The sequence below is a fragment of the Pan paniscus genome, chromosome 9, assembly GCF_029289425.2.
Source record: "Pan paniscus chromosome 9, NHGRI_mPanPan1-v2.0_pri, whole genome shotgun sequence".
Taxonomy (NCBI): domain Eukaryota; kingdom Metazoa; phylum Chordata; class Mammalia; order Primates; family Hominidae; genus Pan; species Pan paniscus.
The window spans coordinates 38,693,328-38,765,416 of NC_073258.2; the positions used below are offsets into that span (position 1 = coordinate 38,693,328).

Consider the following 72,089-nt stretch of genomic DNA (forward strand, 5'->3'; position numbering starts at 1 on the left):
CAATTTTATGAAGTAAATATTATCATCCCCATTTTACTAGATGAGGAAATTAAAGCCCAGAGAGGTCGAGCAACTTGAACAACTTGCCTAAGGTCACACAACCAGAAAATGGTAGAGAGAGCATTCAAATCTAGTTTTGTCTGATCTCTTGCCAGAGAGCTTTTTTAATCGCTGCTCTGCTCTAAGCACCATACTGCCTGTGGTATGCTTGCCTGAACTAGTTGGAGAGGTCCTGTGCACACAGGAGTACTATTTAACCCAAGGGCAGGACATTCTGCAGGGACTCTTGGAACTCTGGACTGAAAAAGATACTCTGAAAAAGGTAGTCTGCCTGTCTCTCTCTCTCTCTCTCTCTCTCTCTCTCACACACACACACACACACACACACACACACACACACACACACACATTCTTTGTAAATACTCTGCCCTTGGGTACACATGATCCCCAAAAGGCTATCCCAATCTGAGTCTAAGGAACCTTCCAATTCATGGACCACAGCCTAACTTCTTTGAATTTCTTGTGCCAAATTCTCAAGAATCTGATTGGTCTGATTCAAGAATCATGAATCCATCCCTGATCCAATCAGCTGCTTCTAAGGAGCACCATCTCACATGGTTTTAGACTTCACCTCTGTTAAGTCTTTCCTTTGGAGTTGAAGGGGAAGGGTTCAGCAGTACTTGGGGATAAAGAGAGACTTGTCTGACCCGGGCTGAATCCATGCATGCATATGTAGGTGGCCAGAGCAGAAAAATTCAGATAATCTTTCCCAAGCAACCTCTAACCATGGTCTTTCCCCCAAATGTAAATATGGCTGAAAGAGGGGACAGGCAGCAGGCTTATGTAGAAGGGGCTTGGGAGCCCTGAGAGTGAGAAACAAATGGGCCCATCTTCAGGGTGGGAGGCGGAACATGGAGGAAACCATGAAATAAAGCACTTCCTAAAGTGGGTGGTCTGGGAATGGAGCCTTATATCTACCCTTGAGCTACCAGAGGGGCACTTTCTCTCAGAATATTGCCATCAACTGCCGCTCCTCTTACTATCTGGGCAGGTGCAACTGGAAAAGCCTCCAGAGAAAATGGGCTAAGGTTGTGGCATCTGCTGTGGTGATGGACAACTAGAATTATGCAGGAGGAGTCCAAAAAACCTATGTGTTTTCCAAGCTTCTGAGATCTCCAAGGATATTTCTGTGGCAAATAATTGTAATAATAACATTTAATACTTACTTAGGGTTTACTGTAGCCAGTTGCTAGCATAATCCTTGCTTTCTCTATATTATCTCCTTTAACCCTCGTATCAACCCAGTGAGGTAGATGCTATTATTATTAATATTTTACACATGAAGAAACTGAGGCACAGAGATGGTAAGTTAACTTGTCCAAGGCCATGGAGTAATTAATAAGTGGCAGCCCCAGAATGTGGACCAAGACATAGTTCAGCTCCAGAGACTTTGCTTTTAACTCCAATGTAAACTCCTCCACTCTTTGGAAAATGTAGTTATCCACTGCCAAGCAGAATTACAGTCACTGAGAAAGGCAAGAGCTTGCTGGGCAGCCCCTCAGAGCCCCTAGTTTCCCACAGGGAAGTTGCTCCACTCAAGAGAAATCCCTTCTGTGGGTTCCCCCAACACAATGTGTGAGAGCCATGAGGCTCAGCCCCGAAACCTGCCACCAGAAAGCTAGCAGGCACAAGGTAGGGAACCAACTCACAGAGAAATCAGGGGTCACTATTTAGGGTTTAAACCCCACCTTCTTTTTTCTCTGTTGCTCTGCTGCCATTGCCGTCAGTCAGATCCTTTCTCATGCCCAGCTAAACTAGCTATGTGGCCTTTGGCAAGTCTTTTTCTCTTCTGCAAGCTATAGTTAATCATGTCTGCCTACCTTGCAGGATTAGAAGGTATACACACACACACGTATTCATACACATATACATACGTATGGCAGAGAAAAGGTTTAGGCTGTCTCTGAGTAGGTAAGATCATAAGTGTTGAGTGTTATATTGTTCTTTTTAGTTGTCTATATGTTCCTAATTTCTGTAATTGGCATGTGATGTCTTTACTATGAATAGAGTTAAAAAAGAAACTTCAAAATTCCAACACGATTCATGATAAAAAACAAAACAATTTAACAAACTTGGAATAGAGGGAATTTCCTCAACCTGATGAAGGACATCTGCAAAAACCTACAGCAAACATCATATGTGATGGTGAGGGACTGAATGCTTTCTCCCAAAGATCAGGAGCAAGGAAAGGATGCCTGTTCTTGCCTCTTCCATTCAACATAGTCCTGCAGATTTTAGCCAGGTCAGTCAGGCAAAAAGGAAAAACAAAGGCATCTAGTTTGAAAAGGAAAAAGCAAAGCTGTCTTTATTTCAGATGACATGATCCTTTATGTGGAAAATCTTGAGGCATACACACACCTACAAGCCCCTCTTAGAAGGAAAAGACAACTATAATAAAACAAGGTCAAAGGATACAAGATTGATGTATTTCTATATGTGAACAATAGTCCAAAAATGAAATTAAGAATAACCTTCCACTTACAATAGCATCAAAAGGAATAAAATATTCCAGAATAAATTCGATGAAAGAAGTGTACATCTTTGTTGAGGGAAATTAAGGAAGATGTAAATAGTGGGAGAGACATTTCATGTTCATGAATTGGAAGACTCAGTGTTGCAAAGATGGCAATTGTACGCAAGCTGATCTACAAATTCAATGCAATTCTGATCACAATTTCAGCAGGCTTTTTGGGTAGAAATTGAGAAGCAGATCCTAAAATTTAGGTTGAAATACAAAATATTTACAATAGCTAAAACAATTTTGAAAGGGAAGAGCAAACTTGGTGGACTTTCACTTCTAAATTTCAAAACTTATTATAGCTACAGTAATAAAGACAAAATGCTACTACCACAAAGATAGACAGATCAATGGAACAGAACTGAGAGTCCAGAAATAAATCCTTACATTTATAGTCAATTTTTTTTTTACAAAGATGCAAGGCAATTGATTGGAGAACTGTTCTATGTTGTTCAACAACTAGTGGTGGCAATTAGACACTCACCTCACGCCATACAGAAAAATCAATAATAGATTGCAGGCTTAATGTAAGAGCTAAAACAATAAAAATTTTAGAAGAAAACAGAGAAGACAATTGTTGAGATACTGAGTTAGTCAAATATTTCTTAGATATGCTATCAAAAGCACGGTCCATAAAAGAAAACCATTAATTAGACTTCATCAAAATTCAACTTTTGCAGTTTTAAAAACACCACTGAAAACCGGAAAAGATAAGCAACAGGTTGGGAGAAAGTATTTGTAAAACATGTATCTGTTCAAGGATTGCACTCAGAATTAACAAAGATCTCTTAGAAATCATTAAAAAGATGACAAACATCCCAATCAAAAACAGGCAAAAGAACCGAACAGACATTGTATCAAATAAAATATACAAATGGCTAAAAAGCACATGAAATGATGCTCAACATCATTGGTCATCAGCAAAATGCAAATCCAAGTGTGAGATACCATTTCACATTTACTAGAATGGACATGATAGGACAGACAATAACAAATGTTGGCAAGGATATGGAGAAATGAGAACCCTTGTATATTGTTGGTTGGAATGTAAAATAGTGGAGCCACTTGGGAAAACAGTTTGGCAGTTTCTCAAAACCTAAACCTAAAACTGCCATATGAGTTGGCAATTCCATTCCTAGGTATCTATCTAAGAGAAACGAAAACATGTCTACACAAAAACTTGCATGACAGTATTCATAGTAGCATTATGTATGATAGCCAAAACTGTAAACAATCTAAATGCCCATCAGTCGAGACATGCATGGATAGACAAAACAAAGCATATCTATACAGTGGAATTCTAATCAGCAATCAAAAGGAAACAAACTGCTGACACATGCTACATCATGAACAGACCTCAAAAACGTGCTAAATGAAAGAAGTAATACACAAGAGACCACCTATTGCATGATTCCATTTATATGAAATGTCCAGGGGAGCTGAATATAATTTATAGAGACAGAAGTAGATTACTAATTGTTTGGGGCAGTGGATGGCAATGGGGATTAAATGTAAATGGGCATGAGGGATCTTACTGCAGGGATGAAAATGTTCTAAAACTAATTGATGTTGATGGTTGCACCATTTGGTAAAGTTACTAAAAATTATTGTACACCTGATATTATTTTTTAAATTGCAGTAGAATATGCATAGCATAACTTTGCCATTTTAACAGTTTTGGGTGTACAGTTCAGTAGCATGAAGTACATTTACATTACTTACATGATCCACCTCCAGAACTTTCTCCATCTTTCCAAACAGAATCTCTACCCATTACACAGTAACTCTACATCCCCTCCTTCCCCCAGCTCCTGCCAACCACTATTCTGCTTTCTCTGAATGACTGCCCTAGGTACTTCATTTAAGTGAAATCATGCACTATATGTTCTTTTGTGCCTGGCTTATTTCACTTAGCATAATGTCTTCAAGATTCATCCAAGTTGTAGCATGTATCAGAATTTCATTCTGTATGTGTGTTTTATTGTGGTAAAATATTCACATAAGCTAAAATTTAACATTTTAACCGTATTTTAGTGTAGTTTTGTGGCATTAAGTACATTCATGTTGTTGTACAACCATCAACACCACCCATCTCCATAATGTTTTCATCTTCCCCAACAGAAATTCTGTACCTATTAAACACTAACTCCCCGATCCCCTCTTCCCCTAGCCCTTGGCAGCCACCATTCTATTTTCTGTCTCTTATGAATTTTGCTACTCTTAGTGCCTCATATAAATGGAATCATGCAAAATATGTCCTTTCGTATCTGGCTTATTTCACTTGGCTTAATATCTTCAAGGTTCATCCATGTTGTACCATTTGTCAAAATTTCCTTCCTTTTTAAGGCTGAAATATTTCATTGCATATATATAACACATTTTGTTTACCCATTCATCCACTGATGGACATTTGAGTTGTTTCCATGTTTTAGCTATTGTGAATAATGCTGCTATGAATATTGGTGTACAAATATCCTGATATTGGTGAATTCTACGATATGTAAAATATACCTCAATATAGTTATTTTAAAATAAAATATCAATTTTAAAAAATTAAATTGCCAATAATAAGTGGTAGATGTTGATATTATCAATAACTTTAAGAATGGTAAATTTGATCAATGAAGTAGGCTTTAAAAAATCAAGTTAATTTATTAACTTAAGCTAATTAAATTAAGTTAGCTAAAAAATTAAGTTAGTTTTTGGGTTAAAAAATACAGGAAAGTAAAGAAAAATACAGAGAAGTACAAAGAAGTAATCCTACTCAGAGATAACCATCAAGATTACTTTACAAAAAATTACTGTATTTTAATTTTACTTGAAATTAGTAGAAGGAATTAAAATGAAATGAAGTTGGTGAACTTTAGATGTTTATTTACAACAGAGATACTCATTCCTAATCTCTCTCTCTAAAGGCAAAAGAAGTTATGAGAAAACATTGAGGTTGGCTTGGAACACATGGTTTTTCTATTTAGATTCATGTTTCTTGATGGTCACAGTTTAATCCCCCAGGTTGGTAACTATTTCATAAAAATCAGAGGACATTTCTGATGTTTAAACAAACACAGCACCCAAATTTTTAGATTAAAAACAAAAGAACAAAGTTCAAAAATTTAGTGAACTTCTAGGAGAAACTTCTAAGAGAAATCATTAGGGAATGGCTAGCTTATAAACAAAACACTACGAAGAGGACAAATCACTTGTTAAAAAAGGAGGAGGAAATGATTGTAGTTAAGTGTCTAAAATAAATCCAAGAGGTTATCTATCAACTCTCTATATTAGTCAGTTTTCTTCTCCCTCTGAATTGGTTCTTGCTTTTGAATATATCTGCTCCAGCCTGAACTGCCTGAATTGTCTTACCCAGAGTTGTAGAGTCCACCCATTTATGTTCTGCTGTATTCATTCACTGTATAGAAGAGTTATTTAAAACCTCAACGTAAGGCAAAAAGTTGAGTGGCATGCTCTTTCAATGTCACACTGGAGAAGTATTTAACAAGTCCACCCAAGGATCATTTAATTTTCTAGAAGAATGTATCTGTGTTTGACTTTGCTATTTAGATACTGTGAAGTTACATGTTAATTGTATTTTCATTTCTGGTAAGAGAGATAACTCCAAAGGTTATGATTTTATTAGCCTGCAGGACATTAACCAGTTTCATCCGTAACCTAGCAATCTAATTTTAACTTTTTTCACTTTGAAAATATTTTTTCCTGGTGGATTATATAAAGCCCTTTTCCTCGAGTGCTCTTGCAAGAAACAGCTTTCCCAGCTAATGGCTCCATCATAAGCTAACGAGCTGAATAAAACCTATGACATGTGTCTATATTTGAATGAGTCATGATTTTAATGTTTTATCAATTATACTTTGATATAGCTGATATACCTCAACTCATACTTTCTCCTCCTATCTACTGTGCTTACTCTTTAGGTGCAGAAGAGCTACCTGAGAGCCTGTTTGAATGTAGATTCTTCCCCCTTCCAGCTCCCACCATCAGAGTCTAATTCAGGGAGGTTGACGTGGGCCTTGGTGGTTGCATTTTAATAAGCTCCTCAGGAGATTCTGAAGCTGACGGTACTCAGACTAGACACCTTGAGAACATCGCCTGGTAAACTAGGTGCTGGTGATGATCTAAGGCCATATGGATTCACACTGTTCAGAGTAGATGGAGTTAGCTGAAGTTTAACATTGAGGCCTGGGATGGGCTGGAATCCAACAATCCATTTTCGTAAACTTCAATTTGGATGTGGTAGGTGATCTCAGGTGTTCATCCACTTATTGGCTGTATCAGAAAGCAGGTGGGGCTGGGAACCACCAGGAATCTGTATAAATAGGTTGAATCACATGACATGGCTGATATTTGACTTTTTAATTAATCTTAAAATATATCATTTTCATATGCCTTGACGTAATAACTCCTCAGCTGTTTCTAACTTGAAGCTGATTTGGCGGCTAACTCATTAATATGACAGTTGGGACAGAAGATTTCCAATATCTGCTGAAAGTGCTTTGTAATTTTCACCAGACTTAGAGCAAAAATTTAATAATCCTCTTCCTAGAAAAATGCACCAAGTGTAACCTTTTGCATACAATCTCAGGGGGATTTATGGACTCCTTAAAGGTCCAAGGACTCGAGGTTAATCCTATTTTATAATTTTTTTTTTGAAGGCTGCACTTCCTGAAGGCTGCATTCTTTAGAAAGAGTTTTGCTGCCACCTACTGCCACATGGTTCTTGAGCTGGGTTTGCTCTATTCTTGCCTTGTCAATGTCCTCCAGTTCGGAGTTTTGTAGGAGCTATAAGCAGCTATCATCTCACATCAACTGACAAGAGAAGTCCAATTCTAGGCTGAAATGGGCACCAAAAACCTATTTATTTATAATTCAGACACTGAATTGAATTATTGCGAATGTGGTGAAAAATTTGTGCACATTATGCATTGTCTAGTCTATGCACACTCTTCAGCTTATAGCTGAGTCTAAGAAGGATTAAAATAAGAGTTGGAATAGAATAACAGGGCTATCTGGTTTTGAGTCTAAAGGAGCTTATTTTACAACTCTGTCCTGTACATAACTGATAATAATGCAAAATAATTGTTCTAGAAATGCAAATTATGTCTTATCCAGGAGGTTCTCTTGACTTTCTCCCTGCAGTGTGCAAGAAGCAAGTTTTGGCTCCATTTGCATATTTATTTCAATATTCCTGTCCATAAGAGTATCTTTTCTTCGGATTCTCCTTTGAGTCAGTTATAACATGTGCCTTATTTCCTCAGAGGGAAATAAAACTTTCACATGAGCTCATTTGCTATCTGTTTTGAGAATCATTATACTTTTTTGAAAATTATTCTTTAACAAGGGCCAAAAATAGGTATCTTTGATTCCCATCTACGAGAGGTCTAACCCTTTCTTGAAAGTGCACATTCTAATTAAGGAGATGTTCAATGTTGAAAGTAATTTTTTTGAGATGTCCCAACCCTCTTTTCCCTTTTGCTCTCAAACAGTTAAGACCCTATCTCATTGCCTCAGGGGAGGCAGGGGCAAAACTAACAAAATACAACAAAGGAGTTTGTAAATCTTTCTGGACTTTGTTTTCCTAAAGCTCAAGTTCTTCCAAGAGTTTAGAGAAGTGGAGTGGGAGAGGAACCGAATATTGGGGGAAAAGAGAGGAGATGGGGTTTTCCTTCCAGAAAACGAGATTACCTCAGATTGGGGGAAGGAGGGAGAGGCAGACGCAACAGGACCAGGCCCTGAGAGGCGAGGCTGCAGGGGCTGGATGGACTGGAGCCCAGACCACATGGAATTAGAGCAAGGCTGTGCTGGGAGGGCCCTGAAAATAGGGTCCTGGGAGGTCAGGCTGACCCCTGTGGACTAAAGATCCTTGACAGTGTTCGTGTGTGTGTGTGTGTGTGAACAAATTTGGCCTCTAACCTTCCGGGCAGTCTTGACTCAAGAGGCAAGCTGCAGTCTTATAAACTCATTTGTGTCCTGGACTACATTTTAAAAGTGAAAAAAAGGGCAGAAAATACCAGAAAGCATAGAACGTGGTAAAAAGGAGGTGTTTCATAAACCTTTTGTTTCAGCTGAGTCAGTATGCATATTAATTTTCTTTCTATGATCAATCTATATAATTTTACTGTGGGTTCTGAGCCAAAGGAAAAAAACATTGCAAAAAACTGATGCTAAAGACATTTTAAAAAGTCAAATTTAACTCTATTAGCCCAGCTGTATTCAGAAAACCTGAGCTTTCCTTTTCTTCTTTCACAATGGCTCCAAAGGAATACCACATTAGGGCTGAAATAAATTTTACTTTCAGGTTCCTACCTATTACAAAGGCAATGACTAGCTACTTAATTTTTTTTTTTTCCTGTAGAGGTGGGGTCTCACTATATTGGGGTCTCAAACTCCTGGCCTCAAGTGATCCTCATGCCTGGGCCTCCCAAAGTACTGAGCCACCACTATTACTTTAAACACTTTTGCTGGGGCTTTGTCTTACTTTAACTATTTAGCTTCAGGTTAAGTGACCTGGGGGGAAATGAAGCTAGGATCAAGACAGGCCAGACCTCCCTGGACAAGTGTCCCCCACCCCCAATACTCACATTAAAAACAAAATTCAGTCTCTGCCAATCATATTAGAACAAGTGGGAAAGTGGGAAGGACAGGAACAATTATTTTTCAGAATTTGGGAATCTATTTTTCAGTGTGGTTTTATAATTTATCTTTCAGGAATATACGTTCTGTGACAATCAGACTTGCTTTTCTATGGAAATATGCAAAACCCTACCCAGGTGAAGCAAAAATTATTGTGATTATGCATCATTCCCTGACAAGGTTACAAGTGTCATGGTAAAGTATTCTTGCCACTGCTGGCCCTGGTAGAACAGTTAATTTTAAAAATGTGACAACAGAGTAACAGACATGTACAGAATAGACTAGATGATAGAAGTGTTGAGAAGTTAACCAAAAATAAGAAGTGGAATATTTTTTAAAAATTTATTGCTTACTCTGGGATTAACAACATTGGAATTTTAATTTAAAAATTAAGGTGGCATTTATAAAGTAATTACATATCTTACCAGCTTTTGTACTCCACTTAGGGAAGTTGAGTCTACTTTAGAAGAGAAAGGGGTTGACCCATAGAGTTTCCTAAAAATGCTGTTAATAGCTCCACAACAGAGGCAGCTTTGCTTAAAAACCCAATCAGGGAGTTTGGTAACTAGGGAGAAGGCAGAGACAGCCACAGCCCTTTCTGCCTCTATTTGTTGGGAATAAATTCATGGTATCTGGCTTCACACTTTCAATTTATCTGTTTTTCTCACTGGACCTAAAGTAGTTACGGAAGTTCCTCTCTCCTTAGGCCTAATTTTGTTTCGTAAAATGCAGTCTTTTTTTTTTTTATTATACTTTAAGTTTTAGGGTACATGTGCACATTGTGCAGGTTAGTTACATATGTATACATGTGCCATGCTGGTGCGCTGCACCCACTAACTCGTCATATAGCATTAGGTATATCTCCCACTGCTATCCCTCCCCCCTCCCCCTACCCCACAACAGTCCCCAGAGTGTGATATTCCCCTTCCTGTGTCCATGTGATCTCATTTTCAATTCCCACCTATGAGTGAGAATATGTGGTGTTTGGTTTTTTGTTCTTGTGATAGTTTACTGAGAATGATGATTTCCAATTTCATCCATGTCCCTACAAAGGACGTGAACTCATCATTTTTTATGGCTGCATAGTATTCCATGGTGTATATGTGCCACATTTTCTTAATCCAGTCTATCATTGTTGGACATTTGGGTTGGTTCCAAGCCTTTGCTATTGTGAATAATGCCGCAATAAACATACATGTGCATGTGTCTTTATAGCAGCATGATTTATAGTCCTTTGGGTATATACCCAGTAATGGGATGGCTGGGTGAAATGGTATTTCCAGTTCTAGATCCCTGAGGAATTGCCACACTGACTTCCACAATGGTTGAACTAGTTTACAGTCCCACCAACAGTGTAAAAGTGTTCCTATTTCTCCACATCCTCTCCAGCACCTGTTGTTTCCTGACCTTTTAATGATTGCCATTCTAACTGGTGTGAGATGGTATCTCATTGTGGTTTTGATTTGCATTTCTCTGATGGCCAGTGATGATGAGCATTTTTTCATGTGTTTTTTTGCTCATGGGTAGGAAGGATCAATATCATGAAAATGGCCATACAGCCCAAGGTAATTTACAGATTCAATGCCATCCCCATCAAGCTACCAATGCCTTTCTTCACAGAATTGGAAAAAACTACTTTAAAGTTCATATGGAACCAAAAAAGAGCCCGCATTGCCAAGTCAATCCTAAGCCAAAAGAACAAAGCTGGAGGCATCACACTACCTGACTTCAAACTATACTACAAGGCTACAGTAACCAAAACAGCATGGTACTGGTACCAAAACAGAGATATAGATCAATGGAACAGAACAGAGCCCTCAGAAATAATGCCGCATATCTACAACTATCTGATCTTTGACAAACCTGAGAAAAACAAGCAATGGGGAAAGGATTCCTTATTTAATAAATGGTGCTGGGAAAACTGGCTAGCCATATGTAGAAAGCTGAAACTGGATCCCTTCCTTACACCTTATACAAAAATCAAGTCAAGATGGATTAAAGACTTAAACGTTAGACCTAAAACCATAAAAACCCTAGAAGAAAACCTAGGCATTACCATTCAGGACATAGGCATGGGCAAGGACTTCATGTCTAAAACACCAAAAGCAATGGCAACAAAAGACAAAATTGACAAATGGGATCTAATTAAACTAAACAGCTTCTGCACAGCAAAAGAAACTACCATCGGAGTGAACAGGCAACCTACAAAATGGGAGAAAATTTTTGCAACCTACTCATCTGACTAAGGGCTAATATCCAGAATCTACAATGAACTCAAACAAATTTACAAGAAAAAAACAAACAACCCCATCAAAAAGTGGGCGAAGGACATGAACAGACACTTCTCAAAAGAAGACATTTATGCAGCCAAAATGCAGTCTTAAAGGCCCCCGGGCAGAAACCACAGCCCACACCAAGGAGTAAAATGAAACCTCACTTACCATTTCCTGAAGGAGCAAGTATTAGTTATTTCAAGTGAAAACTAGTGCCTGAAACTGTTCTCTTCCAATATAGTTAGTTACATAGTCCCCCAAATAGAACAACTATGAAGCAAAAATCAAAGTAGTTATTACATTAAAAACCACCTGGGCCAGAAGTGGTGGCTCATGCCTGTAATCCACGCACTTTGGGAGGCCGAGGTGGGTGGATCACGAGGTCAGGAGATCGAGACCATCCTGGCTAACACGGTGAAACCCTGTCTCTACTAAAAATACAAAATTAAAAAAAAAAAAATTAGCCGGGCGTGGTCACGGGCGCCTGTAGTTTCGGCTACTTGGGAGGCTGAGGCAGAAGAGTGGCGTGAACCCGGGAGGTGAAGCTTGCAGTGAGCTGAGATCCCGCCACTGCACTCCAGCCTGGGTGACAGAGTGAGACTCCGTCTCAAACAAAAACAAAAACTAACAAAAAACACTTGGACTATCATATTTTAATATATATATTTCATTTTAATGAAGAGTGCTTTCTTGTAGACATCGATGCAGTACATAGGGCTGGTAAGGAAGTAGTAACAGTGCGGAGGGGGTAAGTATGTCAGTCTGGCATGTTTTCTTCTAAATTAATATTCAAAAAGGTGCCATTCAAGGAACACTTTTGGTCATACCTTGCAACCAGTACTGAGACATGACATAAAGTTAAAACTCCAGGTGCCTTTTTGAGATAAGTGTGAATCCACATTCACAACCTGGGTTGAGAAAGGTCACACTTCTCTACTTACTAAAATGGAGTCCTTCAATCTTAAGTCAGCCCGGCAATTCAGTTGTACTGACCTGATGGAGGCCATCCGAGGTTTCACTGCCATTAGGAGCAGGGCTTGTTTTATGCGCTCCGTGCATGCTGATGGTGCGGGGAGTGGTGGAAGACGTGCCACCTCAAATCTGGATAATTCCTTTAATCCCTTCCTTCAATACAACCTGCTCTTAAAACTGAACACTGATTTTCATTCTTTTCATGATTAGTGTTTCCCCACCCTTATCTTTGCATTCACTCCCTCTCACAAAGGATGTATTTTCAGAGTCCAGATGGATTAGGATAACTGCTTAACAAATTCCATGGCAATAGTTAAGTTCTGAGGAAGAGCAGGCTTTGTGATAAGACCACTGGATGTGTTTCAATTTTCAAAAGTCAGATTTCATTCCACAGCTTGTCATACAGTTTATAGAATTATGAGAATCCTCCCTGGATTCACAGTGTCTTTCTTAATAGAGTCATACATTAATGAATGTTACCCATTATTTAATATTTAAATTTCAAATTCTAGTTTCTACTTTACAGGGAAAAGGACACGAAGACAAAACTGACCCATGGTCAGTCAGGAGAAAATCTGTCTTAGCTCCTAATTTAGTGACCTATATGCTAAATTACACCTTTTCATCCCTCTGAGAACATAATTCTGGAAGCTTGTATAAACAAAATAGGCCCCAAATTACGTTCTCACCTCAGAAATTAGATAATTTATCAAGTGCAAAAATAACACGAGAATATTCTGCACAATTTATCAAGGACCTTCAAATAAATCCATTATAAAAAATACCCCTTCAGGCAAAATAAGTAAGACTGAAATTCAGCATAACAAATTTACAAAGTTTAAAATTAGCTTAACGTGAGGGCTGCAATTCCAGTGACGAAGCAAATGTCCCAAGTTCCCCCAAAGAACTTAAGACAAATTGATTAAAGTTGTTCAGTGATTTTAGAATATTTTGTTTAGAGAAACCAAACTTGAAGTCTCATTAAAAGTAACATCTATCAAGTGATAAAGCAAATGTAACATAATATTACTGCAGATTCTAGGTCGTAGATGTTCACTATACAAGTCTTTCAACATTTCTGCATGTTTGGGAAATTTCATCAAGTGCTGAAGAAAAAAAGCAAAAAAAGTAACATCTGCGCCTCACCATCTAAAATTTACATGACAATTAAGGTACCAGAAATTGGTCAGCTTCAACTGCTGCTTTCAATAAATGTTCATTATTACGTATTTGAGTGTGTGCAATGTGCCAGGCACTGTGGTAAGAAGAGGGGATTCAGCAGCAACCAGAACACATCCCCATTCCACACAGTTTACCTTCTCCTGGGGACTTGCATAGAAGAGAACTATGGTCACTGCTGCTTGGGCGATTGTCCGAGTGGGACAGCACCTACCTTCAGAGCTGCAGACAGTAAGAGCAGAGGCACATGCCCCAACTTCCCCATCTTAAAGGCAGGGCTAGTGTCCTGCTGAGAAAGCACTCTGAGAGAGGAAAAGCAGCACCACATCTCTCATTTCCTAAAATGCTTTTCCCACCTAGAATTATTTTTCGGGATTTTATGACCTGAATTTCCTGTGGGGAAAAAGCTTTAAAATATTACAGACACAAGTGACATTTAGTGAAACAACCAGGCACCTCCTTGCAAGTGTCCGTTTTTGACTGAAAGTGAAGGCTGTAATTGAGTGTCACAGTCTGCCAAGATCCATCCAATTTGATTTCATCAGATCATCTTTCTGGATACTGGGAATTTGTAAGTGCCAAGTACACTCTACAGGCACAAGGACAGAAACAGAGAAACTAACTTACAGTCCATCATGTCAATCTGGGAGTTTAGAAAAAGCACACTTCAAAATAAAAATATAAATGACTACTTATGGCTCCTTTTCATTTCCTTAAGGCATTGCACTGTTTAGGTTGTAAGCAACTAGGCATCACAAACAGAATCTGATGTTTTTGTTTTGTTTTGTGAGACAGTGTTGCACTCTGTCACCCAGGCTGGGGTGCAGTGGCATGATCTCAGCTCACTGCAACCTGTGCTTCCCAGGTTCAAGCGATTCCCGTGCCTCAGCCTCCCAAGAAGCTGGGATTACAGGCATGTATCATGACACCTGGCTAATTTTTGTATTTTTATAGAGATGGGGTTTCACCATTTTGGCCAGGCTGGTCTCGAACTCCTGGCTTCAAGTAATCCGCCAGCCTCCACCTCCCAAAGTGCTGGGATTATAGGCGTGAGCCACCATGTCCAGCCTAATAGTATTTTATATAAAATAATGAGTAGAACTTGAGGCAAGCCAAGAGAACAGTGTTAGTACATACAAGCAATTGTTCCTCTGTAAAAATAATGCATTCTAACTGTATACATAATTCATAAGCATGCTTAGTTTATCTAAGACTTACTGGTGTAAAAACGATAATAGAGAATTATACTGTGACGGGTATAATTTTATATGGGTCACAAAATTAACTGCTAGAGATCGTCCAGTATCTCTGTATTATTCCATCATTAGGATAAAAAACACCTGCCTTCATTCTGTTTCACTTTTTTCTACTATTTATCCCCAAAATAAAAGTTAAATCATATTGTAGTATACCAATAAACAGTCTTTGCTGCCAATAGATAGTAATAAACTACCAAACTTCAAATCAACATTCAGACTTGTTTGCCAACAGCAAAATGTATGACATGCAGCAAGTTTCATCCAACATTGGGTTGGACGCTGGGCGTGGTGGCTCATGTCTGTAATCCCAGCACTTTGGGAGGCTGAGGCGGGCGGATCATCTGAGGTCAGGAGTTCCAGACGAGACTGGCCAATATGGTGAAACCCGGTCTCTACTCAAAATACAAAAAAATTAGCTGGGCGTGGTGGCAGGCGCCTGTAATCCCAGCTGCTTGGGAGGCTGAGGCAGGAGAATGGCTTGAGCCCAGGAGGTGGAGGTTGCAGTGAGCCGAGGTTGCACCACTGCACTCCAGCCTGAGCGTCAGGGCGAGACTGTCTCAAAACAAAAAACAAAACAAAACAAAAACCTTTGGTTGAACATCTCCGGAAAAAAGTGGAAACAATTTCTTTTTTAATTTAGCAATGTCCCAGAATGATGCCAAAAGATAAATATGGTAAAAGGTGGTTAGTAACATACAACATAAAGCCCAAAGGCTTGTATACCCAACTGAGTGAAACTAGCATGTTTAAGAATAGAGTAGGAGATTGGGAAAATGTAAGGAAGAAACCAACTTTCCAGGTTAAGGCTTAATTCTGATTGAAGTCAAAAGTTTTCTATTTGGAATGACAGCTTGACTATTCTACTTTGTAGTCACGATGAATGACCAGCATAAAATAACTGGCTGGTTTATGACAAAATGCCAAATGTTGGGGGTTAAAATTGCTCATTTTACTTAAGATGTGACCCAGCTGATAGACACTAAATTAGAGGAAAGTATCAGTGTCAGCAAAGAGTAAGTTAAAGACATTTTATACTGGCAAAATACTTTCGTAAGTATTGTCAGTGTTCTGCTGGTTGGAACTTAATTTGAGACAGAATGTTATGGCTGGAGGGGACTGTAGAAATATCTGGTCCAAATCATTTTACAGATGGGAAGCTTGCTAAAAGCTGAAATTAGGCAAAACAACTTTTTTTTTATAAAGACTCTTGAGTTCGTAGAAAAAAATAGTATCACCAAGGCAGGAAATGACTCCTCTTTGTACCTAATGCACAGCCAATGCTTTTAATAGAAATCTGACCAGGAAGCTTTTAAATATCATTTCCTTTTTTGAGCTGGAGGCGTGGAGATTGAATGTTTTGTGGCAACATTTAATTTTTTTCTCCGATAAAAGTACACATTTATTGTAGAAAATGTAAAAAATATAAGCAAGCGCAAAGGAAAATAAGCCAACAAAAAGTTTAGTATATTTCCTTCAGGCTTTTTCTACGCAAATACAAAAATACTACTGTTCAGTTTTTAAATGGAACTTGACAAATATTTATTCATTGTAAAACAATCACAGGAACAGCAGCAGTGTAGGTTTCCCTACCTAGAGGGTGGTATGCAGTGATTCTCAGGCGCTGGTTGGAAGGCACAGCTGAGGGACACAAACTGCCAGGAAATAATGTGGTAACTAGCCATAAGCTTGTGGTACTAATGGTGGCACGGGAAACAAGATCTCTGCTTGACTTTTATTTTCACTCCATAACAAACTCACCAGATCAGGAGCCTAAGGGTGGGTGGGGAGGGAGAAGAGAGAAAAAAGCAAAGGGAAAGTTCAAAGTGACACTCGCTGGGGCTGAAAACCACACTCCCCTGCAGATGAGGTCCTTGGCTTTCTCTTGAAATTAAGGCTGATCTAGAACCCTGGCTGGCGACTCTGATTTGGCCTCTCTGGGGGATACAATGTCATCTCTCATTACCAGACAACTTTAAATGGTGGATGGATCTTTAGATCCTTTATAAGCTTATACTAGTTGCGGGTCTCCCTGAGAACTAGATTCCACGATATTTTATATCTATATATAGGCCTTTAACAAATACATGATGGCACACAAAAAAATCATCTCTCCCTATCAGGAAAATCTGGTTACTTCCAGGATTCCACAGGATCCTTCTCAGAACCTGCAGTTGTTAGGCTACAGCAACATACTCAAGCTAAGTTGTGATACAACCACTGTGACTTCTAATCTTAGTTTGGTGACCTCCCAGGTATCTCCAATCATCTCCCAAGTTTTAAAAAATTCTGATTTTAGGAAATCAATTTTGTTCTTTTTAATCGAACTAAACCAGAGGGTATTCAAAAGAGCTGAAAACTTCTGGCTCACCTAGCTTCTGTCACCACCAATGAGATGCCACATGCACTGACTACTTGGGTCACTTTTAATTTTTATGTTGCTGATTGTATGTGTGCATCTCCTGTCCTGTAAGCATTAAACAAATGAAGACATATGCAGAGCTGTGAAATTCACTCTGCACTGAATAGACAAAAAGGGTTACATAGCATAACAATGAGCAGTTGGTATCCACATGGTTCTCAGCATTATAAACTCTGGGGAAGATGCTACTTCGTAACCTCCAGGAAATAAGCAAGGCAGAAGGAACACTTAAACAAGTATTATTCAACAGACATGTTTACACTAAATAATTAAGGTTATATTTACGGTTTAAACTCATCCCTGAATATCCTTAGTAACAACCTGGAGGAAAAACTGGGGTGAATGAGAACTTAAGTTTTCCAAGGATTATGGTTCAAATCCTCTGAAATCTATAACAGGTTAAAAAAATGAGAACTCAACTTTCTAGAGCAATAACTCTTCTCGAGGGCACTAGCACAAGGCGGTAGTGATTTTCACTTTTAATATATTACATATAATACTACAAAAAGACTGAAGTTTTAAGGAAAATCCATTATTATTAAAAGTTTAGTACTCTTGAGTCTGGACTTTCTGACAATAAAATACACCAGAGCAAAAGCCCAAGAAAGTACAACAAAGAGGTATACTAACTGGCAAAATAGCTGCTGCAACATGCCACAGGCACTTCAGGCCTAACATTTCTGAAAAAGCATGGAACGTGTAGATTCCCAGGAAAAAACTGCCTCAGATCATTTGTAACAGGAAGAAATAGTAAGTGACCTCTCTAACAACACTCACTAGTAGATATTACATATTTCCCGCGGCTTGTTTGTTTGCATGTTATTGAGAACAGGGCAAGGAAAGGCACTGTTTTCTCCAGGTAGTTGTTTTTGAGCAAGTGAGGGCAAGCTATACCCCTGCATCAGTACTTCGTGGCTGAAAACCCTCCCTCCGAAGGCTACCCATGTCAAAGCGGGTGGAGACCTCACAGCGCACTAATAATGTGTCATCCTTAATGAAAGTTCTTTGTCTTAGGGCTTCCAGATGCATAAAAGTTACATAGCCAAAACCTTTTGGGTTCCGTGGGATTGTGGGTCGCTGGAAAGCAAGCAGCTCTGGTTTGGCATCCATTATCTCTTCGTGGTTTTGCCTTACAGGTGCTTCAGACTGATCAAGAATTGTAAGGCGTATTGTACCCTGGAAGGGCCAAGGGAGGTGGCTGTCATATTCTCCTTGCATTGTGTGGACAAAAAGGGATATATAGTTTGCACAGCGCTGAGCAGTTGGTAACTGAAGGTGCAAGCGCATGCACAGTTTGTACCCGGGTTTGCCAGTGTAGAATCCAGGGCTATGAATCACAACAGGTTTCTCCTCTTCTTGACATTTCAAATGCATTCCAAAGTTGCCAATCTTCCAAATATAAATTCCATTGCACTGCTGTGCTTCGATTTCAGCAACTTTGTCCTCAAGGGTTCGAATGGTTCGTTTGAGCTCACTTACATACATACTCTGAGTTTCCATTTTAGCAGTCAGCTCCCGGATTTGATGGTCTTGTCTTACAAGGCGACCCTCTAACTGGTGAATAGTTTCCTGGAAATTCCGGACCTCTGAGATATACCCAGAGTCAGGTATAAGGCTCAAACTATGAACAGCCTGGGCCAACATTCTCATGTGTGACTGGGTGTTCTCTTGTAGGTGGCGTGCCAAGTGATTCCTCTGCATCTAAAAATCAAGCACAAGCCTTAGGCTGGGAATAGATACCGTGAGGAGTAGGAAAAGGACCTGGCCAGGTCAAATAAGAAGTTTTCAAGTAGTCACACCACTTCCCTCAATTCTCTACAGTTTTCCTTTGCCTTCAACAGATTCTTGATCCAACGAGGCGACTCTGCCTCTTAGTTCACTGAAAAACAGACTATCTGATGACTACTCTCCCAGCTTTCACTCATATAAATCTCCCTCCCACCTACAAAAAATGTATTTACACACATCCTTCTTTTCTAACTGAGATGCCTGTCCTCTCCAAGATTAACATTCTACCTGTGCTCTAAATGTTACCTGACCTGTTGCAACACCCCAGAGATTTTACTCAGTGATTTTTCTTCATCTTCAAACATCTCTTCCTCTAACACTTTCCTTTAGAATACAATTATTAAAGTCTTTCCCATCAAAAAAGGACAAACCTCTCTGAAGAGCTTTTGTCTCTCTCTAGTTAATATTAATACCATTTTTTTTAAAGTCAAGAATATAGTCTACCTGTATTGTCTGCAATTCCCAGTATACAAATGTATTGCAAATTGGAATTTTTCCTGGCACCATGCCGTTCTAAGGTCATTAAGAACACTCTATTATACAAAAAACATTCATAATACAACAATTTTTATTATAAAAGGTCATATAGTCTTTAAAAAACCTAGAAAATATAGATGACCAAAAAGGATGTTACCTAATATCTCACCTAACTTCCATTAACATTTTATTTCTTTCTTTTTCTCTAAGCACAATACAGAATTTTCCCACAAAATACAACCATACCATTTTGCTCATTTTATTTTTTAAATTATTAAATGTATGTTTGTTATACATAAGTCAGGGAAAAAAAAGTATAATGGAAAACCAAAAGTGTAACTGCACTCTCCAAAAAGAAAGACATATCATAAACAATGATCAATCTCAGACATTTGACACTACTGATCATGAATCTTGAAACTAATTTTGGAGACCATAATACTACTTTGTCTTTGCCTGGTTCATCTGTTTCTTATACTGTTTGTTCATGGCTCTTTTCCTTGGCGTACTTCTCTTTCCTGTACATACGCCATATGATCTCAATCACAACTTCCATTATTACCACAAATCACTTTCCCAAAGCAATACTCTGAGTCCTAATTTCTCTTTGGGGCTTAAGACAGCACATAATGCATGTCAGTCATCCCACCTGTTCCCTAGCTGAGTGAAGTCATTATCTGTAACTCAATACATTAAAACAGATTTTTTTTTTAAACTCTACCTCCAATCAGTTCTTCCCGTGTTCACTCTTTTTTGCCGAATGGCCCTTCCATCTACCCAGTGACAAAGGCCAGAAACCAAGAGTCATTCTAGATGCCTCCCTCTCCTTCACTCATCACATTTATTTAGTCACACAGGCAGTAGATCTTCTCTCCTAAATATGTACTGGCTCCTAGGTCTATCTTCACGGTCATCGCCATAATTCAAGCTGTCTTCACTTAGGTATTCCAACAGCTCAGGTACTAGTACCCCCACCTCCACCTCAAATCATATACATTGCTATTGGGTTGAACTAGCACAACACAAACTACTTGTAGTTCCTCAAATCACCATGCTCACTCTTTCTCACTGGTCTTCTCTCCTTTGTTTTCTTGGAAAACTATTTCACCTGTCAAGATTCAGCCCAAAGCATCATGTTTTGTCAAGTCTGTCTGAATGCTTTAGGCATTGCTAAGTATGCCTTTGCTTCTGCTCACAGCATCCATGAATAACTCTATTATATCACTTATTACACTGCTTTACAACTACATCTACATTCTTGTTGTTATTCTCCACTACATGATGTAACTGAGTATTTTTTTTTTTACTTATATTCAAGAATTAAAAAAAACCCTTACCTTTTCATGGCAACCAAAAGTACTGAATGTGCATGGAATTGGGGCTGTAGGGCAGTCTAGATCATAATGATTAGGCATCTGAAATCCAAAACAAAGGCTGAAAAATCTCTTCCTTGCATATCATTTTCTAGTTTGACGCGATCACATTTAAACTGTATTGTCAATGGCTGCTTTGTACCACATTGGCAGTTGAATAGGTGCAGCATAAACCATCACCCACAAAAATTAAAAGAACATCTACTTTCAAAAGTTACAGAGAAAGGAAATATCAACATCTCATAATATCCCCTCCAATTATTCAAAATTCATTTCAAGAAAATGAATTTGTTCCTCTTGCTGGGAACTGGCACCCTCTAGTGGCACTTTACAGAAAAAACACCTAACAATAGCTACAAGTGCAAACTGGATTAAGACTCCCACTATGGTCTAGGCCATTTAATAGGAACCAGTCAACTGCATGCACTGAAGCCACTGACTACACCCATACTTGCCTCATGACCACCTTTCAAAAATCATCTTTGACCACCTTTCAACAATCTTCTTAACTTTTGTTAAGCTGGGCATATTTTAGCTACAATGGGGAGACTCAGATGTTAGAAGGTACTTTAAACACATTAATAGAAGCTCTAAAAAAAGTCTCAGTCCTGGATTTTGGGACTCTAAGACACATTCTCTAAGGTAAGATCCTTTATACTCAATCATATTTTTTCAAAGAGGTGCCAAATTCCCTTTAGAAATTTAATGTAGCTATAGTTGTAGATATTTCAAACAGGAAGTACCTGAGAGACCATTTATTATAATTCAATCCTTCATTTCTCAAGAGGGAACAGTGTAGAACAGGGGCCAATAAAATTTTTTGTAAAGGATCAGATAGTAAATATGGGCTGTACTGCCTCTGTCCCAAGTATTAAACTCTACTATTGTCATACAAAAGTAGCCATACACAAGACATACACACATGGGTATGACTGTCTTTCAATAAAACTTTATTTACAAAAACAGGTAGTGAGACAGATCTAGCTGGCAGGCCAGTTTGCTGATCCCAGATCTATTTAGAATGTCAACTTGTTAAAGATGAGAGGGCACAGTTAAAATCACAGTTAATACAGTTTAAACCTAGGACTAAAACCCAGGTTTTCTGACTCTTAGCCTAGGGTTTTTTCTTGTATTTTCTTTTGCTGGGTTTTAATTTGTTGCATGGTTTCCTTTAAATGTTAAAAGACAGCAAAAAGGAAAACGAGTTAGGACTTCATAAGCAAAAGAAGTTTAACACCTTCAAATTAAGGCTTTGTTGGAAAAATTAAGAGACTGTTAACAAACCAATGAAAAAGTTTTAAGGTTAACAAACTTGTCCAGTGACAGGTTTTGCTTGCTGCTTCTCAGTAAGGTATATCAATAATGATCTCTGGGTTTACAGATTTCATGGGTATATAAATATTTAATGGTTAATATTCACATTTTGTGGGTAAACTCCCCAAATGTCAGAAGATAGCAATCAGATGGAATTTTCCTTTCTCTACTAATAGTCAAAACAATCTTTGGGCTGGGCTTGGTGGCTCACACCTATAATTCTAGCACTGTGGGAGGCTAAAGCGGGTAGATTGCTTGAGCTCAGGAGTTCGAGACCAGTCTAGGCAATATAACAAGACCCCGTTTCTACAAAAAATCTAAAAAAATAAAAAAATTAGCCGGGCATGGTGGTGCACGCCCGTAGTCTCAGCTCTTTAGGAGGCTGAGGTAGGAGGATCGCCTGAGCCAGGAATTTGAGGCTGCAGTGAGCCATGATTGTGTCAATGCACTCCAGCTTAGGCAACAGAGTGAGACTCTATCTCAAGAAACAAAAAAACCCCACCATATAATTTTCTATTACAATTACTACTTCTAATGATGCCCGGTCAGTGGCCTACAGGACAACTGAACAGGAGGGCTACAGGTCCTGAAAATCTGAAAACTTCCCTGTATGCCTCAGGGATTACAGCTACAAATAATATTCTCCTACTGAACAGAACTGCTTTCCTTTATTTCGCTGTTCCCTCTTATTCTTTCAGCCAATCTCTGGACACTTGAGATCCTCATTTCACAGTGTGTAAATATATATATATATCTTAGTTTTTTCTTTCTTTAAATGGGGACCCTTACTTTTGATTATTTTTATCTTAAAATTGGTTTTGTTGGGAATTTTTATGAATATACAAAAGCACAGGTATTATGTTAATGACTTAGGAATTTTAAGTACTTAAAAAGGGCTGGATGTTTTGTTCTCCCTGAAAGTATTTATTACTTATATTAATTTATATAAAAAATTTTCACACAGCTCTAATACTTCTTCAATCTGTATTTCTTTGCCTGATTTAAATTTTCAATTAAAAAACCTAACTCACTTCTTTAAGCTGTTTATGAAAATAATAATTTATGAAAATGAATAATACCTGTTCTCTGATGAGTATAGTATTGCAGTATTCACAGATGACATTTGCCAAAGGACAGTTCTGGTCATGGATCTGCATTTTATTAGAGAAATATAATTAAAGCATGAGAATATCGGAAAAAGTGAAAACAACTAATTTTGATAAAAAGCAATTTTTCACTATAAACAAATAAGCACATCAATTTGTACAAAGCAAAAGTGAGTCAAAGTGAGAGTAATATATAAAGGCTATTTTCTTTCTCTTTCCCAGTGTAATAATGAGATTCATTCAACTTTCCAGCTCTTTAAAAGAGCAGGGTAGTATATAAAAAATAATTTTTCAAATCCCTTCCTTTTATCCTGAGGTGGTACACCTGTATCTACTTTGGACATCATCTGCCGAGGCTATAATTCTCCAAAGGTAATACAAAAATTTTCAGCAGCAGCATGACGATTTAATTAAAATTTCTTGTCAGTAGAGTTAAAGAACAAATCTTTTATTAGGACATGAGGATTTGGTGCTCAGTTTCTCATATGCCCCAGAAGGGTAAGCCTTATTTTCTAGAATATAATGACTTTAGTTGATGTGCTGAGAAATAATTAGCCTTCCAGGTTAAGTCAATCTAATTTACTAAAGTTTAGAAAGGAGTTGTCGGGCCGGGCGTGGTGGCTCATGTCTGTAATCCCAGCATTTTGGGAGGCAAAGAGGGCAGATCACCTGAGGTCAGGAGCTCGAGACCAGCCTGACCAACATGGAGAAACCCCGTCTCTACTAAAAATACAAAATTAGCCGGGCATGGTGGTGCATGCCTGTAATCCCAGCTACTTGGGAGGCTGAGGCAGGAGAATCGCTTGAACCCAGGAGGCAGAGGTTGTGGTAAGCCGAGATTGCGCCATTGCATTCCAGCCTGGGCAACAGGAGTGAAACTCCATCTCCAAAAAAATAAAGACAAAAAGGAGTTGTCATTTTACTCTAATTATGACTGAGACTTCTCTACATTTATACCAAGTTAGCTAACTTTTTTTGAATATTTTATCAATGTAATGGATATAATATGCTTGATCTCAAAGTGGGGAAAAACTGCCAACGTGAATTTATAAAAACTATAGTTTAAGGAAGTATCTAAGTAACAGAATAAAAACATAAATTATATGTAGGTTATTTTATAAAAGTATACATAGGATAGGGATCAAGGGCTTAGATTTCAGGGTTAGCTTTTTTTATTGGCAATATTAATACAAGTCTACTTAATCTATCTCAGTTTCTGAATATAAAAACTGTCCTATAATCATGATGCTGTTAGGCACTACCAAGTTTCTTTTTAAAAGATAAACTTTTGGCCTGGCATGATGGCTCGTGCCTGTAATCCCAGCACTTTGGGAGGCCAAGGCGGGCGGATCACCTGAGGCCGGGAGTTCAAGACCAGCCTGACCAACATGGAGAAACCTCGTCTCTACTAAAAATACAAAAATATTAGCCGGGCATGGTGGCACGTGCCTGTAATCCCAGCTACTCAGGAGGCTGAGGCAGGAGAATCGCTTGAACCCAGGAGGCTGAGGTTGTGGTGAGCTGAGATCACGCCATTGCACTCCAGCCTGGGCAACAAGAGTGAAACTCCGTCTCAAAAAAAGGAAAAAAAAAGGATAAACTTTTAAATTTAACATACAAAATGAGAAGTAAATACATTATATACGCCGCACAATAAAGTATCATCAAGGAAACATACTTTGTGGGTTTGATTTATTCTTCATAATAGTTATAACAACCTATTCTGTTTCTCAGAATAATTTTGTGTAGATCTTATCTTAATCTACTTGTTTGTCTCCAATCCAAAATTGGTTATTAAAATATCACACATGAAAGCCGATCGGCATATGCCTTTCTTAGAAGTTCTGTTACTTGCATATCTACAATAGTGATAACTAGTATAAATTTTTTTTAAGAAAGACATGCAAATACAAATTCTACACTTATGTACTAAAATGGCTTATTGAACCTTCTTTTTCTTAAAAATCATTTTTCCCAAAATTGATAATGTAGACTCAGAGTTGGAGTCACATCCTTATCTACTGCTAACCCCCTCAAGTACACATTTAAGAACAATGTTTTAAGAAGTAGTGAATTTAACAAATCCAAGTTAGTACATGCCTCTTTATCTTCAAATGCCATTGATGCAGCACAGTTGTCACAAGAAACCTGTCTCCTTGGACAATCCTTCAGAATGTGAATATTAATATGGAATTTTTGGAAGGGACGCTGGCATTGGGGACAATCCATAAGAGCAAACTCACAATGTGCTTGATGATCCTATAATTAAAAAAATAATGGATTAGCATTAGCCAACTCTGAAGTCTTCTACATATAAGCTCTCCTAATCATATACTGTTCTCTTTCAGCAGGCTACTGAACCTACTTTGTCTAGTGCACACCACAGAACCATTCACAATATGAACGTCTTTAGCGAATTTTTTTAAATGGTCATGGATTGCAAATTTATACAAAGGATGTGAATTCTCAAGTTCATGCATCCAATTAGCAAAGAGTGTTGGAAAGAAGTCAGATTTCCTATTTCTCAATTTATTACTGTGTCAAAAAGGCCACTCTCTTTTAAGAGCTAATAAGTAAAAGGAGCAAGTAGTATATCTGTCTTAAACATTTAATTTCAAATATAACACTAAATTTAATTTCTGGTAAAAATCACCAAGCTAATAATTGATCTATTTAGTATAAAAGCAAATTATTTTATACTCTGATTGTTTCCGTTAATCTGAACTATAGGCATATTCCATTTAGTTCATAATAAAATGCACAATTTAGAAAAACAGAGAGAAAAAAGTATAATGAGGATACTGAGATGATTACTTGGGAATTACTGCTTATTTCAAAATGACAAAAATGAAATTGCAACATTAAAATGTGACACTTGCATTTTTTTTTTTTTTTTTGAGGCAGAGTCTCGCTCTGTCGCCCAGGCTGGAGTGCAGTGGCATGATCTCGGCTCACTGCAACCTCTACCTCCTGGTTTCAAGTGATTCTCCTGCTTTGGCCTCCTGAGTAGCTGGGATTACAGGTGCACGCCACCATGCCTGGCTAATTTTTGTATTTTTAGTAAGAGACAGGGTTTCACTATATTGGTCAGGCTGGTCTTGAACTCCTGACCTCGTGATCCGCCCGCCTCAGCCTCCCAAAGTGCTGGGATTACAGGCGTGAGCCACTGTGCCTGGCCGACACCTGTATTTAAAATGCTCCTCAGGTTTACTGCAGATAAAGCTCACCAAAAGCTTATGAAACAATACTGATTTTTTAAAAAAATTACTGCTGGGCAAAGCCAGAGTAGATAAAACAGTATATTTCTGGTTTCTACTTACATTTATATTCAATAATTAAAGGGTTGGCATTAATTTAGCAAGAATTTATTAACCAATCATCATATGCTAGGTACTGGCAATACATAGATGGACACAGCAAAGTCCCTATTCTGTAGGAACTTCCTTTTATACATGTGCTAACAGCTAGAAAAGAACTTTAATACCTCAAGATGTCTCAGTTCCATCTTGTGCAAACAACCTTCATTTGGACATTTCACCATCAGAGAAAGAATCTCACGTTTTGCAAAATTGTCTGGAAATAGTTGATTTTCCAGCAGTATTTCATTGTCAACTGGACATTTGTGACCTGCATCCCTAACAGAAACAAAATACACACAATTAGATTTAAATACTCACATTAGAAAATCCAAACAACTTTAATTCACCATATATAAATTCTCCATTTACTGTTTCATAAGGAAAAACAATTTAACATATTATATTGCAGGTCACCAAAACAAACTGTCCTTTTATGGAGAGCTTACAAACTGTTCTTTTATGAAATGAGTACAACTAGCATACTGATAACCTATCAAAAGCTAAGGGATTTTTATATGGTGGGATAGATTCTAGCTTTTTGAGAAAAATTAGCTGAATAAGGTATTTTGATTGGTACAAAATGAAGTGAAAGAATGGGAATTTTGGCAGTCTGGCCTCTGTGTTGTCACACCTATATAATACACTAGAAAGATGGAATATGCTGCTCACAGTACTAATAACATGTCTATAATGCAATTGCTCAGTCATAAGTAAAAATTTAAGCACTTAGCAGTACCTCCGTGAGGTCACATTTTAAAGTTTACTCTGAAATAGTCACTGTAACACTCCAGCTAACAGGCAACAAAAGTTTCCTTTATTTGTATGTCTAGGGTCCAATGTCACAGAAAGTTAAAGGACCTCTATGTCCTGCTTCTCAGTGGTTTATTCTTTCTTATGATGGAAAAAACTATCCTCAGAAAAAGAAAATGGGATTGTATTGAGATGCACTTTGATTCCCTGAGTGAACATACTCAATGAGAAATTTCAGAGCAGTTCCTTTAAGAACACTGGGGCTAAGTGTTCATTTTTAAAAAGCTTACAGGGAGACAGAAAAAAAAAAGCCTCAGACTTCTTTTTGTGGGTTGTATTTCCTTTTCAGACCACTGTCCCACTACTTTCATGAACATCTTGCTATTAAAAAGCTGCTGAAGATTAGCTACCTTCCTGGGCATGGCAGTGAGCCGAGATCGCGCCACTGCACTTCAGCCTGGGAGACAGAGCAAGACTCCATCTCAAAAATAAAATAATGTGGAGGTTGAGAAAAATCTACCCAAAATAGATCTTGTTAAGTCAGCACTGTGTAATACATCTTTCCCCAAAATTGAAACAGCAGACATTATCTTTTGTGATTTAAATTAAGCCAAGTCCCGAGTATGGATGTAGTTACTCTTAAATTCAAGTTTTATAGAAAAGTTAATGTAAAAGTTGGCAGATAAACTTTGGAGACTAACAAATTGCCAGGACAGACTTATAATGAATTCACTAATATAACTAGATGGCTATTTATTGAAGAACATAAAATCTGCCCCCCTTCATCCACTTTTTTGTCCTGTAAGGACTCCTTAGTTACCTACAAAATTCCCATGTACTTTTGAATTATAGTAAAATGTATCTATTTCCATGGAAATTGCAAGTACTTTCATTCAGTTAAAGCAACCATGATTTACTGATCATCTACTATGGGTCAGGCACTATTTCCAGAACTTGGTAAAAATCAAGAAATAAAACAGATCTAATACTTTGCTCTCAAGGAGCTTATCATCCAGTGGGGCAGACAATAAACACATAAATTATTTGGTGCTTTAGAAGGCAGAAAGTGCTAAGGGAAAAAAGAAAAGTAGGGCCAGGTGGAGAGATTGGGATTGTTCGGCAAGAAAGGTGGAACCACACTGTGGTATAAATATGGTGGTGAGGGGACCTATGAGAAGGTGAGATTTGAGCCAAAGTGGAAGAGTTAAGGGGTTAGCTGTGGCAAGAGTGTTATAAACAGAAGAGCTAAAGCCACTCACCAAGGCAGGAGCATGCCTGACATGTTCAAGGGATAGCAAAGAGGGAATGAATGGGTAGAAGGACAAAGAGTGCAGCAGAAAAGAGGTCAGGAAACGAATCATGGGCCTATCACACAGGGTCTTATAAGGATTTTAGCTTTTACTCCCAGATACCCTGCAACAGTGGTCTGAGCAGAGATGACATCATCTTACTTATTTTACTAGGTTCACTCCCGCGGCTGTATTGAGAACAGCCTGGAAGAAGACAAGAATAGAAAGCAGGAGGCCTGTGAGAGAGTTGGTGGTGAGTCACAACAGGGTGGTAGCAGAGGGAGGAAGTGAGAAGGGACTGGATTTTGGATATATTATGAAGGTAGAGCCTTCAGTTAATACTTTCTTTAAAAATACTGGTAATTTTACAGTTGACCATACACTTTAGGTAATAAACAAGATTTAACATGCCTAAAATCACAATAACTGATCACTTACAGAGTCAGTATTCTTTGTGTGGTTGAAATTATCCTTATCTAGTAGCATCACAATTTAAGGTACATTTAAAAAATACTATTTTCTTTAAAGCATAGAGTCACTCCCCAGTCTGCATTAGAATTGCTTTAAGTAAAAGTAGCAAATTATTTACTTATTTATCCAAGGGTCAAGAGAGGAGGAGATTCAAGTCACTTTTCACACAACAGTGGAAACTGGGATAAGAATCTAACTTTCTCAATTTTCTGTCCATTGTTCTTTTTTCCTAAGTAGCTTTTTATGTGTAAGACTACTTTTGGGATGTTCCATGTTCTATGTAACAATGTTCTCTGCGTCTGGTTCTGTTATAGGACACCATTTTTTCTTATGCTCACGTACCTTATTGATTTTATGATGCAGGCTTTGCAGAACCTATGGCCGCATGGCGTTTGCACTGCTTCTCGTAATGCCATCAAGCAGATGGGGCATTCATACTTGCTTTCCAGGGGTGGGTCAAACTCTACATCATATCCCTGGATCTCCTCCATAAATGAGCTGGAGAGGTTCCCTGTGCTGGCAGTTCCACCCACACTATCATCTTTTGTTGCAGCGCTACAGGAGCTGGCCATGGCCACACAGCAGTCACTTTCAGACTGGCTGGATCCACAGCTGTTTTCACAGTTTAGCAGACTCATAGTAACTTGATTATCACTTGCTCTGTAGAAATAGCAAGAAAAAAATGCCTTTATAAGTCACACACACACTCACACCCCACACATATATATCATAGCTTATCTATACAAGTCACTTTTTAATTCATGTACATCAGCTGTATTAATGTTATTTACAGAAAACTTTTAAAAGTGTTTTGAGCTTTTTCATAACTATTATAAGTTACCTGATTCTCTCCTTCAATAAATATATATATTATTATTTGTGCAAATCACTTGGAGCACACAAAGAAAGCTGGGTCCCTTCAGAAGTTCATGATCTAGTAGAATGACAGCATATAAAGTTAAAAAAGGAGAAGCACCTCAGTTGTAGTACTCTTCTATATCACAATTATCTGTTTACATGTTTGTTTCCTGTGATTGAGCTAAATATTTTAATTTCCATTTCCTCAGTACTTAGCACACGATTTTTCATACAGTAAGTGTTCACTAAGCATCGCTAAAGAACTTATCCATGTTGTTGAAGTTCCTTCAAGTATCCTGAGCTGAAGGGAATAGTATGGCTAGCAGCTCAGTGCCAGGAAAAGCAGTACACAAGGAATCACGTGATCATGTGCCACTATTAGATGTGTGATTTAGTGCAAGTTACTTAACCATTTAGATCTTGGTTTTTTCTTCTAGGTCTAAAATTCTATAAGGACTTCCAAATGCTCAGTGTGGAGATTTCTATTAGGTATTAAAAATAGAATTGAAAAAGTGTATTTTTATGTCCTTCTGCCTTCAGTCAGGTCAAGTGACTATGTTTCATTATTAATGACTGGAAAAACAAGTGATGTTTTGTTTGCCTATGGAAAACTATTGGTTTCATGAGCAGATGAGATACCCTCAAATTCTAAACCATTATGGTATTTACAAGCGAGAAGCTAATATTTAAAAGCAATTCACACCCCATGTAACCACAACTGTATTTTAAATAATTACTTTTGAAAAAAATTTCTAGTATGTGTCAGATATCATTCAAGAAACAGAATGTAGGCCTCCAGTCATATTCTCCTGCTTGTCTCACTTTTATATAAAATTCCTGGCTGCCACTTCACCAAATCGAGGATTAAGACAGTAGTACTCAATCCTTTTACCACTACAAATACCTTTTCATTCTTTTCAAAGATTCTGAGTAGCACTTGATGACCGCCTACAATGAGGCACTATTCTGGCTGGAAAGGCAGTGCTAATAAGTGGTGATGAGCTCAGGTGCTGGAATTGAATGATACAAATTTAACTCTTTTCTTCCATTTATGAGCTGGACAAATTATATAACCTTTCTGTGCTTCAATTTTCTCATCTGTAAAATGGTTCTAACAATAAAATCCACCTGAGTTACTGAGAAGATTAAATGTGTTAATATGTGCAAAGCACTTAGAACAGTGCCAGGCAGTAAGAATGAATTATTACAACAACTTTATGTAGTATTTAAGTTTTGTTGTCACCACTTATCAAAGTGGTAACTATGGAGCTTAAAAGGTTAAGTAACTTACCTAAGATTACCCAACTAATAAGTAACAGAGTTGGGATCAGAACCCAAGTCTACCTGACCTTGGAGCTTTGCACTTTGTACTACACTACTTTTATCCATGTTTTGACCAATTTGTCCATGAAGCTGCATTTAAAATTTATTTGCCTTTATTTTATTACACTAAAGTGCTGGCCACAGCTACTATTAAACATGGTCTGTCCAGCACTACTACACTACATTGACAGAATTCCAAAGAATCTGCAAAGAAACTTGGCGTGTGGTTTACTTGTTTAAGTTTTTTTTTTTTTTTTTTTTTTTTTTTTTTTTTTTGAGACAGAGTCTCACTCTGTCGCTCAGGCTGGAGTGCAATGGCACGATCTCGACTCACTGCAACCACCGCCTCTGGGTTCTCCCGCCTCAGCCTCCCCAGTAGCTGGGATTACAGGCGCCCGCCACCACGCCCAACTAATTTTTGTGTTTAGTAGAGATGGGGTTTTGCCATGTTGGCCAGGCTGGTCTGGAACTCCTCACCTCAAACGATCCACCTGCCCTGGCCTCCCAAAGTGTTGAGATTAAGGCATGAACCCCCGAGCCCGGCTGTGGTTTATTTAGTTTTGATACAGTATTCCCGAAGTTAAAAATAGCTCCCATGGCCTTGCTATATCTGATGTGGACTCCTAGGGAAGGTTCATACAGATTGAAAGGAAGCAAACAATGGCAAGACGCAGAAAATAGCAGAACTAGTCACTACAGCTGGGTCATAAAATACGGTATAGGGCCCCCTTTATACCTTCCAAATCTGAGGACAAATGATGCTGTTATGCTACACTAGGGTATATACCCTTTGTTATTTTTATTCCCATATACAGGCATACTCAGACATTTTGGATTCAGTTCCAAACCACCGCAATAATCCAAATACCATAATAAAGTAATACAATTTTTTTGTTTCCCATACAAAGTTATGTTTACACTATATAGTAGTCTATTAAGTGTGCAATAGCATTATGTCTAAAAAGACAATGTATATACCTTAATTTAAAAACACCTTATTGCTAAAAAATGCTAGCGATCATCTGAGCCTTCAGCGAGCTATAATATTTTTTGCTGGTAGAGGGTCCTGCCTCAATGTTGATGGCTGTTGACTGATCAGGTTGGTGGTTGCTGATGGTTGAGGTGGCTGTGAAAATTTCTTAAAATAATACAACAATGAAGTTTGCTACCATGAAGTATTTCTCTGTAGCATGTGATGCTGTTTGATAGCATTTTACCCCACGAGAACTTCTTTCAAAAGTAGCGTTAATCCTCTCAAATTCTGCCACTACTTTATCAACTAAGTTTGTAGAATATTCTAAATCCTTTGTTGTTATTTCAACAATGTTCACAGCATCTTCACCAAGAGTTGACTCCATCTCAAAAAACCACTGTTTGCTCATCCATAAGAAGCAACTCCTCATCTGTTCAAGTTTTTTTCCATGAGACTGCAGAAATTCAGTCATATCTTCAGATTCCACTTCTAATTCTAGTTCTCTTGCTATTTCTACCATCTTCAGTGACTTCTAATGAAGTCCTGAACTCCTCAAAATCATCCATGAGGGCTTCTTTCAAGTTCAACTTCTTTCAAACTCCTGTTAAGGCTGATATTTTGACCTCCTCCCATGAGCCACAAATGTTCTTAATGGCATCTAGAAAGGTGAATCCTTTCCAGAAAGTTTTCAATTTACTTTGCCCAGATCCATCGGGGGGCTCATTCTCTATGGCAGCTATAGCCTTATGAAATGCATGTTTTAAATAATAAGACTTGGAAGTCTAAATGACTCCTTGATCCATGGGCTACAAAATGAATGTTATATTAGCAGGCATGAAAACAACATTAATCTTCTTGAACATCTCCATCAGAGCTCTTGGGTGATTAGGTGCATTGTTAATGAGCAGTAATATTTTGAAAAGCATCTCTCTTTCCTGAACAGTTCTTGACAGTGGGCTTAAAATATTCAGTAAACTATGCTGTAAACAGATATGCTGTCATCCAGGCTTTGTTGTTACCTTTATAAAGCACAGGCAGAGTAGATTTAGTATAATTATTAAGGGCTCTAGGATTTTCAAAAGTGTAAATGAGCACTGGTGTCAACTCAACATTCACCAGCTGCATTAGCCCCTAACAAAAAAGTCATCAGCCTGTCCTTTAAAATTTCGAAGCCAGGAATAGACTTGTCTGTAGCTATGAACATCCTAGGTGGCATCTTTTTCCAATAAAAGGCTGTTAAGTATACACTGAAAATTTGTTGTCTGGTGTAGCCACCTTCATCAACGATCGTAGCTAGATCTTCTAGATAATGTACTGTAGTTTTACATCAACACTTGCTCTTTCATCTTGCACTTTTATGTTACAGAGATGCGTTTCTTTCCTTAAACCTCATAAACCAATCTCTGTTAGCTTCCAACTTTTCTTTTGCAGCTTCCTCACCTCTCTCAAACTTTACAGAATTGAAGAGAATCAGGACCTTGCTCTGGATTAGGTTCTGGATTAAGGAAATGTTGTGGCTAGTTTGATCTTCCATCCAGACCATTACAACTTTCTCCATATCAGCAATAAGGCTGTTTCACTTTCTTATTAGTGAGTTCACTGGAGTACCACTTTTAATTTCCTTCAAAAACTTTTCCTTTGTATTCACAATTTGGCTAAATGGCCCATTTTGACTTCTGGTGTGCCTTCTTCAGTAAGCATAATTATTTCTAGCTTTTGATTTAAAGTGACAGACATGTGGCTCTTTGGTTTACTTGAACACTTAGAGGCCATTGTAGGATTACTAATTGGTCTAATTTCAATATTGCTGTGTCTCAGGGGAGTAGGGAGGCCCGAGGAGAGGGACAGTAAGGGTACCAGCTGGTCAGTGGAGCAGTCAGAGCTCTCACATTTATTAAGTTCATCATCTCATATGGGTGTGGTGCATGTACTCCAAAACAACAATTACAATAGTAACATCAAAGATCGCTGATCACAGATCACTATAACAGACATAATAAAGTTTTAAATATTCCAAGAATTACAAAAATGTGACAGACAAATACAAAGTGAGCACATGCTGTTGGAAAAATGGCGTGGAAAGACTTGCACAACACAGGGTTGACATAAATCTTCAATATGTTAAAAAAAAAACAAAAAAGTATCCGTGAAGTGCAAAAAACCAGTGCTATAAAATGAGGTATATCTGTACATTTCTGTGTCCAATTACTTCCTTAGGTAAATTTCCTAGAGGTAGAATTGTTGGATCAGAGGGTATGTAACTTTTTAAGCTTTCTGATAGATAATGCTGGTTATCCAATATGTATCAAAGACATTCTAATTTCCACTCATACAAGCACAGTATATACGCAACAGTCCATTTTCTCTACGCTTGACAACATCAGGTATATTTCAGTCTTGAACCATTTTTTTTTTTTTAAGTAAAATCACTTTTGAGGAATTAGCATTTGTTATTTGGTGTATGACATATATCCAAGTGCTGGCCAGAAGACAAAGGCAGAAATTATGAAGCTAGGTGTATCTTTTCTTTTCTGCCCAAATGTCCAGTTTAAAATGTAGTTTATTGGATAGTCTATACACTGCCTGCTTCCAGTCCAGTTCAAAAGGCTTGAAGGTCTTTAGGTCTGAAGAGACCTTTTATAGCTAATGTGTTCCTAAGAAAATCTGTCTAATCAGTTATAATTCCTTAAAAGGAACTCCACTGTGGGAATGCAGTGTGACACATAAAAGTGAGCATGTTCAAAATCTATTTGCCTTCAAGTTTCACATTACTTTCCATGCTTTAAGATGCAATCCAGAAGCTTTCTATTTTCCAAATAAACTTTTTCATATAGTCATCCTTTAAGTCCACAGTATTTAGTTCCATGTAACTAGACATAAAGGGAAAATTAAGTTAAAAACAATTCTTGACTGCCACTTCGCATTTTTGTTTCCTCTTTCTTTGGTAAAACATTTTGTCCCTTTAGTTTTAAGAACTGCAATGACTTAAGGAAAAATCACCTTTCTAACTTAATTATAACGATAACTAACACTAAGAGAAGAACAAAAAGTGCTTTGTATATATACGTATATACACATATATAAATGTATATATGTATATATGTGTATATACGTATATATACATGTATTATACATACATATATAAATGTATATATGTATATATACACATATATGTAGATATACATATATACATGTATTATACATATATACATATATAAAATACATGTATATATTATATATGTATATATACATATATACATGTATTTTATATATGTGTGTATATATACATATATATATACACACACTTTTTTTTTTTTTTGTCAGGGTCCTGCTCTATTGCCCAGGCTGGAGTGCAGTGGCACGATCATGGCTCATTGCAGCCTCCACCTCTTGGGCTCAAGTGATCCTCCCACCTCAGTCTCCCAAGTAGCTGGGACTACAGGTGTGTGCCACCAAGCCTGGTTAATTTTTGTATTTTTTTGTAGAGACAGGGTTTTGCCATATTGCCCAGGCTGGTCTCAAGCTATCCTCCCACCTCAGCCTCCCGAAGTGCTGGGATTACAGGCATGAGCCATTATGCCAGGCCTAAAATAAAAATTTCTTACAGCCTCTATTCTAGTATACTTACATGGCTTTCTACAGGAATTAATGAAGGGATGGAACAAAGTATAAATTGTTCCTTAACTTGTATGTTAAGAGTGTCCTGATTGTAATTCCCTTTTGCAGTTGCAAAATCTAGTATGATAAGCACTACCTTAAAGATTGTGGAATGTAACTACTGCTAACTTATTTCAGCCGTAAAATGAGTAGTATTGAAAACAGCCTTGTCATAAATCAAGACTTAAATTCACAAATTAGTAACTGGGTGTACATTATAATCAAAAGAGAATACTGTAACATGTCTTGGGGGAGGGGGAAGTAGGATAATCCACAAAAAGTTTGTCCTCCAAGGCAGATGCTAAGGAGGTATGTGCCCAGTTAAAAGAAGTCAACAAGTTATGTCTTAAATGAGTCAATTTTAAGTCAACTGAAATTCATACATGAGTAAACATGTAACTTATTAAAGTAAAACCATGTAAAGAAAATATGAGAAATTATCTTTAATGTGCTACTAGCTTTAGAAACAGAAACTGTTTACCAGCTTCTTAAATTTCTAAAGTGTGAAGACCTACAAATGTACTCCAATGGCCAAGAGATGCTGCAAAATACCCAACTGTTGTGCCTTAACTTTGAATCCAAATTCAAGGGGCATTCCCCTTCCTGGGCACGATTTACTCTGCTCCAGGAGGCAAGGATTTGAACTTCTCTCCAAATCTAAGTGACCAAAAGTTTATCGGCATCACATGCCCAAATTTATCACAGAGAAGAGCTCATGTTACAATTCTGAAATATTGTGGTGCATGCAGGCTGAAACTCTGATGTGATCCTGTACCCACCACATGCCGGACTCCTTCCTAGAGTCACAAAAGAGGCCACATTGTTCCTGCCTACACACTCAACTCAACCTCAAAATTTGAAAAGCCCCTCTCCCTTCCCTAGTAATCAAAGGAGAATGAATGAAATGATAGCGGCCAAGTTCACAAGGCCAACACAGAATTTCTTTACCAGTTTTTCTCGTTTCTACATGGAACCTATGTAACAAGACATTCAGTAATAGTAATCTGCTCTCAGAGAAAGAAACAATTAAATACCATACAGCGAAGCTGCTAATACTTTATTTAGGTGCTTTCTGTTCACATTCAAGACAGTCCTAACTCAGCTGGAGTTCCCCTTAAGCCAAATACTAGGAACAGCTTTATCAACCCGGCGTCTGGAACAATCGCTCGAACTACCGAGTGTAGGGGCGGGGGAGAAAACATTCGTGTCATCTGAGCCTTTTTTTTTTTTTTTAAACTCGCTGCCTGAGACTTCTATCGAGTTCAACAGGGAATCCAAAAATAGCTTTCCCATGACAGTGACAGACGGAGTCGCCAGGAACGTAAAGGATTTTTTAAAAATTTAAGCAGGTGTTTGCTCCAAGGAGCGGACAACTGCAGGAGGCAATTTCCTTATCTGGGAAGGGGAAAAAGCGGAGTTGAGGGGAGCGAGGTTGAGGAAGGCAACGCGGGGTTTTTTAGGGGGTGGAGTGAGCGAGGAAGAGGAGGCCTGGGGAGCAGAGGTCAGGGGACAGGGAACGGTGTCCCCGACCTGTGGGAAGCGTGGGGACAGAGGCTGCGTCCCGACCTGCGGGAAGCGAGGGGCAGGGAACGGTGTCCTCGACCAGCGGGAAGCGAGAGGACAGGGGCGGCGTCCCCGACCTGTGGGAAGCAAGGGGGTAGGGGGCGGCGTCCCTGACCTGTGAAAAGCGAAGGGACAGGGGAGGCGTCCCCGACTGGTGGGAAGCGAGGGGACAGGGACTGCGTCCCCGACCTGTCGAGAGCGAAGGGGCGGGGGGCGGCGTCCCTGACCGCTGGGAAGCGAGGCCGCGGCCGCCAGGAGGAGGCGCCTGAAGGAGACTCACCGCTCTAGTGCGCGGGGAGGCCGAACCAGGAGGGCAGGGCTCCCCGCCCAACCGCACGACTCCGCTCAGCCAAGGCACTGGTAGAGGACGGACACAGACACTGCGCGCCGAGACGAGGCTGCTTGGACGGCAAACTCTGGATCCAGTGGCAGCCTTCGCCACCTTCGCTGGCCGCCCGCAGGCCAAGCCCCAGCTGCGGACGCCACTGCTTCCGCCTTCTCTGCGGGCTGCGGGAGCGAGGGGCAGGGAGCGCGCCGGGGAGGAGACAGAGCGGCCGAGTTCGGAGAGAGTGCCCCCTGGCGGTGATCCTCCAGGTGGACTGTGGCGCGGGCCGGGCGGCGCCCCCAGCCCCGCAGCCTGGCTTTCTTCCTGCTCGGGTGTCCCACCTGGGAATTCGTTGCACCGCACAGCCGAACCCGAGTGTGTCAATGGGTGTGTGTTGGAATGAGGATGGCGACGAGAAGATCCCTCCCGGAATAACTTAATTTGGTGAGCAGTGGCGACAGTAGTAATCCCAAACTGCGCTTTTATAGCACCCCTCTCCAAGCAGGAGAAAACCCCAGCTGGGCTAGATCGCTTGACCTTCAGGAATTCTTAAACCCCTCCCCAGCTCCACCCTCCTTGCCCAGGAAGTTTCCGCGATCCATAGAACCCTCTATTATTACCTGCTCTTCCCCTTCATCCGGTCCAAGGGAGTCAGCCCTTGCCTTAAATATTTCTTTGAATTTCCTGCCAAGAACACCAGCGCTTTGTCTTTCTCTGTCATGGGAAAACTATTTTAAATTCCCCGTTTAACTGGTCATAAACGTCTAGAGAATGTACCACGCGTTTTGCTGGAGAAGCACAAAAGAGTTTCATCCACCTCTGCATATTTGGTTCATCGTCCACCTCTTAGGGGAGGTTTTCCAGGATAGTAGTCATGCGTATGTATCCTGAAGCCAGAATGCTTGGTTCCAATCCAGTTTTTCCTATAATAAATGTGTGATTTAGGTAAAATACTTAATCTGTACTTGTTTCAGTTTTCTCATCTCGTATTAACATGGGGATAATAATAGTATCTACCTCACAGGGTTGTTGGAAGGATGAGATAAAATATGTAAAGAAATTATTTAAAACTATCTGGCCAGGCACAAATAGGCTCATGCCTATAATCCCAGTACTTTGGGAGGCTAAGGCAGGAGGATCACTTGAGGCCAGGAATTTGAGACCAGCCTGGGCAACATTGTGAGACCCCATCTTTACACAAAATTTAAAAATTACCTGGGTGTGGTGGTGCACATCTGTAGTCTCGGCTACTCTGGAGGCTGAGGTGGGAGGATGGCTTGAGCCCTGGCAGTCAAGGCTACAGTAAGCCATGATTGCACCACTGCATTCCAGCCTGGGTGACAGAGTGAGACCCTGTCTCAAGGAACAAACGAACAAACAAACAAACCCAAAACTAGGACATAGTATGGGCTCAATAAATGTTACCAATACTGTATGTCCTACTTTCTGGCTGCCAATATTCATTAAAAATGCTTCTCTTTTTAAGAAGAATTTATCACTGGTTCTCAGGTTCTGTCAACCCCCTTTTAAAAGATTGTATTTTGAAACACTTAAGACATAAAAAGAGCACAAACATCTGTGTGCTCACCACCCAGCTTTAAAAAATAAAACATTGCCAGCCTTTGTGTATCCCTCCCTAGAAGCTCCTCTTAAAAATTAAATCTCTTATGGGATGGAAGAAAATATCATTATATGAAATTGAGAGCTGGAGAAAAGGAAGAGCAAGAGAATCAGAGTTCCCTCCACTTCTTAGTGTGAGCTCTGGGGCAGGTTACATAACCTCCATGAACTACAATGACCAAAAACTATAAAAAAGGGGATAATGTCTACCTTACCAGGCTTTTGTCAGTATAAAATAATAAAAATCTATTGCGAGAGACTCCAGCACCAGGCTTTCAAAAAGATTAGGTGTTCTGTGTATGTTTCTTTACATTGTTTTCATAAGTGCCCTCAAGGGGCCTTTTCCTACTCCTTCAAATCCAATTTATTCAATATAGGAGAGAGTTTTAGTGCTCATCCATGCCTTGGGCACACAGCAAACTTACAAATACCATTTCCCTTTGCAATCAGGCAGGGCCACGTGACTAGTTCTGGCCTGTGAGCTATGACGAGAAGGATGCATATCATTCCTAGGTCAAAGCGTTTTATTTTCATTGCAAGACTGTTTCCCCTGTGTGCAACCAAGGAGCAAAGGGCAACTACAAGAGGGAAGAGATGTATCACTCAGTTGATGTATGAAGGGCAGTTGCCTTGTAAAGTCAATCCACCTGCATTGGACTTACGAGAGCAGGAAACAAACGCCTGTTATTTTAAGCCATTGAGATATTGGGATTGTCTTTTCTGCTACATAGCTAAGCCTACTTTATGCACAGTTCTTTCTTGAATTCTTTCCTGATACTCGAAATAAGAAAGCCAAAGTTCTACTCCTGCTTCTGACTCTTATTGAAATTGGGAGCTGGTCAGATGTCCTTATCTATAGAGTTGTAATGAAATCTATCCTGTCTTCTTTTCAGAGCTGTTATGAGTTCAAATGAGGTCATATGGAAAGATACCTTGCAAACTAGGAAGTCCTACGCAGATGGAAATAATTGAATATTCCTATTAGTAAAGTTACCTATATATAGCAACCACAATGATCAGGTTTCCTGAAAAGCTGCTATTAGATTGGTGCAAGAATAATTGTGGTCTTTGCCTTTACTTTTAATGGAAAAAATGCCAATTACTTTTGTACCAACCTAATAATTTAAAATATTTTGTCCAGTTGTCCTTATAAGTAAATCAAACGTGAATAAAGATATAGTCTCCATATCTTCTATAGTTTCAATGCGTCCCCTAAATTTCATGCGTTGGAAACTTGATCCCCAATGTGGTGGTTTTGGGAGGTGGGACCTAATGAGAGGTATTTGGGTCGTGGAAGGACACTCTTCATGAATGGATCAATGCCATTATCATGTGAGTGAATTCGTTATTCTGGGAGTAGGTTCCTTATAAAGGGACAAGTTTGGTCCGGCCCCATCTTTCTCTCCATCTCTTTCTTTCTCTCTTGCCTTCACTTTGCCCTCCAACATAGCATGACACAGCAAGAAGGCTCTTGCAAGATACCAGCCCCTTGAGTTTGGACTTCCCAGACTCCAGAACTAAGCCAGTAAATTTCTGTTCATTATAAATTACCCAGTCAGTGTTATGCTGTTATAGCAGCACAGATTGAACTAAGACAATATCATTCCTGGGTTGCTGTTTCTCACATCCTATTTGAAAAATGAAATAGGAAATAGTTTTACACAGCTGAAGGTAGAGTTGGGAAGGTAAAACTTCCCCAAACATTTGGAAATAAGATGGCTCTCTACAAGTTGAATTATAAAATTATGACACAATTCATTAGCTCAAAATACACTTATTGAACAACCATTATAAGTGTGTGTGGCAGCCTGCCTTGAAGATGGTATTTATGCCCATGTGTAGTTTGTTTCCACAATACATAGGGCTGCCTCATGTAACAGTATATTAGTCTGTTCTCACACAGCTGATAAAGACATACCTGAGACTGGGTAGTTTATAAAGTAAAAGAGGTTTAATGGACTCACAGTTCCACATGACTGGGGAAGCCTCACAATCATGGTGGAAGGCAAAAGGCATGTCTTACATGGCAGCAGACAAGAGAGAGAATAAGATCTAAGTGAAGGGGGTTTCCCTTCATAAAACCATCAGATCTTGTGAGACTTATTCACTACTACAAGAACAGTATGGGGGAAACTGCCCCCGTGATTCAGTTATCTCCCACTGGGTCCCTCCCACAACACGTGGAAATTAGGGGAGCTACAATTCAAGATGAGATTTGGGTGGGGACACAGCCAAACCATATCAAACAGGATATTGTGGAAATGACGGAATATGCCTCCCTAGACTGGGCTATAGAAGACATTGTAGCTTCTGTCTTGCTCTCTCTTATTTGCTGTGAGGGAAAAGCCCTGCCCTGTCCTGAGGACACCCAAGTAGCCCTTTAGAAAGGCTGCTGAGCAACTGAGCCCTCTTGCCAATAGCCAGACGATTGCTGAGGCTTTCTGCCAAAGCCTTGTGAGTGAGTCATCCTGGAAGTGGATCTTCCAGCCCCAGTCAAGCCATCAGATGACATCTTGACTGCAATCTCACAAGAGACCCTAAGCTGGAACCTGCAAAAACTGTGATATAATAAATGTTGTCTTAAGCTCTAAAGTTTGGTTAATTTGGTACACAGCAATAGATAATTAATAGAATGTGTTAGGCACTGTTCTTAGCCCAGGAGATATAGCAGTGCAGCAGTCCCCAAACATTTTGGAACTAGGGAGTGGATTTTTGGAAGACAGTTTTTCTACAGAGCAGAGTGGGGCAGAGGGATGGTTTTGGGTTGATTCAAGTGCATTACATTTATTGCGCACTTTATTTCTATTATCATTACATTGCACTATATAATGAAATAATTATACAACTCACCATAATGTAGAATCAGTGGGATTTCTGAGCTTGTTTTGCTGCAACTAGACAGTCCCATCTGGGGGTGATGAGAGACAGTGACAGATCATCAGGCATTAAATTCTCATAAGAAGTGTGCAACCTAGATCCCTCACATGTGCAGTTCACAAAAGGGTTTGTGCTCTTGTGAGAATCTAATGCCACAGCTGATCTGGCAGGAGGTGGAGCTCAGGCAGTAATATGAGGATGGGGAGTGGCTGTAAATACAGATGCAGCTTCATTCCCTCACTCACCACTCATCTGTGAAGGAGAGATTTAAACTAAATACCTGAGTGATGGTTTCTGCATGCAAAGATCTTTAAGCAGAGTGGTCCATGCAGAGGGAACACCTATCGCAAAGGCCCTAAAGCTGAAATAAGCTACATTTATAATCCAGAGCCTTAAAGTCAGTGTGGTTGAGGCAGGGAGAAGGAACTAAAGCAGCAGGCTTCAGATCAGAGTGGGCATACTCCTGAAGGGACACAAAACTTTCCAGAAGGTGTCTGTGCCCAGCTGTTTTAAGGAGGTGACACAACCTGGGGAGATTGTGTGTTCAGAGAAGAAACGCAACCTGGTACATGCAATCTGGACAAAAACACCTGAGAGTCAGAATCTTTCTTGTGCCAGAAGCAAGAATAAGAATGTAGATACGCTAACCTTTTATGAAAGTATAGACCAAGAAAGAATGAGGTAATTAAAAGGGGAAAGAGGAATTCGGTATGATGGGACCTAGGCAAGGTCAGAGATGTAGTGTGGCAGCTGTTTGGAGGAGGAGGTGCCTTGGATCAAAATCTCCCCCTGGTTGCCCATTTTCAAAGGCAGGCATTTTGGAGATGGCCTGATGTCATAATCTTTGAGTTGTTAAATGTTACAATTGCTACCAGAAGTTAATGAAGCCAAAGAATCACATGAAAGGATATTTCTGAATACAGGATTCTGGCCTTAAAATACACTGCAAGTGTCCTAAGTTTCTCGGCAGCCCCCACCATTCCACCCTCTTCTCCATCCTCCTCACTACCATCAACATGAGGGAAAGTGCTCAGAGCAGTGGAGGGGCAGGGCAGTGGGAGGGGGTGACAAAGTGGGAAGGGAAGGTGTGTGGACATGTGGATTTGTGCAGGGAGGCTCCCGGGGAGACTGTACACAGTAATGGCAGGCTTTGGAGATGCACCTTTGGTTGTCGACTGTCCAGGCTAGAAGCAGAGTCTGAGCCACCAGGAGGCAGAAGTTTAGTTTTAGAAATCACATTGAAATCTACAAAAGTTCTCCAAAATTTCCAAGACAACGAGTTTTCCTTGGTAAAGCCCATCTACTAGCAAGGAATACAAATATGTGCCCTCCTTCTCCGTTGTCTTCCCCAAATCCAATAAAAAACCTAGGCTTTTTTTGTGGTCACGCTCATTTTTCCTGCTCTTGGATAAAGGAATGAGTCTATTTTTTTCTTAATTTTGAAGAAAGGGGAAGGTGGGCACATATCCACTGCATTGGAGCCAGTTTTGTTCTTAATTTTGCCACTGTTCATCAAGCAATGTTGAGATGATAAATTCACCCAATTAACTGCTTTCCTTGAGGGAAAAAATGTACCAGCCAGAGGATGTAAGTATCTGATCTACTTGTGAATTATAGTTTTAATGCAAATGAATTGCTTTTGTCTGATTTGCCTATATGTTTCTTGTGAGCCGAGTTAGTGCCCAGACACATGGTGTGGTAAAAATCAGTGCTGTGTTTTTTGTTTGTTGGTTTGTTTGTTTTTTTGAGACGGAGTCTCGCTCTGTCGCCCAGGCTGGAGTGCAGTGGCGCGATCTTCGCTCGCTGCAAGCTCCGTCTCCCGGGCTCACGCCATTCTCCTGCCTCAGCATCCCGAGTAGCTGGGACTACAGGCGCCCGCCACCACGCCCGGAGAATTTTTTGTATTTATAGTAGAGACGGAGTTTCACCGTGTTAGCCAGGATGGTCTCGATTTCCTGACCTCGTGATCCACCTGCCTCGGCCTCCTAAAGTGCTGGGATTACTGGCGTGAGCCACCGCGCCCGGCCGGCAGAATCAGTTTTTGAACTGAGCTAAAAGTCAGATTAATTCACCGAAGTAAGTACTACCTTATGAATTCTCTTTGTACCTTCCCTTCTGGACACATTTTTAAAAATTACTAAAATCACCCCAAACCTGAAATAAAGCAAAAGGATGCCTACATGTCCTTTCAGTATTATTGCTTAACATGTTCACCTAATAAATATTTATCTATGTTGGAGCATGTGCCTTTGTTTGACTTTGCTACTTACTGCTGGAATTACAGGTGTGAACCACTGAACCCGGCCCAAAAACATATATTTAAGCTTTTGGTTTATCTGTATTTTGAAACAATTGGAGGTTTATCGTTTAGGAAGTGTCTGAATTTAAAAGCCTGGTTTGTGTATATTGCTGATGGTTGCTAGGTGTGGAGGCTCTCGCAGCAGCAGCGAAAGGAGAGAATCTGAGGCAGGACAGGAGGAAGTGTCCCAAACTGAGGTTTGAACTTGGTGGGAAAAACAAGATACTTGTTTCCAGTGTTCCTGATTCGAATTTGTGATATGATTTCCCAAAAAGGATACTAAATCACGATTAGTTTTCTTGAATTGCCCACAATGTAGTTGAAATAATGTCTTTTATGCAACAGTATTATTTTCAATAATTGCATATTTTCATCGCAAACATATTTTAGTTACAGTATGAACCAAATTGTCTCTTGTGAGGCTGACTGGAAAACTAATCCCAATTTATAACATTGTTTCTATAGAAGAATGTGTATTTTGTTCCAAACAACTAAATGCAAATGTTTTGGGGTGGGGGGAATATACAATTTTTTTAGAGCAGAGTCAGCCTACAATGAGGTTTATTAGAATGACAAAATTAGGTAAATTACAAATGGCTTTACTATCAAAGGAAATGGAAGGTTTGTGTAAGTGTGTGTGTGTGTGTTTGAGTGTGTTTTGTTAATGCTATCATACCTTTTCGTTTTCTGTCACATATAGTAGGACACATATTCCAGACTCCTGCCATCTTTACCTACATTTGCCTCTCCCATATGGTGTGGTCGTTAATACCTTGTGATTATTAAGAACAAAATAACTTTCAATTTCAAATTGAACTTGCAGAATGCATCCACCAAAAAGTCACTTTCATCCCAATTCCTGCCAGAACAGAACAGATTTCTCTGTGGATTTACTAAGTAGAACATTGCTTTAACAAACAACATGAGACTGTTCGTTTTTAAAATTTTATTATTATTATACTTTAAGTTTTAGGATACATGTGCACAACGTGCAGGTTTGTTACATATGTATACATGTGCCATGTTGGTGTGCTGCACCCATTAACTCGTCATTTAGCATTAGATATATCTCCTAATGCTATCCCTCCCCCCTCCCCCCACCCCACAACAGTCCCCGGTGTGTGATGTTCCCCTTCCTGTGTTCATATGTTCTCATTGTTCAGTTCCCACCTATGAGTGAGAACATGCAGTGTTTGGTTTTTTTGTCCTTGCGATAGTTTGCTGAGAATGATGGTTTCCAGCTTCATCCATTTCCCTACAAAGGACATGAAACTCATCATTTTTTATGGCTGCATAGTATTCCATGGTGTATTTGTGCCACATTTTCTTAATCTAGTCTATCATTGTTGGACATTTGGGTTGGTTCCAAGTCTTTGCTATTGTGAATAGTGCCGCAATAAACATATGTGTGCATGTGTCTTTATAGCAGCATGATTTATAATTCTTTGGGTATATAGCCAGTAATGGGATGGATGGGTCAAATGATATTTCTAGTTCTAGATCCCTGAGGAATCGCCACACTGACTTCCACTATAGTTGAACTAGTTTACAGTCCCACCAACAGTGTAAAAGTGTTCCTATTTCTCCACATCCTCTCCAGCACTTGTTGTTTCCTGACTTTTTAATGATCACCATTCTAACAGGTGTGAGATGGTATCTCATTGTGGTTTTGATTTGCATTTCTCTGATGGCCAGTGATGATGAGCATTTTTTCATGTGTCTTTTGGCTGCATAAATGTCTTCTTTTGAGAAGTGTCTGTTCACATCCTTAGCCCACTTTTTGATGGGGTTATTTGTTTTTTTTCTTGTAAATTTGTTGGAGTTCATTGTAGATTCTGGATATTAGCCCTTTGTCAGATGAGTAGATTGCAAAAATTTTCTCCCATTCTGTAGGTTGCCTGTTCACTCTGATGGTAGTTTCTTTTGCTGTGCAGAAGCTCTTTAGTTTAATTAGATCCCATTTGTCAATTTTGGCTTTTGTTGCCATTGCTTTTGGTGTTTTAGACATGAAGTCCTTGCCCATGCCTATGTCCTAAATGGTATGAGTGTTCGCTTTCTTATAACCAAGTAATGTTCATGTTCTGAATGAGCTAATGATACTACTTTCCTGAAGAAGATTCTGTAGGGGATATCAATTATGTTAAATAAATAATGTCCTTTGAAGATTTGATATATGCCCATTGGAAGATTTCTAAAATGTTTATTTGAGGGTGATAATGGTGGTAATTTTTTCTTAAGGCATTTATTAAGGACCATTTACATTTTTTTTGTTGTTTTCTGCATCAGTAAGGTAGGGATATAAAGGGTCAATATTACAAATCAATGGGCAACAAAGAATTTTAGCCATGACCAGACAGGTGTGTTTTCTAATGGGAAATCCCTCAAAACTAAGGTAGGGAAGTGCCAAAAATCATATTCCAGAGAGGAAATAAAATATTAGACATTGGAACACAGTTGGAAACTGAAATTCAACAGCTTTAGTTGCACTGCTCTTAAAGTCACTTATATTTACTTCAAACACATCAAGCATTTTTATTTGTGATCAAATGTTTCAGAATAATATTAAAGAATGTACGGTTTCCTATCTATACAACTGCACTTATAATTAACTATTCCTCTAAGGTTGAACATTAGGTTATTTCTTCTACCTTTGCATTTATAATGTGCCAATGAACTTTTTTTGCATGAATCTTTGTCAGCATTTTAAATTATGACTTTAAGAAGGATTCCTTCAAGGGAAATTGGTAGGCCAAAGGCTGTGAATATTTATGACTCCTGTTACAAATGACTTCCCAGAAAGGTATCAGTTTGTGTTCCATCTGGCTCTTGGTATCATCCTATTTGTTCTTTCCAGGATTCTAAGATTGAGTATTGTCTTAAAAAGCAAATGAACATAACCCCTCCACGCCCTCCCACCAACCCACACCCACAACTTTAAAAAGAAATTCAAATTCACAGACAAGAGAAAATAGTCATGTTACAGAAGATTATAAAATAAAAAGTAAAAATGTCCTCCTTAACATTTTGAAACTCAGCTCTACTTTCTGAAATAGCCACCGTGATTGGAATTTAAATTTAAATTGACTACCAATTTAAAAATTTAAAACATAGTCTTGCTGTTTATGTAAGAACTACATTAGGAAAGGAAGGAAGAGCTTACCCACCAGGGCTTGAGGACCACTATCCCACAGTTCCTAAATTCATCAACATCACAAGCTTTCTTTTGACAGGAGTGCAATCTGAAGCCACTTCAAATTGTTTTCTTGCTGTCATTGCAGTGGGGAAGATGAGACCCAAGGACATTCAGCCAAGAGGGAAATGTGAGTCATATGTTCACAAACTGGATAAAGGCTATTTATTTTTTAATTTTTTTTTTTTAGACAAAGTCTTGCTCTGTTGCCCAGGCTGGAGTGCAGTGGCGTGATCTTGGCTCACTGCAACCTCCATCTCCTGGGTTCAAGTGATTCTCCCGTCTCAGCCTCCCGAGTAGCTGAGACTACAGGCGCGCATCACCACGCCCAGCTAATTTTTTGTATTTTTGTATTTTTGGAAGAGACGGGGTTTCCCCATGTTGGCCAGCTGGTCGCAAACTCCTGACCTCAGGTGTTCCACCCGCCTCGACCTCCTGAAGTGCTGGGATTACAGGCATGAGCCATGGCGCCTGGCTGAAAAAGGCTATTCAAATGTAGTGATAACATATATTTGAAAAAGGTTACAGTATCTATCCAGTAAAACATATCAGATATATAAAAGGGTTACAAACTTTATCTAAGAAAGTGAAACGTTAGTGTTGTGAAAAGGAATTGCTGTGTTTGTCCAGGCCAGTGAGACATTAAAGATTACTTTGTTAGTTGAGATCTTAACTCTTAAAATATGGGACAAAGTTTATAGCTACTGGTTATGGAGGCTGCTTTCCTTTCCTTCTTTCATCCCACTTCCCTTTCTCCAGTTTATAATTTCTCAATGGTTTGAGAGTAAGGGGCAGGCATTGTTACATGTTATCCTTAAATATTTCATTACACTAATTATATGGTTTGGCCTGTGTCCCCACCAAAATCTCATCTTTTTTTTTTTTTTTTTTTTTTTTGAGTTGGAGTTTTGCTCATTTTGCCCAGGCTAGAGTGCCATGGCATGATCTTGGCTCACTGCAACCTCCGCCTCCTGGGTTCAAGTGATTCCCCTGCCTCAGCCTCCTGAGTAGCTGGGACTACAGGCACGCGCCACCATGCCCAGCTAATTTTGCATTTTTGGTAGAGACGAGGTTTCTCCATGTTGGTCAGGCTGGTCTCGAACTCCTGACCTCACATGATCCATCCTCCTCAGCCTCCCAAAGTGCTGGGATTACAGGCTTGAGCCACTGCGCCTGGCCCAAATCTCATCTTTCAGCTCCCACAATTTCCATGTGTCGTGGGAGGGACCTGGTGAAAGATGATTGAGTCATGGGGGCAAGTCTTTCCTGTGCTGTTCTCATGATAGTGAATGAGTCTCACTAAATCTGATGGTTTTAAAAATGGGAGTCTCCCTGCCCAAACTCTCTTCTCTTGTCTGCTGCCATGTGAGATGTGCCTTTCATCTACCATGATTGTGAGGCCTCCCCAGCTAAGTGGAACTGTGAGTCCAATAAACCTCCTTCTTTTGTAAATTGCTCAGTCTTGGGTATGCCTTTATCAGCAGTGTGAAAATGGACTAATACAGTAAATTGGTACCAGCAGAGTGGGTGCTGCTGAAAAGATATCTGAAAATGGGGAAGCAACTTTGGAACTAGGTAACAGGGAGAGGTTGGAACAGCTTGAAGGGCTCAGAAGAAGACAGGAACATGTGGGAAAGTTTGGAACTTCCTAGACACTTGTTCAATGGCTTTGACCAAAATGCTGATAATGATATGGATAATGTAATCCAGGCTGAGGTGGTATCAGATGGAGATGAGGAACTTGTTGGGAACTGGAGAAAATGTGCCTCTTGTTATGTTTTAGCAAAGAAACTGGATGCATTTTGCCCCTGCCCTAGAGATTTGTAGAACTTTGAACTTAAGAGAGATGATTTAGGGTATTGGTGGAAGAAATTTCTAAGCAGGAAAGCATTCAAGAGGTGACTTGGGTGCTGTTAAAGGCATTCAGTTTTATAAGGGAAGCAGAGCATAAAAGTTTGGAAAATTTGCTGCCTGACAATGAAATAGAAAACAAAATCCCATTTTCTGAGGAGAAATTTAAGCCAGCTGCAGAAATTTGCATAAGTAATAAAGAGCCGAATGTTAATCCCCAAGACAATGGAAAAAGTATCTCCAGGGTATGTCAGAGGCCTTCACAGCAGCCCCTCCCATCACAGGCCCAGAGGCCTAGGAGGAAAAAGTGGTTTTGTGGGCCTGGCCCAGGGCTCCTGTGCTGTGTGCTGTCTTGGGACTTGGTGCCCTGTGTCCCAACTGCTCCAGCCATGACTAAAAGGGTCCAAGGTATGGCTCGGGCTGTGGCTTCAGAGGGTGCAAGCCCCAAGCCTTGGCAACTTCCATGTGGTGTTGAGCCCGCGAGTGCCCAGATGTCAAGAATTGAGGTTGGGGAACCTCTGCCTACATTTCAGAAAGATGTATGGAAACGCCTGGATGCCCAGGCAGAAGTTTGCTGCAAGGGTGGGGCCCTCATGGAGAACTTCTGCTAGGGAAGTGTGGAAAGGCAATGTAGGGTCAGAGCCCCCACACAGAGTTCCTACTGGGGCTCTGCCTAGTGGAGCTGTGAGAAGAGGGCCACCATCCTCCATACCCCAGAATGGTAGATCTTCTGACAGCTTGCACTGTTTGCCTGGAAAAGCTACAGACATTCAACACCGGCCTGTGAAAGCAGCTGGGAGGGGCTGTACCCTGCAAAGCCACAGGGGCAGAGCTGCCTAAGACCATGAGTACCCACCTCTTGCATCAGCGTGACCTGGATTTGAGACATGGAGACAAAGGAGATCATTTTGGAGCTTTAAGATTTAACTGCCCTGCTGGGTTTTGGATTTGCATGAGCCCTTTAGCTCTTTTGTTTTGGCCAATTTCTCTCATTTGGAAGAGGTGTATTTACCCAATGACTGTACCCCCATTGTACCTAGGAAGTAACTAACTTGCTTTTGATTTTATAGGCTCATAGGTGAAGGGACTTGCCTTGTCTCAGATGAGACTTTGGACTGTGGACTTTTGAGTTAATGCTGAAATGAGCTGAGACTTAGGGGGACTATTGGGAAGGCATGATTCATTTTGAAATGTGAAGATATGATATTTGGGAGAGGCCAGGGGTGGAATGATATGATTTGGCTCTGTGTCGTCACCCAAACCTCATCTTGTAGCTCCCATAATTCCCACGTGTTATGGGAAGGACCTGGTGGGAGATGATTGAATCATGGGGGCGGGTCGTTCTTGTGCTGTTCTTATAATAGTGAATAGGTCTCATAAGATCTGACGGTTTTAAAAATGGGAGTTTCCCTACACAAGCTCTCTCTTTGCCTGCTGCCATCCATGTAAGATGTGACTTGCTCCTCCTTGCTTTCCACCATGATCGTGAGGCCTCCCCAGCCATGTGGAACTGTAAGTCCAATAAACCTCTTTCTTTCATAAATTGCCCAGTCTTGGGTATGTCTTTATTAGCAGTGTGAAATGGGCTAATACAACTAAGAACAAGGAGAGTTTTCTACATAACTATAATATAATTATCACACTTGAAAACTTAACTTACATAATAAACATTATCCAATACACACCCATATTTAAATTTCTCCAAATGTACTTCAAATATTTGTTAGAGATGGATGTTTGGCTTGGGCTTCCATCCAGGATCCAGTCCAAGTTCACAATTGCATTTGCTGGCCATTGCATAATTTTTTTTAAAAAATTACACTTTCAATTTTGAGATCATTGTAAATTTACATGCAATTATAAGATATAAGAAATCCCATTTATGCTTTACTCGGTTTCTACCAATGGTAACACCATGCAAAACTGTAGGCTAATATGACAATATCTTGACATTCATACAATCAAGATATAGAATATTTCTGCTATCACCAGGATCCATCCGTCATGTTGCCCTTTTATACCACACCCACTCTCTTCTCCTCTATCCACCTTTAAACCCCCCAAACTACTAATCTGTTCTCTATTTCTATACTTTTATCATTTCAAGAATTTTATATGAATGGAATAATATAGTGTGTAGATTTTTGGACTGGGGTTGGCTATGAACATTCCTGTGGCAGGTTTCTGTGTGAACATAAATTTTCATTTTTCTGGGTTAAATCCAGGAGTGTAATTACTGAGTCATGGTAATTGCATTTTAGCTTTGGAGGAGGGGGGAGGGATAGCATTAGGAAATATACCTAATGTAAATGATGAGTTAATGGGTGCAGCACACCAACATGGCACATGTATATATATGTAACAAACCTGCATGTTGTGCACATGTACCCTAGAACTTAAAGTATAATAAAAAAAAAAAAGAAAGAAAAGAAAAGAAATGGCAAAGTACTTATTTAGAGTGTCTCTACCAAGGTACATTCCCACCAGCAATGTATAAGTGATTTAGCTTTATTTTAGGCATCTGATAAATATGTAGTTATATCTCAATGTGGTGTGTGCTATTTTTTTTTTTTTTTCAGACAAGGTCTCACTCTCTTACCCAGGCTGGGAAGCAGTGATGCAATCAGTGCACACTGCAGGCTCCACTTTCCCTCGCTCAGGTGATCCTTCCACCTAAGCCTCCCAAGCAGCTGGGAATACACGCACACACCACCACATCTGGCTATTTTTTGTGATTTTTGTAGAGACAGGGGGTCTCACTATGTTGCCAGAGTTGGCCTTAAACTCCTGGATTCAAGCGATCCACCCACCTCGGCCTTCCAAAGTGCTGAGGATTACAGGCATGACCCACCACACCTGGCCTCAATGTAGTTTTAATTTGCATTTTCCTAATGGCTAAAAATGTGTAACATCTTTTCATGTACTTATTTGCCATCCATATATTCTATTTGGCAAAAATGTCTTTTCATATCATTTGCCCATTTTCTAATTGGATTGTTAGTCTTTTTTACTGTGATTCATTTTGAGTTTTTGTATTAAGAGATGAGACTTAGGTCAAGTCTTTTTCTTCCTTCCTTCTTTCTTTTCTTCCTTCCTTCCCTCTCTTTCCTTCCTTGTTCTTTTTTCCCTTTCTTTCCTTTCTCCCTACATCCCTTCCCCTCTTTCTGTCTCTTTTTCCTTCTTTTCTGTGTGATATCCAATTGCTCTAGTACCATTTGTTTAAAAGCCTATTTTTTCTCTATTGAATTGTTTTTGCACCATTGTCAAAAAAATTGGCTGTACTTATGTGGGTCTATTTCTGGTTTCTCAATTTTTTTCATTGATTTTTATGTCTATCCCTCCACCAATGTGACAAAGTTGTGATTACTGTAGCTATATAATAAGTCTTGAAGTCAAGTAGATAAATTCTTCCTACTTTAGATTTTTAAAATTCCCTAAGCTCTTTTAGTTCGTTTACCTTCCATATAAATTTTAGAATAATATTGTCAATCTTAAACAATTCTTGCCAGTATTTTGATAAGAATTGTGTTAGATTTGTGTATTAATTTGTGGGAGAATTCATACTTTTACTATATATGAATATTTCAGTCAATGAACATGGTATGTCTCAATTTATTTAGATCTTCTATGACTTCTTTCATCATCATTTTGTTGTTTTCAGAATGCAAATCCTTTACATGTTTCATACGTGTTTTGTTAGATTTATAGCTAAGCTTTTTTTGAGCAATTTAAATGATATTACAAAAATAAATAAATCATTTTCCAGTGTGCCCATTTTCATTGCTAGTATATTGAAATACAATTTATATTTTTAGTGGTTATCTTATGTTGCTTTGCTAAACTCACTTTTTAAATTCTAGGAGGGTTTTTTTTGTGAATTCTATGAGATTGTCTACATAGACAATCATGTCATCTGCAAATAGAAACGGTTTCATTTCTTTGTGTTTTGTACGCTTTTCATTTCCTTTTCTTGCCTATTGAACTGGCTAGAACTTCTAACACTATGTTATATAAGAACACTGTAATTGTGACTTTTCTTGTCAGAGTTGTTAGAATGGTCGATTACATTAACTGGGTTTTGAATATTGAACTAGTCTTGCATCCTTGAGATAAATGTTGCAAAATTCTTTTCATATATTGTTGAATTCTGTTTGCAAGTATTTTGTTAAGAATTTTTTTAAGTTCTGGGGTACATGTGCACAACGTGCAGGTTTGTTATATAGGTATACATGTGCCATGTTGGTTTGCTGCACCCATCAACTCATCAATTACATTAGGTATTTCTCCTAATGCTATCCTTCCCCCCTCCCCCCACCCCCTGATAGGCCCCAGTGTGTGATATTCCCCTCCCTGTGTCCATGTGTTCTTATTATCCAACTGCCAATTATGAGTGAGAACATGTGGTGTTTGGTTTTCTGTCCTTGTGATAGTTTGCTGAGAATGATGGTTTCCAGCTTCATCCATGTCCCTGCAAAGGACATGAACTCATCCTTTTTTATGGCTGCATAGTATTCCATGGTATATGTGCCACATTTTCTTTATCCAATCTATCATTGATGGACATTTGGGTTGGTTACAAGTCCTTGCTATTGTGAATAGTGCCACAATAAACATACGTGTGCATGTGTCTTCATAGTAGCATGATTTATAATCCTTTGGGTATATATCCAGTAATGGGATTGCTAGGTCAAATGGTATTTCTAGTTCTAGATCCTTGAGGAATTGCCACACTGTCTTCCACAATGGTTGAACTAATTTACACTCCCACCAACTGTGTAAAAGCATTCCTATTTCTCCAAATCCTCTCCAGCATCTGTTGTTTCCTGACTTTTTAATGATTGCCAGTCTAACTGGTGTGAGATGGTATCTCATTGTGGTTTTGATTTGCATTTCTCTAATGACCAGTGATGATGAGCATTTTTTCATATGTCTGTTGACTGCATAGATATCTTCTTTTGAGAACTGTCTGTTCATATCCTTTGCTCACTTTTTGATGGGGTTGTTTCTCTTTTTTCTTGTAAATTTGTTTAAGTTCTTTGTAGATTCTGGATATTAGCCCTTTGTCAGATGGATAGATTGCAAACATTTTCTCCTATTGTGTAGGTTGCCTGTTCACTCCGATGATAGTTTCTTTTGGTGTGCAGAATCTCTTTAGTTTAATTAGATCCCATTTGTTAATTTTGGCTTTTGTTGCCATTGCTTTTGGTGTTTTAGTCATGAAGTCTTTGCCCATGCCTATGTCCTGAATGATATTGCCTAGGTTTCCTTCTAGGGTTTTTAACGTTTTAGGCCTCATATTTAAGTCTTTAATCCATCTTGAGTTAATTTTTGTATAAGGTGTAAGGAAGTGATCCAGTTTCAGCTTTCTGCATATGGCTAGCCAGTTTTCCCAGCACTATTTATTAAATAGGGAATCCCTTCCCCATTGCTTGTTTTTGTCAGGTTTTTCAAAGATCAGATTGTTGTAGATATGTGGTGTTATTTCTGAGGCCTCTGTTCTGTTCCATTGGTCTATATCTCTGTTTTGGTACCAGTACCATGCTGTTTTGGTTACTGTAGCCTTGTAGTATAGTTTGAAGTCAGGTAGCATGATGCCTCCAGCTTTGTTCTTTTTGCTGAGGATTCTATTGGCTATGCGGGCTCTTTTTTGGTTCCATATGAACTTTAAAGTAGTTTTTTCCAACTCTTTGAAGAAAGTCAGTGGTAGGTTGGTGGGGATAGCATTGAATCTATAAATTACTTTGGGCACTATGGCCATTTTCACAATATTGATTCTTCCTATCCATGAGCATGAAATGTTTTTCCATTTGTTTGCGTCCTCTTTTATTTCCTTCAAGTTCTCCTTAAAGAGGTCCTTCACATCCTTTGTAAGTGGGATTCCTAGCTATTTTATTCTCTTTGTGGCAATTGTGAATGGGAGTTCACTCATGATTTGTGTCTCTGTTTGTCCGTTATTGGTGTATAGGGATGCTCATAATTTTTGCACATTGATTTTGTATCCTGAGACTTTGCTGAAGTTGCTTATCAGCTTAAGGAGATTTTGGACTGAGACAATGGGGTTTTCTAAATATACAAACATGTCATCTACAAAGAGACTTAGACTCCCACACAATAATAGTGGGAGACTTTAACACCCCACTGTCAATATTAGACAGATCAATGAGACAAAAAATTAATGATATTCAGGACTTGAACTCAGCTCTGCACCAAGTGGACCTCATAGACATCTACAGAACTCTCCACCCCAAATCAACAGAATATACATTCTTCTCAGCACCACATCACACTTATTCTAAAATTGACCACATGGTTGGAAGTAAAACACTCCTCAGCAAATGTAAAAGAAAAGAAATCATAACAAGCTGTCTCTCAGACCACAATGCAATCAAATTAGAACTCAGAATTAAGAAACTCACTCAAAACCACTCAACTACATGGAAACTGAACCATCTGCTCCTGAATGACTACTGGGTATGTAACGAAATGAAGGCAGAGATAAAGATGTTCTTTGAAACCAATGAGAACGAAGACACAACGTACCAGAATCTCTGGGATTCGTTTAAAGAAGTGTGTAGAGGGAAATTTATAGCATTAAGTGGCCACTAGAGAAAGCAGGAATGATCTAAAATCAACACCCTAACATAATCACAATTAAAAGAACTAGAGAAGCAAGAGCAAACCAATTCAAAACCTAGCAGAAGACAAGAAATAACTAAGATCAGAGCAGAACTCAAGGAGATAGAGACACAAAAAACCTTTCAAAAAAATCAATGAATCCAGGAGATGTTTTTTTGAAAAGATCAACAAAATAGACCACTAGCAAGGCTAATAAAGAAGAAAAGAGAGAAGAATCAAATAGACACAATAAAAAATGATAAAGGGGATATCACCACCGATCCCACAGAAATACAAACTGCCATCAGAGAATACTATAACCACCTCTGTGCAAGTAAACTAGAAAATCTAGAAGAAATGGATAAATTCCCAGACACATATACCCTCCCAAGACTGAACCAGGAGAAGTCGAATCTCTGTATAGACCAATAACAGGTTCTGAAATTGGGGCAATAATTAATACCTATCAACCAAAAAAGTCCAGGACTGGACGGATTCACAGCCAAATTCTACCAGAGGTACATAGAGGAGCTGGTACCATTCCTTCTGAAACTATTCCAATCAGTAGAAAAAGAGACAATCCTCCCTAACTCGTTTTATGAGGCCAGCATCATCCTGATACCAAAACCTGGCAGAGACACAATAAAAAAAGAAAATTTTAGGCCAATATTCCTGAAGAACATCAATGCAAAAATCCTCAATAAAATACTGGCAAACCACATCCAGCAGCGTATCAAAAAGCTTTATCCACCGTGATCAAGTCAGCTTCATCCCTGGGATGCAAGGCTGGTTCAACATACGCAAATCAATAAACGTAATCCCTCACATAAACAGAACCAATGACAAAAACCACATGATTATCTCAATAGGTACACAAAATTCAACAGCACTTCATGCTAAAAATTCTCAATAAACTAGGTATTGATGGAACGTATCTCAAAATAATAAGAGCTACTTATGACAAACCCACAGCCAATATCATACTGAATGGGCAAAAACTGGAAGCATTCCCTTTGAAAACTGGCACAAGACAAGGATGCCCTCTCTCGCCACTCCTATTCAACATAGTATTGGAAGTTCTGGCCATGGCAATCAGGCAAGAGAAAGAAATAAAAGGCATTCAATTAGGAAAAGAGGAAGTCAAATTGTCTCTGTTTGCAGATGACATGATTGTATATTTAAGAATTTTTTATCTGTATTCAGGAAGGATATTGATTTAGAATTTTCTTTATGTAATATCTTCATTTCATTTTGGTATAAGGTTAATATTGGCTTTACAGAATGAATTGGGAATGGTTTTTTTTTCTCTTATTTTCCGGAAAAGATTGTGTACAATTGATGTCGATTCCTTATTAACTATTTGGTTGAATTCTTCAGTGAAACCATTAGTTCTGGAGATTACCTTTCTTAAAGTTCTTTAAAATTGCAAATTCAGTTTCCTTAATAACTATGCAACTACTTAAATTATTTCATTTTGGGTTAACGGTGGCTGTTTATGTTTTTTGAGGAATTAGTCCATTTTCGTCTTAATTGTTAAATTTATATGTGCAGAGTTGTTTGTTTTTATTCCCTTATTTTGCTTTTTAAATCTGCAGGGTCTATACTGATATCCCTGTTTCATTCCTGACATTGGTAACTTATTACTTCTGTTTTTCCTTTGTTCGTCTTGCAAGAAGTTTTGCAAATCGTGTCCATTTTATTGACATTTTCAAATAATGAGTCTTTGTTTTATTGATTTTCTATATAGGTATGCCTTTTCAATTTCATTGATTTCTGCTCCTCTTTTTATTACTTCTTTCCTTCTGCTTGCTTTGACTTTATTTTTCTCTTCTACCTGTAGGTTCTTGAAGTAAGAGCTTACATTTTTGATTTGAGACTTTTTCTCTCTTCTAATATATGCATTTAGAGCTACAGATTTCCCTCTTATCACTGCTTTAGTTGTGTCCTATGAGTTATAAGTTGTATTCTCATTTTCATTCAGTCTAATGTATTTTTTAAATTTCTTTGAAATTTTTTCTTTGACCCACTGGTTACTTAGGAGTATGTTGTTTACTTTCAAAGTGTTTGGATTTTTTTTTCTAACTTTTTATTATTGATTTCTAGTTTAACTTCATTTTAGTCAGAGAACGCAATTGATATGCTTTGATTCTTTGAAATTTGTTAAGTTTCTTTATGGTTTTTCTTGATATATTTTCCTTAGGGCCTTCAAAAGAATGTGTATTCTGCTGTTGTTGGATGGAGTGCTCTGTAAATGTTGTTTAGCTCCTACTTGTTGATGGTGTTGTTGAGTTCTTATATCCTTGCCAATTTTCTGTCTAGGTATTACATCAACTGCTCAGAGAAGGATGTTAAAGTCTTCAACCATAACCGTGGATTTGTCTATTTCTCCTTTCAGTTTTTTCAGTTTTTGTTTCACTTATTTTTCAACACACTGTTTGATGCATACACATTTGTTTGATGCATACACATTTAGAATTGTTACATCTTCTTCATAGATTAAGGGTTTTTTTTGCATTATATAAGCTCCCTCTTTGTGTTTGGTAATTTTCTTTACTTTGCATCTATTTTATCTGCTATTAATATAGTTACTTACTCTTGCTTTCTTTTGGTTAATGTTTACATGAAAAATTTCCCATTATTTTACTTTCAACCTGTCCTTATTATTATATTTGAAATGGGTTTCATATGGACAACATATAGTTGAATGTTTTTTAATCCACTTTGTCAATCTCTGTCTTGTAATTGGTATATTAAGGCCATTTGCTTAATGTAATTATTGGTATGTTATGGCTTAAGTCTGCTATTTTATTAGTTGTTTTATCTCTGTGTTTCATTTCTCTGTTTTCTTTTTTCTGTGAATTGCTTAAACATTCGTTAGAATTCCATTTTGATGTTTTATATAGTGGTATGTCTTTTTGTATAGATTTTTAACGTTTTTGCTCTAGGCATTACATTATATATATGTATACATATGATTTATATAAACAGTCTATACAGTCTACTGGTATCATTTTACTAATTTGAGCATAATGTAGAAAATGTAACTCCTTTACATTTCACCATCAAACATAATTTTGGTGATGCTTTCGCCATCAAACATAATTTAGAAAACGCAAGAGGAGAAGGGAAGTCTATTGTATTTACTGATATTTTAGTTACCATGTGTTTTTTTCTGATGGTACAAGATACTTTGCCATTTCCTTTCTGTTTAAAGAACTTCCTGTGGCCATTCAATAACCTTTTTTCTTATCAAATTATGTGAGCTAGAAACTTTCAAAATATTTTATACTTTATTGCAATGCAAATGGAAGTCTTCCTTCTTCCTTCTGACTTTAATGGAATGCTTCTAATGTTTTTTTTCCATTTAGCATGATGTTGCGTTTTAGATTGAGGAATGCTTATATATTTTTATCCACAAAATACCTTTTCATTTCTTAATTCTCCATTTATCTCTCAGGAAAGTAATGTGATTTCTAGGGCAGTTATATATATTTCTTTTTAAGATTATTTCTAGATATTTCATGTTTTTATTGCATTTATTACTGAGATATACTCCCCAAATATATCTCCTTTTGAATTTCCTTTCAATATATTATTTTGAATAGAAAATCACTAGAAATATTGGAAAAAAAGAAAGATATGGAGAAAAAACTGAAAGTTATTTTTAATATTCTAAACTAGAGATACTATGTGTTAATATTTTATGTCTGTCATTCCAGTCTGTCTGGAATATTTTTATGTGTTTTGTGGGAAGTATTATATGTGTTAATTTTATATTGATCATTTTTAAATATCTATATTTATATTTTACAAAAATGGTACCACATTAGTATATGATATACTCTTTCCATCTATCAATATATTATGAACACTTTTCTATTTCATTCAATAGCATAATTTTAATAACTTCATCTATGACAGTGCTTTCCAGAAATTTGTCTCTAGTACAGAAATCCACCTTATCTGTGGTTTTGCTTTCTGTGGTTTCAGTTATCCATGATTAACCATGGCCCAAAAATATTAAATAGAAAATTCCAGAAATAAACAATTTATAAATTTTAAATTGCACACTGTTCTGAGAAGTGTGATGAAATCTTACCTGGTCCCTTTGCTCAGCTTATTTGCTGCTGTATATGCTGCCTGCCCTTTAGTCACTTAGCCAGCCACCTGTGTTATGAGTTTAAAAGATCTCAAGAAGAAAAGTAGGTACAGTACAATAAGATATTTTGAGAGAGAGAGAGAGAGACAGACAGCACATTTACATTAACTTTTATTACAGTACATTGTTATAGTTCTATTTTATTATTAGTTTATTGTTAATATCTTACTATGCCTAATGTATAAACTTTATCATAGGTATAAATATATAGGGTAAAACTGCTGTATATATTCTGTTGCATATGCAAGAAGCTATTATAGTTGCAGAACAGTTTTCTGGGAGGTTGGACCAGCCCAATTGTTCCCTTTTTTTCACTTGTAGTTCTCAAGAATAGCTGCAGAATGTGCTAGGAATGCAACATCCTGAGATAAGAGGGAACTAGCCAGAACAACCTCGGTTCTGTTCTGGGTCCCCATAGAAACAGGATGTCCTTCAACACGTAGGCCCAGCATGTGATGTGACCCCATGGTATAAAACCCGAGGAGGGGGTGCTACTTTCTGGGGTCCCTCAGCTGCTGTGCTAGTTGAGTACTCGTAAATAAGATTCCATTTGCCCTGGGCAACTTTCCTGAGCCTTGCGAGATCAGCTTACAATGAATCCTCAGCTTATGTTGCCCTTGTTGCCCATCTGTAAGCAATAAACCCAATTCATGTAACAGGTGTGTGCCTGTGTTCTGTCGAATTGAACTGAGGCATATTGGTAAGCAGTGCACAGTGCACCTACTTAACATTCAGGGGCATTAATTTTATATGCCCTTTACTAAACATTTATGAACTCAAAGACTTCAGTTTATTCATAAAATGTCTAAATAGGCAACCAAATGGAAGAAGAATAATGATAATTTTGTCTCTTCCTTTTCATGGATTATTTTTTAGTTCTGTTTCATGTCATGATCTCAGCTAAAATGTTTAGACAATGTTGAATAATGGTGAATGTGTTTTGTTTCCCTTATCTCCCTCTGTTTTTTAAATGGGGATGCCTCTATTCTTTCCTTGTTAAGTAGTATTCTGGCTGATGTTTGATTTGCGATAGTAATCATTATTATTGATATTGAGATAAGCATCCTTCACTTTTGATTAAGGTGATCATATGTATGATATTAATTATATTTAATTATTTATTAGTTACTAACAGATGTCCTAACATCCATCCAAGCATCCAGATAAAATTTCCACTTTTTAAAGTAATATTACTTTTTTCAGGTTTTGGTAAAGGCTTACACTTGATTCCTGAAGGTATTTTTAGCTCTTTAAATAACCTAAATCAAATGAATGTCGCATTATAATTAGCTTTTCCTAAGAATTTTGAAAAACTCATTGGTTAAAAAAAATGTTGATCCCTGAAGACCTTTTGGAGGTAATTTTTAAATATTTATATCTATTTCATATTTATGATTATTCCATAATTGCTCTCTTCAGATAGGCTACTTCTTAAGCAATTTAAATTATAAGCAATTCAAATTATAGTCTTAGAAATTTTTCTACATTAATAAAATTTTCAGATTCATTACCAAATAATTTTGTATGATACAGGAGGAACAGGCAAGATCCTTGCTTTCATGAAAAGTACGCTGTAGTTGAGAAAGAGAAAAAGAAAGCAACAAGAAACAAACAAAGATTATTCATACAATAATAAACACTGTTTTGCTCACCAAATATTTCTAGTTTTCCTTCTGGCCATGGGAAGGCTGTACTGTCCTGCCCCCTTGGAGTTAGGTGTGGTCACATGACTTGTTTTCCCAGTGAAACGTGAGCAGAAGTCACATGTGTCACTTTAGGATGTACAATTTGCCATACTGGATATTTTCCACTGCCATGGCAATCCTCACTTCTGCCACATTTTATTGACCAAAGCATGTCAGAAGGCCAATCTAGAATCAAGGAGTGGGGAAATAGATTCTACTTCTTGTTGAGAGGACGTGCACAGTTACATTGCAAAAGATGTAGGGAAGGGTGAAGAATTGTGACTGTTTTGCAATCAATGTGTCTACCACAATTATTTTCTCCTTTCATTTTTCTTTCCTTTTTAAAATTTATTTAATTTTTAAGCCTTTAAAAATTTTCAGTTGTATGCCTATTTCATTTATATTTTAAAAACTTATACATTTAGGTCTATCAATGTACATTTTAGTAAGGCTTTGGGGTATCCTACCAGTTCTACTGTGGTAGTGTTGCCCTGTAAATGGACTAAAATTGTATTTTACTTCTTTCTTTGATCTAATAGCCATTTAGGGTTATGTTTTAAAACATTTAGATCATCACAATTTTCTCTTTACCTTTGACTACATTATATTACATTTTGACTGGAGGATTGTTCCATAAAATTGTGTCATTTTGGAATGTATCAAGGTCTATCATGTGATCAATTTTTGTAAATATTCCGTGGATTCCTGAAAGAAGTTGTTGGCATTTTTTAAAAATAGGATGTAAAGCCTGAAATATATCTATTTGAAGTTCAACAATTCCATGGATTCCTGAAAGAAGTTGTCAGCATTTTTTAAAAATAGGATGTAAAGTCTGAGATATATCTATTTCAAGTTCAACATGTTAATTATAATATATGCATTGTTTAAATATATACTCACATATAGGCCAGATGTGATAATCCCAGCATTTTGGGCGGCCAAGGTGGGCAAATCACCTGAGCTCAGGAGTTCGAGACCAGCCTGGCCAACATGGTGAAACCTTGTCTTTACTAAAAATTCAAAAATTAGCCAGGCATTGTGGCATGTGCCTGTAATCCCAGCTACTCAGGAGGCTGAGGCAGAAGAATTCACTTGAACCTGGGAGGCGGATGTTGCAGTGAGCCAAGATAGAGCCACTGTACTCCAGCCTGGGCAACAGAGAAAGACTCCCTCTCAAATAAATAAATAAAATAAAATAAAATAAATAGATACATATAATTTATTACATAGTAGTGTGTTTTCTTATTACAAGTGAATTTCTGTCCATTTATAGTTTTTTTTTGTTTTAAATATTTCAATGCTATATCATTAACCCATGAAAAATAATTATTGTTAGCTCATCATTGTGGATTATGTATAATTTAATTTCTGGTCTCTATCAGGCATTCATCTCTTTCAGATCTGCTAGACCAGGTGGATATCTATCAAGTTCTCTTTCTTTCCTACAGAGTTAACTAGGTGAGTCTTTCACTTCTTAGGGAAGCTAAAGTAATAAAAAATAGAAACAAGTGAATCATTTGTAGTAAGAAATATAAATGGATGGAAGTCACCTATTACAAGGGAAGGATAGGATTAAAACATCAAATCCAATTGTAAACAACTTAAAAAAATCTAATGAAATGAAGTACTATTAGTTAAAACTGAAAACAATTCAAATGGCTACCCACTGTAAAATGCTTAAGTAAATTTTGATATATTATACAATACAATATGGCAATGAAACCAACTAAAATAGACCTATACACAACAAATGGGCTGGATCTTAACCATCATGTTGAATGAAAGAAGCCAGAAAAAAAATTTATTGCTCTTTTATTTATACAAACTTCAAAAATCTTGCTCTTAGGGAGGTATTTATAGGTATTAAAAGTCTAAAATAAAACCAAGAAGCATTCACTCTTAAGATGTGAGTAAAAAGGAGCATCTAAGATGCTGGTAAGATACTATTTCTTGATTTGTGTGGTAGTTCTATGGGTATTTGCTTTATAAACATTAATCGTACTGTGCATAAAAACATTTTGTATGTGTAATATATTTCAAAGTTTTTTAAAAGACAAACAAATTAAGAAGAAAAATAGCATAGGTAGGTGAAAGGATGAGGATATATAAAGTAAATAAAATATTTATATTTTATAAAGTAAATAAAAATTTTATATTTATACTACATATATAAAGTAAATTTACTTATGTATTTATTTATTTTTTGAGACGGAGTCTTGCTCAGTTGCCCAGGCTGGAGTGCAGTGGCACGATCTCAGCTCACTGCAAGCTCTGCCTCCCGGGTTCAGCCCATTCTCCTGCCTCAGCCTCCCGAGTAGCTGTGACTACAGGCGCCCGCCACCACGCCCGGCTAATTTTTTGTATTTTTAGTAGAGACGGGGTTTCACCGTGTTAGCCAGGATGGTCTCGATCTCCTGACCTTGTGATCCACCTGCCTCGGCCTCCCAAAGTGCTGGGATTACAGGAGTGAGCCACCGTGCCCGGCCAATATATTTACTTTAAATACAAAACAAACAACAACAATAAAACAATTCAGAGGCAGAAATCATTTTCCTAACTTTAGTAGAAATAAAAAATCTTTATACCTATTGAGCCTCAGTTATGTAAGATGAGTAAGTTCTAGAGATCTGTTGTACAACCTAGTATCTATAGTTAACAATATGGTATTGTGCACTTTAAAATATGTTTAAATAAATATGTCTAGGCCTCGTGTTAAGTGTTCTTCACACAAAAGCAAAACAAAACAAAATGTAAAAGAACATAAGAAAATTTTCAGAGGTGATAAACATATTTAGGGTCTTGATTGTGGTGATGGTATCATGGGTGTATATACATGTCAAAACTCATCAAATGTGTACATTTTTGTGCATCAATTTATATATTTTTAATCTATCAGTTATACCTCAGTAAAGCTTAAACAGAAGAAATCAAATAAAATATCAAATAGCATAGAAAAGTCATTTTATATTATCATACTTCCTTATCTTTGTGCTTCAAAGGTAAGTATTTTTCTTTGAAAAAGATTTTTTCAAGATCCTTTGTTATTCTTTAAATTTTAAAATTTTAATAACTTATGCCTTGAGGAGATTTCTGTTCATTATCTTTATGAGAGTATGGTGATAAGCCCTAAAAAGCTAAAGCTTTGTTTTAGCTCTGGAAAACTGACTTTAATTACATCTTGAATAATGATTGCATTCCATTTCATTTGATATGATTCAGTTATCTTTGGGGGAACACCCACCATTTCTTGGATGTCTTTTCACCATTTCACTTATCCTATAGTATCTATCTCCATTTTTTTCCCTGATTATTTTCATCTCTTTATTCATTTCTTATGTGATCCTAGATCGTTCCTCCAGTTTGTCTTCTGCATTACGCTGTAAAATTGTCTTTTAAAGCATAAATTTATTTTATCCCTTCTGCTTGGGTGTTAGTTTCATTGTACTTTCTTCTTGGCTGATCTTCTTACCAAGGCCCTTACTTGTTCAATGGAGGCAAGTCCTTATAGGAACAAAAGTAAAAATGTTGCAATTTTTCTTGTTTTAGAAAAAGCCTTTTCTACTAAAGTATTTGGTCATTAAAAATGTTTTTCCTTGTACTGTAGAATTTCTTCATAGATATCACATTGATTTTGTTCTATTATTGATCCTTGAAAGAGGAGATTCTATGTAGAGCTAGTAGTGTTAAAGAACAGTATGCTGCCTGTTTCTCCTGTCACCATTCAGGGTGCCGTCCAGGGGCCAGCTGCAGTCCCAAATGCTAGCTGCAGCTCCTGCTTGGGTGTAAAGCCCGAATCTACCACATATAGAAAAGGCAATGCTAGCTTTCTTTCCAAATGCAAAAGCAAACAAACTCACATTGAAATTGTTCTTGCTCTATTCAATAGGTTATTATTTGGAAGAATAAGAGCAAATGGGGTAGGTTTTTGGTTTGTTGTACATTTTGCAGGTTCCTTTTAGTTTCATGCATTTTCTTTTAGATGGTAAAACAAATACATGTTCATTGAACTCAGCATAAATCTTACATGCGTCTAAAGCTGCAGTTGCGAAAAGGCACAGTGAAGTTTTAGAGTGGTTTTTTGAGGAGTCTTTAACCTTTTTTCCTCTGGCTGATTTCTTGGTTAGTGCAGTGATGCGTGGCTGAAATAAATTTTTATTCTTGCCTTTGAAGTCTGCTTCTCAAATACTTGTGACAGCTTCTTATCTGAGGCGGAATTTCAATTCAGCTTCATGCTCCAAAGCCTTTTTGCTCTGGGCTGCCCAGTTCATCAGGGTCACCTCCCTTCCCACCCATCTCCAAGCTGGAACCTGTCCATGGGGCTGTCCTGTTGCTCAGGAAGAGGCCTCAATTCAATCATTAATGCACTTTCTCTTTTCTCCCTCCCCTTACTTCTCAGTCTTTTTCTTCTGTTTTTCTTCCAGGCAATTTTCTCTGCAAAAATTGATGAATGGATTGAGACTCTTGTGGATTGAATTGTGTACCCCTCACATTTGTAGGTTGAACCCCAACCCCAGTGTTATTGTATTTAGAGATCAGGCTTTTAGAAGGTAATTAAGATTAAAGGCGGTCGTAAGGGTGGGGTCTTAACCCAATAAGACTGGTATCCTTATAAGGAAAGAGAAACATCACCAGGGATGCATGCACAGAGGAAGGGCTATGGAAGAACGCAGCGAGAAGGCAGTCATCTGCAACCCAAAGGGAGAGGCCTCAAGAGAAACCAGGCCTGCTGACACTTTGGTCTTTGTCTTCCAGCCTCTGGAAGTGTCAGAAATAAATGCTTGTTTAAGCCATCCAGTCTGTGGTGTTTTGTTATGGCAGCCCTAGGTGACTAATATAGACTCTGTCTACCCATCATCTGCTAATCATTAGAGACTTTTTCTGGGGATCTTGCATATGTCCAGTTTTTTTTGTTTTTATTTTTTTCGAGACAGAGTCTTGCTCTGTTGCCCAGGCTGGAGTACAGTGGCACCATCTCAGCTCACTGAAACCTCTGTCTCCCAGGTTCAAGCGATTCTCCTGCCTCAGCCTCCAGAGTGGCTGGGACTACAGGTACCTGCCACCACGCCTGGCGATATTTTTAGTAGAGACAGGGTTTCACTACATTGGCCAGGCTGGCCTTGAACTCCTAACCTCAGGTGATCTGCCCACCTCGGCCTCCCAAAATATTGAGGTTACAGGCATAAGCCATTGCACCCAGCCCCAGTTTTTATTACTAATATCAAGTACTGCTGAAATTTTCTCTCCTTTTGAATGTAAATCACAGATATTTTAAAGGGACATTTGGGAAAGAAGAATTCATTTGGTCTTCTATGAATCTCCTCTGAAACATTTCTTTTAGTTTCTGTCATGTCACTTAGCAGTTATGTTCTATTTTGTTCCATCCATTAATAGCAATAGCTTTAATATCATCTGCCCAATTAACCTGTAGCTTGCAAGCAGCAGGTTATTGTGTTCTATAATTCCTGTCTAGCACAATGTTTATGCTTAAAAGGGCTGGAGGGCTGGTCGTGTGAACATTGATCCTACAAATTGAGTCATTCTTGTTATACCTAACTAAAACAGAGTCGAGAAGCCGGGGGGAGAAGTAGTCAGAACACATAACATTGCTCCAAGAATGTAATTCTCTGCAAACCTGCCTACTGAAATTGCCTGCTGTAATCTTCAACCAGTTTTGTCTAATGGTTTCTGAGACAACCTGCTACAGCTCTAAGATTAATTTTACTCACCGATGTCACTTGCCAATTGAAGCTTGCCAGACCCCCAGAGCCTTACTAGTGCCAGTGAACTTTTCAAAGAGCAATACTTAACATTTCTTTTCTTTATTTTATTTATTTATTTATTTTTGCGACGGAGCCTCGCTCTGTCGTCCAGGCTGGAGTGCAGTGGCGTGATCTCGGCTCACTGCAAGCCCCGCCTCCCGGGTTCACGCCATTCTCCTGCCTCAGCCTCCTACAGGCGCTCGCCACCACGCATGGCTAATTTTTTTTGGATTTTTAGTAGAGACGGGGTTTCACCGTGTTAGCCAGGATGGTCTCGATCTCCTGACCTCGTGATCTGCCCTCCTTGGTCTCCCAAAGTGCTGGGATCACAGGCGTGAGCCAACGCGTATGGCCTCTTTTCTTCATTTTTTAAAATGAAACCTCCAATCTTCTCTTTGTTCTTTGGACATACCAAAGACTGCCCAGTCTCCGTGTATGGTCCGAACTGCGGTTCTTTCTTCCCAAATAAAATCTTACATTTCAGAGATTCGTCTCTCCATTTTTTATTTTGACTTCAACAGTTCATTGGTTTAAATCCTCAAATTGGACTCAGGGGCATAGTGATCTTGATCCTTTCTGTTTCCTACCTAGGTTTAAACGTGAATTCAGATTCCACAAGGTGTGAGGGAAAAGGGGTTGGGGCCCTCTCCCAACAAACATGAGTATTTAGGAGTCCCCAGTTCCGGTTTCCACATGACATGATATGCTGGTCTGTTGTTTTCCTCAGGGACCTAGAGGCAGATGTAGACAAATAGCAGGTGAGGAGGAAGGGTGGTGCTGAGCTGTAAACAACAGCTGCGGGCTGTAAACAATGGAGCTATATTAAGAAAGTCCTGCATCTGCAGCATTCAGTTCAATCCTGCCACCCACTGGGCATACTCCTGAATTGACTTTCCATTGTCAGCTGATCAGTGACAGATGTGAAATGACTCGTTACACACACAGGTCACATTGGGAGGATTCTTAGACGTCATATTCTTTGGTGCTTCACAAAGTCTTACTGTGGCACATGAAATGATTTCAGATGGTGCACAAGATGATTTTACATGGACACATATTAATGTTGAACACACATTAACACTGAATTGCATTTCCAATATTCTTTCCATCTTTTTGGTTTTAGGATGGAGAAAGTATCTGTTTAGTGCTGGTAGGCCTTTTGACACTTCTGTTTATATTCACTAAAGGAAATAATGTATACAGTGGTCCATATCCAAGACAAAGTGCCTTGAATTGGCTTAGGTCAGCAAACGACATAAGAAACAGGAAATACTAGGCCCTTGCTTGGATAGCCGATGCCTGCTTGTTGGTCTCTCCCTTCTCCCTGTTGCCCTCCACTCTTAGTTGCCCTCACCCGAACCAAAAGTTTAGTCTAATATAAAAGCGTGCTAGCCTGCAAAGTAGTTCATTCCGTCTGTTCTTAATCAGCCTTCCCAGCTACTTAGGTTATAAGTCAAATACTTGAAGAGCTTCTGAGCTAACTAGGATTGCAATACATTGTGGGCTGCAACAAAATGCAGCAAGACAACCCTAAAAAAAACCACCTACCGCCCCTACCCAACTATCAATAGGCAACATCTGGGAAGATTGTGACCCCATAGTACTCAGCCTATGAGGAGCAGTGGGAGGGACCTGCGCACTAGGGGATAAATTGCTTGTTGAAACTGTGCTGGGTATGCCTGCCTATCAGACACCCGATCTTGCAAGACTGTCATTAAAAGTCTCACTTTCACTGTTCTTGAGGCCTCTGAGTTCATTGTTTGGGTTTGGATGGATGAGTTTGTTTCTCACATTCACTATCTTCCCTCTCTTTATTAGAGAGCATTCTCTCTCCTACATTGTATTTCTTCTACTACCATTTGATATCATATAAAAGTCCTTCTTTATATGAATTAATTTAGCTGAACAAAGTGAGTCTCTTTAAAGACAAATATTAAACACATAACGCTGCAGGTGATATCTGGATAAGAGAATGATTGTGGAGGTGGTACACAGGGTAACATAGAGATGCTTGCATAGTTTATTATTGACCTCTATCTCCTCCCCTTTCCTTCTACACACAAAGAAACTGAGGCCTCTTTTGGAATGTTTTGCTGAGAGGCTGAGTTGGGAAAGTTGGGATAGACAGTGAACTAGTGGCATCTGTTATGACCAAGATGCCCAAGAGGAAGAGGGGCTGCCCCAGAAGTAACCAGAGCTTGCCACCTCTATGGATCTGGATCATGCCTGCTGTACAGAAAAGGTCTCTGACCAGCCACTCCTTTGCTTGTTCCCAGAAGACAGGGAGAAGAACAGTGAGAGGAGAATTGGGAGTGTGGCCTCCGTGGCATTGAGTGGTACAGAAAACAGGGGACTTTCAGTCATATGAACTAGCTGTGCCACATGCAGGCAATAAAGCTTGGTGTCAATGGTTGTTTAGCTTGGGGCCATAAACCATGTTTTGAATTTTTTCCTTTTAATCAATCACATAATTACTGCTCTATATGTTATATACCTCCAGTGTAAAAAAAAATAGAAAAAAACCTTATATATAAAATTCACATTCAAAATATTTACAGATCTCAGTTGTGCAAATAAGTCCATTTCTTTATTTTCCTAAGCCAGCTGAATCTCCATTAGGAATCCCCATCAACTCAAAGGCAGGAAAAATTAATCTAATCAGTGCCTCGTTTTCTCTGTCACTTCAGATTTGAACTAGTCACTACTGGATCTTTCTTCTTCCCCCATCTCCTTCTTCCTTGGTGACTCCTACATTTCTGACATTATGGCTCAGGGATGGCAGATAGGGAACTGGCTAACATCCTCTCAGGGTCTCAGACGCTGGCTGACCCTCTCAGGGTCTTAGGTATAGCCTTGATTAGACCCCAGTCTCTGTGGACATCACCCTGCTCATCTGACTGTACCTCTGCCTCCTCCTTCTCTTTGGAAGTGTGAGGTTGCCTCTCAACTACTTCTGTGTCCTTTTCACCAGTCCAGCATCAGAGAACCCATGGTATGCTTGCCTCATCCCTCTGATGCCCTGTACCCCACACGGCTTTACTGCCTCTGCTACTGCCAGGCCACATGCCGGCATGCCATAGCAGAACTGTGGGGTTTGCTCACTTTTCCAGGCTCTACCCAAGAAATCAGACCCTCCCCGCCCTCAGATCCCAAAGCTTATTGGGAGGTGGTTCTGTTGTGGCACTTACCCTGCTCTTGACTGAGTTAGAAGTGCAGCTTGGACACAGGGGCCCTTCTTGGAGGCGCTTACCAGCCTCTCTCTTGTTTGACCTCTCTCTAAGGAATCTAAGAATTTCTCTCTAGTCTAGTTCCCCTTTCTGAAGACCGCCAGTGTTAACAGGTCCTTGTGCATCTTTCCAGAGATATCTGATGCATATATAAGCAAAATATATGTTTCTATATTTTCCCTCTCTTTTCACCCAAATGATGTCATGTCCATTGTTCTGTATCCTGCTTTTTCCCACTAACAATAACTCTTGAAGACCGTTGCATTTAAGTAGTTTTCTTCTTCTTTTTAATGGTTGATGTGGTCTGGCTACGTGTCCTCACCCAAATCTTGTCTAGAATTTTAATCCTCATGTGTCGAGGGAGGGACCCTGTGGGAGGTGATTGGATCATGGTGGGGCTTCCCCCATTCTGTTCTCATGATTGTGAATGAGTTCTCATGAGATCTGATGGTTTAAAAGTGTGTGGCGGATCCCCCCTCATTCTCTCTTTTCTGCAACCATGCTTCCCCTTTGCCTTCTGCCATGATTGTAAGTTTCCTGAGGCCTCTTCAGCCATGTGGAACTGTGAGTCAATTAAATCTCTTCTCTTTGTAAATTACCCAGTCTCAGGTAGTTCTTTATAGCAGTGTGAGAATGGACTAATACAATGGTTGCATTACATTCCGTTGAAAAGATAGATTAGAATTTATTTATCCTGTGACAACTTTAGCTGTTCTCAGTATTTTATTATTACAAACAGAACTTCAATAAATAATTTTTTACACATATCTTTTTTTGCATTAAAGTATATCTGAATATTCTTGGGATAAATTAAATAGATGTGGAAATTTGTAGATCAAACAGTGAGTGCATGGGC

The 72,089-nt window shown here is 38.7% G+C and overlaps 1 protein-coding gene across 1 annotated transcript; it reads right to left on the bottom strand.

Moving 5' to 3' along the window:
- Positions 1-9,551: 9,551 nt before the first annotated feature.
- On the bottom strand, positions 9,552-38,150 carry TRAF6 (TNF receptor associated factor 6). The gene is made up of 7 exons (XM_003830357.5): positions 37,907-38,150; positions 29,595-29,912; positions 26,868-27,018; positions 25,484-25,642; positions 23,357-23,428; positions 20,928-21,005; positions 9,552-19,026 (listed from the first exon to the last, which is right to left on the bottom strand). The coding sequence occupies exons 2-7, from the start codon at positions 29,888-29,890 to the stop codon at positions 18,214-18,216; spliced, it is 1,569 nt and encodes a 522-aa protein (XP_003830405.1). The 5' UTR covers positions 29,891-29,912; positions 37,907-38,150; the 3' UTR covers positions 9,552-18,213.
- Positions 38,151-72,089: the final 33,939 nt, after the last annotated feature.

What these genes read in the sequence shown, in the direction of transcription:
- TRAF6 (XM_003830357.5), bottom strand. Translation starts at nt 29,890, where the DNA reads ATGAGTCTGCTAAACTGTGAAAACAGCTGTGGATCCAGCCAGTCTGAA. An exon ending in CTATACTCATCAGAGAACAG is followed by an intron (nt 21,006 to 23,356) that starts GTATTATTCATT and finishes TTTGGATTTCAG; the next exon opens with ATGCCTAATCATTATGATCT. An exon ending in CTTTTGGTTGCCATGAAAAG is followed by an intron (nt 19,027 to 20,927) that starts GTAAGGGTTTTT and finishes CTTGATTTTTAG; the next exon opens with ATGCAGAGGAATCACTTGGC.